This window comes from Amblyomma mixtum, chromosome 8, assembly GCF_055824585.1.
Source record: "Amblyomma mixtum isolate Tamu chromosome 8, ASM5582458v1, whole genome shotgun sequence".
NCBI lineage: Eukaryota > Metazoa > Arthropoda > Arachnida > Ixodida > Ixodidae > Amblyomma > Amblyomma mixtum.
The window spans coordinates 135,050,384-135,121,893 of record NC_143019.1 but is presented as its reverse complement, the minus strand read 5'-3'; the positions used below and the strand labels follow the sequence as shown (position 1 = coordinate 135,121,893).

The window sequence follows — 71,510 nt, the reverse complement described above, 5'->3', positions numbered from 1 at the left end:
GAAAGTGTAATCGTAGAGACATTTTCTTTTCGGCACGGAGCAAGTTTGTGAATGGACTTCTTTCAACTGGGATTTGAAGCGCCTCGGAGTGGCCGGAGGCGACATTTCAAGCGGGCAGACGAAAGATGGACGGATCAATACCCTGTGAGCATTCTTTTACAGTTTTTTTCTGTCGTTGCAAGTGAAAGGCGGAAAAGCCATTTTACGACGCGTGGAAAATGGGCAAGAACGTGAATTAACAAGGTAAAAAGTGTTGCTGGTTAATGCCAGATCTTGTGGCGAAAAACAGCGCTTAAAGGGCAACTGCAGCACTTTTTTGAGAATTTCGTGATATTCAAGGATTCGAATCTAAATAGGCTTTACGTGAAGCATGCCAATTGTTTTTGCACTAGCATTTGAAGTAGTTACGTAATGGACGATTGAATTTTGCGCTGCTGCTCAATGCACTGGAGGTGTGCACGTAAGTTCAGCGTGACGTCACGGAAGGTCTGCCTTACATTACCACTGTCGTCAGCCACACCCTGCCCTGACTCGTTAGACGCTGCCAATCAACTCTCGGCAGGGTTTGCCTTTGATGGCGTTCCTTTTTTTCCTTCAAAGCAGGCGTTTGCGCGTTGGAAATGTATACCGATACCTTCGATGACGTCATCATGCGCCCCCCCCCCCCCCCCCCTCCCAACTTGGCGTTGTGCGCTGCGGAGAACCTTAAAGGTCGTCCGGATTTGAATCAGGGACTACTTCACTATTTCAAGCGCTAAACCAAAAAGACTTCGCATGCTTTACCTGCAAGTTTCACACATTCTATCATCTCAAGCTCGTGTATTTCTAAAACCTATGCAGTTTCCCTTTTAAATCAGAGGCGGCGGCAAACGCGTCGCATCCCCACACTTCTTTGTCTCGTGTAAGCGCTGCTTTTTTGCTGCGAAAATGCGGTATTTATTTTTCAAACATTTTGTATATGCCATCGCTCGAATGGCACCCTTAACACGATGTCACCCTTCGAACATTTCCAGCGTTTCTTTTTTCCTCCACTTGCGAACTTCGGCTGTATATTCACTTGTGGAATTAAAAAAAAAGGTGTTATCATCTATTGTACTTTTTTTTCTACAAGACAGGCGCTCCAATGACTAGCGCTCTTCCCGCTGCCACACTACTTCTCTGAGCGGCGCATTAGGTAGGCCACGGCTCGCAGTCAATGCCAGGTTAGAGGAAATAGCTGACACATTGCTTCCTAACGTCAGCAGCTGTATAGGTAAAAATAAAATGAACTTAATTTTCAGAAGCACAGAGTGAAACAAATGTGTACTGAGCGAGCACGAAATGCTGCCGCAGGACTGAACTGGTGCCTTTAAACACTGCGGCTTTACCGCATAGACCCTTGGAAAGAGGGGCGGTGAAGGGACAAGACTCCCTGCTTCCTCTGCCTGCAATTGCTTCAAGAAATGTCAACTTCATGCTTCGCAATCCTTTCTTCATAATGGCAGACATTTCGCTTAATTGCCTATTTGCCATAGCAATGCAGGAAAAACAACATGTAGTGTTCGCCTGCCCTGAGCCTCACTACATGTATTGCCGAGAAAACGGCCCGGCTAAGACGGAGACCTCCGCGATAACATGCATAATAACTGTTCAGTTATTACAAAACTTTCGAAAAAGTCATAAGCCAAGCTTTAATTTCGACATCTGATGTCACGGTTACGTTATACTGACATGACACACTCGGCGAAGTCCTCCAGTGCTCACTGAGTAATTTTTGACTATCGCTACCAACATATATGCTTTGCCAAAATCAGACCTGTGAAATTACATGCGACACACTCAGCATGTTCCGCAAATGGGAAACAAGCACCCTGGTCATGCCGTGAAGCTCTTTTTTTTCGCCGTCATCCATTCGGCAATGAATGGGGAAGGAAAAAAAGAAAAATAATAAATAACGCTTAGGACATTTACAAATAAAGGGGACAAAAGGGAGAGGCGGCAAAAAGACATGGGGCAGAAATGTCCGCCATGTATCAATTCTGCTGACCGACAGTACCAGGAAGATACATGTCAGGCAAAAGGCGCGAAAAAAAATGTGTTGCGCCTGTCAGTCACACTGATAGCAAAATTGAATGTTGTTACAGGACCTTCAGCTGCGGTGTACTAAAACGTCTCTTGGCGCTGGCGGTATATTATACCCCTGTCACACGGCCAGTTTCAATGGCCATCGAGTCGAGAGCCATCGAGATTTTCGATCGCCATTGAACTCGAGGGAGTTGTGGAGCTGCTACACGGCAAATCTCAATGGCCATTGAAATCGTTCTCGTGTCTTACGCCAAGCTCGTGTGGCGCCACAATCGCTGCTTTCGGTTTCGCGCAAATAACAAAAATATATTGACGAAACTTAACTAAATGTTGAAATACACTTTCTTGCAGTCATAAGGCGCGTTCACACTTGTTCAAAAATCCGGCAAGCGAAGCGGATTCGCTCGCCGCAAAAACAAGGACCTGTTCTCATCTGTTGACGCCCGGGCGAGTTGGAACGGCCGCGCCGCTGCTGCTTCTCGCTTTGCGCACCACGTCGCCGCTCGCGACGTACACAGATACAGTGAGAAAAGAGCATAAATTTATGCTGTCTACGTACCACGAGCGTATGCACGCTTACGTACGCTAAACGCAGGCGCATTCTCACATTGAGTTCATCGTATGCTAGCAGAGAGGCAAAAATAAACTTAGTCTCTAGTGGCGCCATCTGGTAGTCAAAACGGGAACCATTACTGTCAACAAACCGCCTCTCTTAGGCCTAACAGCGGCAGAATCGTCACTCTAAATAAAAAATAAAGCAAATTTATCACTTATACGTTTTCTTCTAGGCAAGATGAGACGAAGCGAAAGACCGGTGCCCCATTTATGACCAGTGAACGGACAGAAAAAGGCAGCAACAACGAGAATTCAGTCCGAAGCGAGGGGTCCGGCTTTGAAGGGCGCCGCCATGTTTGTTGTCGTTCGAAGCAATGCTAGAAACCTTGGGCAACGCTCGAAGGCCCTCGAAATCTCGATAGAGTTCCGGGCTGCTCCGTCGACTCGATAGACTATTGACTCGATGGCCATTCAAACTGGCCGTGTAGCAGCGCTCGATCGCCTTCGAGTCGATAGGCTATCGATTCGAGGGCCTTCGAAATGCCCGTGTGACAGGGGTATTAGTTTCAGAAATGGGGGCTACACCTTCCCACGCCATGGGCAAAATCATATGGAACTGAAACCATAAAAATCATGGGCGGTAATCTTTGGGGTAAGCTGCAAAAAAAAAAAAATCACTTGTTTCTCTAACCACAGAGCGCGTTGAAAAAAAAAAGAGAAAAAGAAAGCTCCACGATTTTTTGTTTAATTAAGGCTTGTGACACTTACAAACAGGCTCAGGTTTGCAACCGAGCCCGCTGTGTGCACCGCCATGCAGCGGAGCTTCCCAAGTGCACAGTCCACAGGCACTTGTACTCAGTTTTTAACCAGCGAGTGACCGGCGGTGGGAGTCGAACACCCCACCTCCCGCAGCCGAGACGGGCGTCTTAGCCACTACGCCACGACTGCGGTGATTAATCCTTGACATATAAAAGCATTTTCCTCGGCGATAAGACATTTCCTCCTTTCCAGGCGTGACGTCAGACAAGCTAGCGCAGCGCCACCCGTGACCGCTTAAACCGGCTTACTGACGCTTCGTCCATGCGCGACGCTTTTCATGTTGTAGGCGGCCGTCACGTGGTGATAACTGGTGATGTGGTGCTCGTTCCGCCATTACTTCTGACCGTGGTCGTCATTTCGACTTCGCATTATTCGCCAACCTACCCGTCCATAACATCAAGACGATCTTTTACCACCAGATTTTCTAAGGTCGACGGCTTTCCTCGGCAACTGAAGGCTTCGCTTATAGCGCTGGTTCTCCCTTCACACTGGATTGAGCGCCTACCCTTGGGTCCTGCTTGGCCTACGCACTACACTTCGCAATGACTGTTCCACATGTGCAGCAGAGCTCACGTCTGTTGCCACTGCTCGTGTTCCTGGCAAATATTTCGAGCACTCGCCAAGCACACCTGTCGACGTTTCCAACAACGCCGGCCGTCTACGCAGCTCTGTGCGCATCACAGTCGGTCAGCCTGCAGGAAAAGGAGGTTCCTTTTCTGCGCAGTTTATTGAGTACGAGCAGACAGTACGGGGGGTTGGCTTGATGTGATTGCATTTGTTATCCTGTTGTTGTGTTCGTATTTCAAGCAGGAATGATATGTCATAGGTTTCCTTTGCACGCGTGGTAGTGATTGTTGTGTTTCGATTTTGTATTTTCTAACGCTTTTAAAAGCTTCCCTTTCGTGAATAAAAATTCAGTTGATAGTCTGCGCTTGTGCTGTGTCTTCTTGTTCGCTTTGGTCCTCGTTTCTTTTTGCGCAGCTAAGTGTGAATGGTAAGCCGAAACCCTTTACAAGTTTAACAGCGGAACTGTATGTGGCTAGCTCCTGGTGTGAGCGTCTACGTATAGGGCTGGGGAAACTCGCGGTTAACGTGACCTGGCCGTCACCCACAACGAGGAAACGTCCGAGCATGCCCCACACCCGTGTTAGTAGAGGCTTCTAAGTTTTGTAACGTTCAAAAGCACTAATGAGAAAGTGTAATCGTAGAGACATTTTCTTTTCGGCACGGAGCAAGTTTGTGAATGGACTTCTTTCAACTGGGATTTGAAGCGCCTCGGAGTGGCCGGAGGCGACATTTCAAGCGGGCAGACGAAAGATGGACGGATCAATACCCTGTGAGCATTCTTTTACAGTTTTTTTCTGTCGTTGCAAGTGAAAGGCGGAAAAGCCATTTTACGACGCGTGGAAAATGGGCAAGAACGTGAATTAACAAGGTAAAAAGTGTTGCTTGTTAATGCCAGATCTTGTGGCGAAAAACAGCGCTTAAAGGGCAACTGCAGCACTTTTTTGAGAATTTCGTGATATTCAAGGATTCGAATCTAAATAGGCTTTACGTGAAGCATGCCAATTGTTTTTGCACTAGCATTTGAAGTAGTTACGTAATGGACGATTGAATTTTGCGCTGCTGCTCAATGCACTGGAGGTGTGCACGTAAGTTCAGCGTGACGTCACGGAAGGTCTGCCTTACATTACCACTGTCGTCAGCCACACCCTGCCCTGACTCGTTAGACGCTGCCAATCAACTCTCGGCAGGGTTTGCCTTTGATGGCGTTCCTTTTTTCCTTCAAAGCAGGCGTTTGCGCGTTGGAAATGTATACCGATACCTTCGATGACGTCATCATGCCCCCCCCCCCCCTCCCAACTTGGCGTTGTGCGCTGCGGAGAACCTTAAAGGTCGTCCGGATTTGAATCAGGGACTACTTCACTATTTCAAGCGCTAAACCAAAAAGACTTCGCATGCTTTACCTGCAAGTTTCACACATTCTATCATCTCAAGCTCGTGTATTTCTAAAACCTATGCAGTTTCCCTTTTAAATCAGAGGCGGCGGCAAACGCGTCGCATCCCCACACTTCTTTGTCTCGTGTAAGCGCTGCTTTTTTGCTGCGAAAATGCGGTATTTATTTTTCAAACATTTTGTATATGCCATCGCTCGAATGGCACCCTTAACACGATGTCACCCTTCGAACATTTCCAGCGTTTCTTTTTTCCTCCACTTGCGAACTTCGGCTGTATATTCACTTGTGGAATTAAAAAAAAAGGTGTTATCATCTATTGTACTTTTTTTTCTACAAGACAGGCGCTCCAATGACTAGCGCTCTTCCCGCTGCCACACTACTTCTCTGAGCGGCGCATTAGGTAGGCCACGGCTCGCAGTCAATGCCAGGTTAGAGGAAATAGCTGACACATTGCTTCCTAACGTCAGCAGCTGTATAGGTAAAAATAAAATGAACTTAAGTTTCAGAAGCACAGAGTGAAACAAATGTGTACTGAGCGAGCACGAAATGCTGCCGCAGGACTGAACTGGTGCCTTTAAACACTGCGGCTTTACCGCATAGACCCTTGGAAAGAGGGGCGGTGAAGGGACAAGACTCCCTGCTTCCTCTGCCTGCAATTGCTTCAAGAAATGTCAACTTCATGCTTCGCAATCCTTTCTTCATAATGGCAGACATTTCGCTTAATTGCCTATTTGCCATAGCAATGCAGGAAAAACAACATGTAGTGTTCGCCTGCCCTGAGCCTCACTACATGTATTGCCGAGAAAACGGCCCGGCTAAGACGGAGACCTCCGCGATAACATGCATAATAACTGTTCAGTTATTACAAAACTTTCGAAAAAGTCATAAGCCAAGCTTTAATTTCGACATCTGATGTCACGGTTACGTTATACTGACATGACACACTCGGCGAAGTCCTCCAGTGCTCACTGAGTAATTTTTGACTATCGCTACCAACATATATGTTTTGCCAAAATCAGACCTGTGAAATTACATGCGACACACTCAGCATGTTCCGCAAATGGGAAACAAGCACCCTGGTCATGCCGTGAAGCTCTTTTTTTTCGCCGTCATCCATTCGGCAATGAATGGGGAAGGAAAAAAAGAAAAATAATAAATAACGCTTAGGACATTTACAAATAAAGGGGACAAAAGGGAGAGGCGGCAAAAAGACATGGGGCAGAAATGTCCGCCATGTATCAATTCTGCTGACCGACAGTACCAGGAAGATACATGTCAGGCAAAAGGCGCGAAAAAAAATGTGTTGCGCCTGTCAGTCACACTGATAGCAAAATTGAATGTTGTTACAGGACCTTCAGCTGCGGTGTACTAAAACGTCTCTTGGCGCTGGCGGTATATTATACCCCTGTCACACGGCCAGTTTCAATGGCCATCGAGTCGAGAGCCATCGAGATTTTCGATCGCCATTGAACTCGAGGGAGTTGTGGAGCTGCTACACGGCAAATCTCAATGGCCATTGAAATCGTTCTCGTGTCTTACGCCAAGCTCGTGTGGCGCCACAATCGCTGCTTTCGGTTTCGCGCAAATAACAAAAATATATTGACGAAACTTAACTAAATGTTGAAATACACTTTCTTGCAGTCATAAGGCGCGTTCACACTTGTTCAAAAATCCGGCAAGCGAAGCGGATTCGCTCGCCGCAAAAACTAGGACCTGTTCTCATCTGTTGACGCCCGGGCGAGTTGGAACGGCCGCGCCGCTGCTGCTTCTCGCTTTGCGCACCACGTCGCCGCTAGCGACGTACACAGATACAGTGAGAAAAGAGCATAAATTTATGCTGTCTACGTACCACGAGCGTATGCACGCTTACGTACGCTAAACGCAGGCGCATTCTCACATTGAGTTCAGCGTATGCTAGCAGAGAGGCAAAAATAAACTTAGTCTCTAGTGGCGCCATCTGGTAGTCAAAACGGGAACCATTACTGTCAACAAACCGCCTCTCTTAGGCCTAACAGCGGCAGAATCGTCACTCTAAATAAAAAATAAAGCAAATTTATCACTTATACGTTTTCTTCTAGGCAAGATGAGACGAAGCGAAAGACCGGTGCCCCATTTATGACCAGTGAACGGACAGAAAAAGGCAGCAACAACGAGAATTCAGTCCGAAGCGAGGGGTCCGGCTTTGAAGGGCGCCGCCATGTTTGTTGTCGTTCGAAGCAATGCTAGCAACCTTGGGCAACGCTCGAAGGCCCTCGAAATCTCGATAGAGTTCCGGGCTGCTCCGTCGACTCGATAGACTATTGACTCGATGGCCATTCAAGCTGGCCGTGTAGCAGCGCTCGATCGCCTTCGAGTCGATAGGCTATCGATTCGAGGGCCTTCGAAATGCCCGTGTGACAGGGGTATTAGTTTCAGAAATGGGGGCTACACCTTCCCACGCCATGGGCAAAATCATATGGAACTGAAACCATAAAAATCATGGGCGGTAATCTTTGGGGTAAGCTGCAAAAAAAAAAAAATCACTTGTTTCTCTAACCACAGAGCGCGTTGAAAAAAAAAAGAGAAAAAGAAAGCTCCACGATTTTTTGTTTAATTAAGGCTTGTGACACTTACAAACAGGCTCAGGTTTGCAACCGAGCCCGCTGTGTGCACCGCCATGCAGCGGAGCTTCCCAAGTGCACAGTCCACAGGCACTTGTACTCAGTTTTTAACCAGCGAGTGACCGGCGGTGGGAGTCGAACACCCCACCTCCCGCAGCCGAGACGGGCGTCTTAGCCACTACGCCACGACTGCGGTGATTAATCCTTGACATATAAAAGCATTTTCCTCGGCGATAAGACATTTCCTCCTTTCCAGGCGTGACGTCAGACAAGCTAGCGCAGCGCCACCCGTGACCGCTTAAACCGGCTTACTGACGCTTCGTCCATGCGCGACGCTTTTCATGTTGTAGGCGGCCGTCACGTGGTGATAACTGGTGATGTGGTGCTCGTTCCGCCATTACTTCTGACCGTGGTCGTCATTTCGACTTCGCATTATTCGCCAACCTACCCGTCCATAACATCAAGACGATCTTTTACCACCAGATTTTCTAAGGTCGACGGCTTTCCTCGGCAACTGAAGGCTTCGCTTATAGCGCTGGTTCTCCCTTCACACTGGATTGAGCGCCTACCCTTGGGTCCTGCTTGGCCTACGCACTACACTTCGCAATGACTGTTCCACATGTGCAGCAGAGCTCACGTCTGTTGCCACTGCTCGTGTTCCTGGCAAATATTTCGAGCACTCGCCAAGCACACCTGTCGACGTTTCCAACAACGCCGGCCGTCTACGCAGCTCTGTGCGCATCACAGTCGGTCAGCCTGCAGGAAAAGGAGGTTCCTTTTCTGCGCAGTTTATTGAGTACGAGCAGACAGTACGGGGGGTTGGCTTGATGTGATTGCATTTGTTATCCTGTTGTTGTGTTCGTATTTCAAGCAGGAATGATATGTCATAGGTTTCCTTTGCACGCGTGGTAGTGATTGTTGTGTTTCGATTTTGTATTTTCTAACGCTTTTAAAAGCTTCCCTTTCGTGAATAAAAATTCAGTTGATAGTCTGCGCTTGTGTTGTGTCTTCTTGTTCGCTTTGGTCCTCGTTTCTTTTTGCGCAGCTAAGTGTGAATGGTAAGCCGAAACCCTTTACAAGTTTAACAGCGGAACTGTATGTGGCTAGCTCCTGGTGTGAGCGTCTACGTATAGGGCTGGGGAAACTCGCGGTTAACGTGACCTGGCCGTCACCCACAACGAGGAAACGTCCGAGCATGCCCCACACCCGTGTTAGTAGAGGCTTCTAAGTTTTGTAACGTTCAAAAGCACTAATGAGAAAGTGTAATCGTAGAGACATTTTCTTTTCGGCACGGAGCAAGTTTGTGAATGGACTTCTTTCAACTGGGATTTGAAGCGCCTCGGAGTGGCCGGAGGCGACATTTCAAGCGGGCAGACGAAAGATGGACGGATCAATACCCTGTGAGCATTCTTTTACAGTTTTTTTCTGTCGTTGCAAGTGAAAGGCGGAAAAGCCATTTTACGACGCGTGGAAAATGGGCAAGAACGTGAATTAACAAGGTAAAAAGTGTTGCTGGTTAATGCCAGATCTTGTGGCGAAAAACAGCGCTTAAAGGGCAACTGCAGCACTTTTTTGAGAATTTCGTGATATTCAAGGATTCGAATCTAAATAGGCTTTACGTGAAGCATGCCAATTGTTTTTGCACTAGCATTTGAAGTAGTTGCGTAATGGACGATTGAATTTTGCGCTGCTGCTCAATGCACTGGAGGTGTGCACGTAAGTTCAGCGTGACGTCACGGAAGGTCTGCCTTACATTACCACTGTCGTCAGCCACACCCTGCCCTGACTCGTTAGACGCTGCCAATCAACTCTCGGCAGGGTTTGCCTTTGATGGCGTTCCTTTTTTTCCTTCAAAGCAGGCGTTTGCGCGTTGGAAATGTATACCGATACCTTCGATGACGTCATCATGCGCCCCCCCCCCCCTCCCAACTTGGCGTTGTGCGCTGCGGAGAACCTTAAAGGTCGTCCGGATTTGAATCAGGGACTACTTCACTATTTCAAGCGCTAAACCAAAAAGACTTCGCATGCTTTACCTGCAAGTTTCACACATTCTATCATCTCAAGCTCGTGTATTTCTAAAACCTATGCAGTTTCCCTTTTAAATCAGAGGCGGCGGCAAACGCGTCGCATCCCCACACTTCTTTGTCTCGTGTAAGCGCTGCTTTTTTGCTGCGAAAATGCGGTATTTATTTTTCAAACATTTTGTATATGCCATCGCTCGAATGGCACCCTTAACACGATGTCACCCTTCGAACATTTCCAGCGTTTCTTTTTTCCTCCACTTGCGAACTTCGGCTGTATATTCACTTGTGGAATTAAAAAAAAAGGTGTTATCATCTATTGTACTTTTTTTTCTACAAGACAGGCGCTCCAATGACTAGCGCTCTTCCCGCTGCCACACTACTTCTCTGAGCGGCGCATTAGGTAGGCCACGGCTCGCAGTCAATGCCAGGTTAGAGGAAATAGCTGACACATTGCTTCCTAACGTCAGCAGCTGTATAGGTAAAAATAAAATGAACTTAAGTTTCAGAAGCACAGAGTGAAACAAATGTGTACTGAGCGAGCACGAAATGCTGCCGCAGGACTGAACTGGTGCCTTTAAACACTGCGGCTTTACCGCATAGACCCTTGGAAAGAGGGGCGGTGAAGGGACAAGACTCCCTGCTTCCTCTGCCTGCAATTGCTTCAAGAAATGTCAACTTCATGCTTCGCAATCCTTTCTTCATAATGGCAGACATTTCGCTTAATTGCCTATTTGCCATAGCAATGCAGGAAAAACAACATGTAGTGTTCGCCTGCCCTGAGCCTCACTACATGTATTGCCGAGAAAACGGCCCGGCTAAGACGGAGACCTCCGCGATAACATGCATAATAACTGTTCAGTTATTACAAAACTTTCGAAAAAGTCATAAGCCAAGCTTTAATTTCGACATCTGATGTCACGGTTACGTTATACTGACATGACACACTCGGCGAAGTCCTCCAGTGCTCACTGAGTAATTTTTGACTATCGCTACCAACATATATGCTTTGCCAAAATCAGACCTGTGAAATTACATGCGACACACTCAGCATGTTCCGCAAATGGGAAACAAGCACCCTGGTCATGCCGTGAAGCTCTTTTTTTTCGCCGTCATCCATTCGGCAATGAATGGGGAAGGAAAAAAAGAAAAATAATAAATAACGCTTAGGACATTTACAAATAAAGGGGACAAAAGGGAGAGGCGGCAAAAAGACATGGGGCAGAAATGTCCGCCATGTATCAATTCTGCTGACCGACAGTACCAGGAAGATACATGTCAGGCAAAAGGCGCGAAAAAAAATGTGTTGCGCCTGTCAGTCACACTGATAGCAAAATTGAATGTTGTTACAGGACCTTCAGCTGCGGTGTACTAAAACGTCTCTTGGCGCTGGCGGTATATTATACCCCTGTCACACGGCCAGTTTCAATGGCCATCGAGTCGAGAGCCATCGAGATTTTCGATCGCCATTGAACTCGAGGGAGTTGTGGAGCTGCTACACGGCAAATCTCAATGGCCATTGAAATCGTTCTCGTGTCTTACGCCAAGCTCGTGTGGCGCCACAATCGCTGCTTTCGGTTTCGCGCAAATAACAAAAATATAATGACGAAACTTAACTAAATGTTGAAATACACTTTCTTGCAGTCATAAGGCGCGTTCACACTTGTTCAAAAATCCGGCAAGCGAAGCGGATTCGCTCGCCGCAAAAACTAGGACCTGTTCTCATCTGTTGACGCCCGGGCGAGTTGGAACGGCCGCGCCGCTGCTGCTTCTCGCTTTGCGCACCACGTCGCCGCTCGCGACGTACACAGATACAGTGAGAAAAGAGCATAAATTTATGCTGTCTACGTACCACGAGCGTATGCACGCTTACGTACGCTAAACGCAGGCGCATTCTCACATTGAGTTCAGCGTATGCTAGCAGAGAGGCAAAAATAAACTTAGTCTCTAGTGGCGCCATCTGGTAGTCAAAACGGGAACCATTACTGTCAACAAACCGCCTCTCTTAGGCCTAACAGCGGCAGAATCGTCACTCTAAATAAAAAATAAAGCAAATTTATCACTTATACGTTTTCTTCTAGGCAAGATGAGACGAAGCGAAAGACCGGTGCCCCATTTATGACCAGTGAACGGACAGAAAAAGGCAGCAACAACGAGAATTCAGTCCGAAGCGAGGGGTCCGGCTTTGAAGGGCGCCGCCATGTTTGTTGTCGTTCGAAGCAATGCTAGCAACCTTGGGCAACGCTCGAAGGCCCTCGAAATCTCGATAGAGTTCCGGGCTGCTCCGTCGACTCGATAGACTATTGACTCGATGGCCATTCAAACTGGCCGTGTAGCAGCGCTCGATCGCCTTCGAGTCGATAGGCTATCGATTCGAGGGCCTTCGAAATGCCCGTGTGACAGGGTTATTAGTTTCAGAAATGGGGGCTACACCTTCCCACGCCATGGGCAAAATCATATGGAACTGAAACCATAAAAATCATGGGCGGTAATCTTTGGGGTAAGCTGCAAAAAAAAAAAATCACTTGTTTCTCTAACCACAGAGCGCGTTGAAAAAAAAAAAGAGAAAAAGAAAGCTCCACGATTTTTTGTTTAATTAAGGCTTGTGACACTTACAAACAGGCTCAGGTTTGCAACCGAGCCCGCTGTGTGCACCGCCATGCAGCGGAGCTTCCCAAGTGCACAGTCCACAGGCACTTGTACTCAGTTTTTAACCAGCGAGTGACCGGCGGTGGGAGTCGAACACCCCACCTCCCGCAGCCGAGACGGGCGTCTTAGCCACTACGCCACGACTGCGGTGATTAATCCTTGACATATAAAAGCATTTTCCTCGGCGATAAGACATTTCCTCCTTTCCAGGCGTGACGTCAGACAAGCTAGCGCAGCGCCACCCGTGACCGCTTAAACCGGCTTACTGACGCTTCGTCCATGCGCGACGCTTTTCATGTTGTAGGCGGCCGTCACGTGGTGATAACTGGTGATGTGGTGCTCGTTCCGCCATTACTTCTGACCGTGGTCGTCATTTCGACTTCGCATTATTCGCCAACCTACCCGTCCATAACATCAAGACGATCTTTTACCACCAGATTTTCTAAGGTCGACGGCTTTCCTCGGCAACTGAAGGCTTCGCTTATAGCGCTGGTTCTCCCTTCACACTGGATTGAGCGCCTACCCTTGGGTCCTGCTTGGCCTACGCACTACACTTCGCAATGACTGTTCCACATGTGCAGCAGAGCTCACGTCTGTTGCCACTGCTCGTGTTCCTGGCAAATATTTCGAGCACTCGCCAAGCACACCTGTCGACGTTTCCAACAACGCCGGCCGTCTACGCAGCTCTGTGCGCATCACAGTCGGTCAGCCTGCAGGAAAAGGAGGTTCCTTTTCTGCGCAGTTTATTGAGTACGAGCAGACAGTACGGGGGGTTGGCTTGATGTGATTGCATTTGTTATCCTGTTGTTGTGTTCGTATTTCAAGCAGGAATGATATGTCATAGGTTTCCTTTGCACGCGTGGTAGTGATTGTTGTGTTTCGATTTTGTATTTTCTAACGCTTTTAAAAGCTTCCCTTTCGTGAATAAAAATTCAGTTGATAGTCTGCGCTTGTGTTGTGTCTTCTTGTTCGCTTTGGTCCTCGTTTCTTTTTGCGCAGCTAAGTGTGAATGGTAAGCCGAAACCCTTTACAAGTTTAACAGCGGAACTGTATGTGGCTAGCTCCTGGTGTGAGCGTCTACGTATAGGGCTGGGGAAACTCGCGGTTAACGTGACCTGGCCGTCACCCACAACGAGGAAACGTCCGAGCATGCCCCACACCCGTGTTAGTAGAGGCTTCTAAGTTTTGTAACGTTCAAAAGCACTAATGAGAAAGTGTAATCGTAGAGACATTTTCTTTTCGGCACGGAGCAAGTTTGTGAATGGACTTCTTTCAACTGGGATTTGAAGCGCCTCGGAGTGGCCGGAGGCGACATTTCAAGCGGGCAGACGAAAGATGGACGGATCAATACCCTGTGAGCATTCTTTTACAGTTTTTTTCTGTCGTTGCAAGTGAAAGGCGGAAAAGCCATTTTACGACGCGTGGAAAATGGGCAAGAACGTGAATTAACAAGGTAAAAAGTGTTGCTGGTTAATGCCAGATCTTGTGGCGAAAAACAGCGCTTAAAGGGCAACTGCAGCACTTATTTGAGAATTTCGTCATATTCAAGGATTCGAATCTAAATAGGCTTTACGTGAAGCATGCCAATTGTTTTTGCACTAGCATTTGAAGTAGTTACGTAATGGACGATTGAATTTTGCGCTGCTGCTCAATGCACTGGAGGTGTGCACGTAAGTTCAGCGTGACGTCACGGAAGGTCTGCCTTACATTACCACTGTCGTCAGCCACACCCTGCCCTGACTCGTTAGACGCTGCCAATCAACTCTCGGCAGGGTTTGCCTTTGATGGCGTTCCTTTTTTTCCTTCAAAGCAGGCGTTTGCGCGTTGGAAATGTATACCGATACCTTCGATGACGTCATCATGCGCCCCCCCCCCCCTCCCAACTTGGCGTTGTGCGCTGCGGAGAACCTTAAAGGTCGTCCGGATTTGAATCAGGGACTACTTCACTATTTCAAGCGCTAAACCAAAAAGACTTCGCATGCTTTACCTGCAAGTTTCACACATTCTATCATCTCAAGCTCGTGTATTTCTGAAACCTATGCAGTTTCCCTTTTAAATCAGAGGCGGCGGCAAACGCGTCGCATCCCCACACTTCTTTGTCTCGTGTAAGCGCTGCTTTTTTGCTGCGAAAATGCGGTATTTATTTTTCAAACATTTTGTATATGCCATCGCTCGAATGGCACCCTTAACACGATGTCACTCTTCGAACATTTCCAGCGTTTCTTTTTTCCTCCACTTGCGAACTTCGGCTGTATATTCACTTGTGGAATTAAAAAAAAAGGTGTTATCATCTATTGTACTTTTTTTTCTACAAGACAGGCGCTCCAATGACTAGCGCTCTTCCCGCTGCCACACTACTTCTCTGAGCGGCGCATTAGGTAGGCCACGGCTCGCAGTCAATGCCAGGTTAGAGGAAATAGCTGACACATTGCTTCCTAACGTCAGCAGCTGTATAGGTAAAAATAAAATGAACTTAATTTTCAGAAGCACAGAGTGAAACAAATGTGTACTGAGCGAGCACGAAATGCTGCCGCAGGACTGAACTGGTGCCTTTAAACACTGCGGCTTTACCGCATAGACCCTTGGAAAGAGGGGCGGTGAAGGGACAAGACTCCCTGCTTCCTCTGCCTGCAATTGCTTCAAGAAATGTCAACTTCATGCTTCGCAATCCTTTCTTCATAATGGCAGACATTTCGCTTAATTGCCTATTTGCCATAGCAATGCAGGAAAAACAACATGTAGTGTTCGCCTGCCCTGAGCCTCACTACATGTATTGCCGAGAAAACGGCCCGGCTAAGACGGAGACCTCCGCGATAACATGCATAATAACTGTTCAGTTATTACAAAACTTTCGAAAAAGTCATAAGCCAAGCTTTAATTTCGACATCTGATGTCACGGTTACGTTATACTGACATGACACACTCGGCGAAGTCCTCCAGTGCTCACTGAGTAATTTTTGACTATCGCTACCAACATATATGCTTTGCCAAAATCAGACCTGTGAAATTACATGCGACACACTCAGCATGTTCCGCAAATGGGAAACAAGCACCCTGGTCATGCCGTGAAGCTCTTTTTTTTCGCCGTCATCCATTCGGCAATGAATGGGGAAGGAAAAAAAGAAAAATAATAAATAACGCTTAGGACATTTACAAATAAAGGGGACAAAAGGGAGAGGCGGCAAAAAGACATGGGGCAGAAATGTCCGCCATGTATCAATTCTGCTGACCGACAGTACCAGGAAGATACATGTCAGGCAAAAGGCGCGAAAAAAAATGTGTTGCGCCTGTCAGTCACACTGATAGCAAAATTGAATGTTGTTACAGGACCTTCAGCTGCGGTGTACTAAAACGTCTCTTGGCGCTGGCGGTATATTATACCCCTGTCACACGGCCAGTTTCAATGGCCATCGAGTCGAGAGCCATCGAGATTTTCGATCGCCATTGAACTCGAGGGAGTTGTGGAGCTGCTACACGGCAAATCTCAATGGCCATTGAAATCGTTCTCGTGTCTTACGCCAAGCTCGTGTGGCGCCACAATCGCTGCTTTCGGTTTCGCGCAAATAACAAAAATATATTGACGAAACTTAACTAAATGTTGAAATACACTTTCTTGCAGTCATAAGGCGCGTTCACACTTGTTCAAAAATCCGGCAAGCGAAGCGGATTCGCTCGCCGCAAAAACTAGGACCTGTTCTCATCTGTTGACGCCCGGGCGAGTTGGAACGGCCGCGCCGCTGCTGCTTCTCGCTTTGCGCACCAAGTCGCCGCTCGCGACGTACACAGATACAGTGAGAAAAGAGCATAAATTTATGCTGTCTACGTACCACGAGCGTATGCACGCTTACGTACGCTAAACGCAGGCGCATTCTCACATTGAGTTCAGCGTATGCTAGCAGAGAGGCAAAAATAAACTTAGTCTCTAGTGGCGCCATCTGGTAGTCAAAACGGGAACCATTACTGTCAACAAACCGCCTCTCTTAGGCCTAACAGCGGCAGAATCGTCACTCTAAATAAAAAATAAAGCAAATTTATCACTTATACGTTTTCTTCTAGGCAAGATGAGACGAAGCGAAAGACCGGTGCCCCATTTATGACCAGTGAACGGACAGAAAAAGGCAGCAACAACGAGAATTCAGTCCGAAGCGAGGGGTCCGGCTTTGAAGGGCGCCGCCATGTTTGTTGTCGTTCGAAGCAATGCTAGCAACCTTGGGCAACGCTCGAAGGCCCTCGAAATCTCGATAGAGTTCCGGGCTGCTCCGTCGACTCGATAGACTATTGACTCGATGGCCATTCAAACTGGCCGTGTAGCAGCGCTCGATCGCCTTCGAGTCGATAGGCTATCGATTCGAGGGCCTTCGAAATGCCCGTGTGACAGGGGTATTAGTTTCAGAAATGGGGGCTACACCTTCCCACGCCATGGGCAAAATCATATGGAACTGAAACCATAAAAATCATGGGCGGTAATCTTTGGGGTAAGCTGCAAAAAAAAAAAAATCACTTGTTTCTCTAACCACAGAGCGCGTTGAAAAAAAAAAGAGAAAAAGAAAGCTCCACGATTTTTTGTTTAATTAAGGCTTGTGACACTTACAAACAGGCTCAGGTTTGCAACCGAGCCCGCTGTGTGCACCGCCATGCAGCGGAGCTTCCCAAGTGCACAGTCCACAGGCACTTGTACTCAGTTTTTAACCAGCGAGTGACCGGCGGTGGGAGTCGAACACCCCACCTCCCGCAGCCGAGACGGGCGTCTTAGCCACTACGCCACGACTGCTTTTTTTTTTTTGTTTTTTTTTTTTTTTTTTATGGCCGACCCCTTTTTATTGAAACAAGCACGATACATTGCTAAAACAACCAGGCCTGCTTAGGCCGGTCGCAAGTTAAAATTTCTTGAATTGCACCAGTTCATGAAGCACACTCAACCATGTAGGTGGGTCCGCCTGCGCTTGGTACACATCTCGTAAGTAACACACACTCTCCACAAAGTTCTCCCTGACAGATCGGATAACAACATCTCCATTCCGGACAGCCATTCGAGTTTTCCATAAACTATGCAGGCCCAGGAGCATAATCATGTCATAGGGGACACCTGTGTCATCTTTGTCTACCGGTAAGTAGCGAATGCCAATTGGTGATATGGGTAATTCTTTCTTTAGCGTACGTTGTAAGACATCCCAATAAAAAATTGGGTCCCAGCATTCAATGAACACATGTTCTATGGTTTCAGGCTTCTTGCAAAGCAAGCAGTTCGTTGTCCATGGCACAAATATACCTTTGTCCGCAAGCCACGTCTTAACCGGCAAAGTACCCGTATGCAGTTTGAAAAAGAATGTTTTTGTGCTTGCCTTAACTGGCATCTTTTTAATTCTTTTGAGAACATCTTGCCCTGGGCCTGCAGAGTTTATTGTACGATACAGAGGCACAGGCATTATGATGTCTATCAGATCTCTGTACAGTTTTTTCCTCTTTACAGTGCTGAGGTACTCCAGTGAAAACCGCACCTTCAGGAATCGCACAGAGTCCACAACTTCTTTCAGGTAACCTCTAGCACCATAAGCTGACAATCTTACAGTAGACACTACAAAATCGGGCAGAGCGCTGCTCAGTCGCACTTGCATCATTGAACGCAAAAAGGGGTCGTTCTGATCCCTCACAAACATAAATCGGGACACAAGCTGGCGGACAAACAAATGCGCGAGACCAAGACCGCCATCTTGAACAGTTCGAAACAAATTAGTTCTTTTTACCCTCTCCCAACTTGAACTCCAGATAAACACAGCAAACACCCTGTGCATTTTTTGCACATTTACTCGCGACATAGCCAAAAACTGCAAAACATACCACACCTTGGCGATTAAGAAAATGTTGCAAACTGTTGCCCTCGCAAACATCGACAATTCTCGTCCTTGCCATGACCTTGCTTTTTCTTTTACTCTTGGTGTCACCTCATTCCAGAAATCAGCGCTCTTGTCATAGTGCTCTAGAGGCACACCCAAGTAGTTCGATGGCACTGTTGTCCACTGCAGACTCGCGAACGCCGGCGGTGTAATATCCCAATTTCCATGCCAAAAGCCGACACTCTTCTCCCAATTAATCTCAGCACCTGTGAGCTGACAAAACCGTTTGGCGACACCAACAGTTTCCTGGACACTTTCGCGGTCACTGCAGAATACAGCTATGTCATCTGCGTACGCAAGAATTTTAACATTAGATGACTGAAACCTGAAGCCATTAATTCGATCGTTGTTAATAAGATTTAAACAGAAAGGCTCGAGATAAAGCGCGAACAGCAAGGGCGAGAGTGGGCATCCTTGCCTAACGGAGGAACGCAGAGGGACGGCCTCACTCAGGTTCTTATTGACAATTATCTGCACCGTACAGTTGGTGTAGACCATTTTAAGCCCATCCTGTATTACACTGCCTAAATTCACTTGTTCCAGAACCGAGTACAGGACATCGTGCGCCACACGATCAAACGCCTTCGACAGGTCTAGTTGCATCATTGCGACTTGGCCCCCGAATACATCACAGCATTCAAGGACACTGCGAACAACGTGCACATTCGTGCAAATTGTACGACCTTTCACTCCGCACGTTTGGTGCGGTCCAACGAGTTTCGTGATCACACTCTGCAAACGTCGGCCTAGGATCTTCATATAAATCTTATAGTCAACATTGGTGAGGGTTATCGGACGATAAGCCCCCACTGACTGCAATTTCTCTCGGTCATCTGTTTTAGGGATCAGTACTATGTGAGCAGTACGAAAGGAAGGTGGCATTTGATTTACTCTATATGCTTCTGTGATCATTTCATATAAAATCGGGCTGACTTCTTTTCTGAATGTTTTATAGAAAGCAGCCCCTAGACCATCCGGCCCTGGTGTTTTCCCCAGCGGTAGTTCATCTATAGCCTTCTGAACCTCCTCCAAACTTATACGCTGTTCTAGGCGAGCTCGTGTATCTTCATCTAATCGAGGCATGAGCTGCAAAAAATCATCGCACAGCCCACTCTTCACGCTTCTTTCATTCCCTATCAGCTCTTTGTAATGCTCGACAAACGCCTGCTCAATTTCTTCTCTATCGGTCGTTATTCTGTTGCGGTAACGAATCTGTCGGATTTCATTTTTTGCTGCATATCTTCTTTCGTCGCACAACGCACGCTTGTTGGGCGTTTCACCCGCCCACAGTTTTTCAGCGCGCGCCCTTATCACAGCCGCTCGGTACTTATCTGTTTCTAGGGCTTCTAGCTGGCTTTTAACTTCTCGGATTTCTTTTATGTACAACCCAGGTGCTGCTGTTTCCATACATGTCAAAAAGTTTAATTGGCACTGCAATTCTTCGGCTGTTTTCCTTTGGTTTTGGTGAAGGATAGTTCCTCTTTCTATCGCTAGCATCTTGACGGCGTTCTTAAAGTTTTCCCAGTTACGTGCGCAGCTTCCTGACTGGGCGGAAGACATTTTAGTCACTTCTTTTTTAACTTGTTCAACGAAGGTTTCGTCTTCTAACAGTTTCACATTAAATTTCCAAAGTTTCCAGTTGAACCGAGTCTTAACGGCTTTACTACCAAAAGTTACCATCACAAGGCTGTGATCGCTAAATGAAACGTGTTTAACTTGATATTTACTGCACACGGTCACAAATCCTATGCTTGCATACACTCTATCTAGCCTCGCATTGCTGCCGCGTTGGAAGTGCGTAAAGCATGGGTGCGAGCCTTGGGACAACATCCAACCAATATCTTCCATTTCATGTTCTTGAATTATTGCATCAAGGTACTGTGCACTCTGATCACGCACCGAAACGTTCGGAACTCGATCCTCTGGCAAGCACACGCAATTGAAGTCGCCCATCAAAACAACACTTTTCTCGCAGCTCAAATACAGCTCGACTTTTTCAAAAAAACTCACACGCTCCTTTTGACTATTAGGAGCATAGACACAAATCACTCGCCAAGCACATCCAGAAAAACTAAAATCAACAACCAGCAACCGTCCTCCTTCGGACGCAACAACAGTTTCATTTGCAATGCCCAGATTATTCTTCAGAAATAACGCACAACCTCCGGATCTGCCAACCGCGTGACATATACAGACACTGTATCGGGACCGAAATTTTTCAACCATGCGCTCTGTGTGTTCTTGGCTCTCAATCTTTGTTTCTTGCAATGCGACTATATCCAATTCATTTTCTAGGAAGAGGCGACTGACCTGGCATTGCCGTTTCCTCGCCGCCAGTCCCCGCACGTTCAGCGTGGCTACGCGCAGTGGCACGTGAAACATTGTTCCTTCATCATTTTTTAAGGCACCCGCAGTTCGAGGAGTGCTCACCTCAGGACACCACGACGCTGCAGAGGGTTCCGTACGCTGGGGCATCGCAGCTAAGCTGTCCCTCGCACTTTCACAGTCCATGGCGAAAGTTTGACGGTCGCGCACAAAGTTCCCTTCCATGGTTTATGGTGGGCACCGTTGCATGTTGATCCGGACTCGGCAGTAGCGCGTTACCGCAGTTGCAGCGCTATTTAGGCGCCGCGTCCGCTGGTCTTCTGTCTGGTGGAATAATTGGCTTCGGCTTGAAGGACGCCCGTCGCGTCGGCGCCGCTTTGGGGGGCGGCTCCTCCGAAGGGGCGCCGTCTGTTGATTGGTCACCTTGCACTGTTTCGAGATGAGCGCGCTTCGTGGATAAAACCGCAGCGTTTCCCATTGTGATGTCGTTATTGTCTTGCCCTATGTGCGCCTCCTCTACTGGGCTCGTAGAAGTTCTGACGGCAGGCTGCATCTCTTGGCTCGCCGTTTCCTCAGGGGCGTGTTGTAACTCCTGAGGTGGCTTGACCAGGCTTGTCTCGCTGTGCTCAACGCTTGAATGTTGAGCGCTCTTCTCATCGGCTGCTGCTTTGCCACCAGCTGATCCTGACGCTTCCTCGGCCTCCACCTCATCCATGACATGTTCAGCCACGTCAATATTCCTTGCAGGCCCTGTCATGGTCGCGTACGTGGGTACACATTGGCTTTCGTCATGACCAAACCGGCGACATCGCGAGCACCGAGGCACTCGACAGTCGCGACGAATGTGGCCCTTCCCTTGGCATCGGAGGCAGAGTGGAGGCCTCCCAGCGACCACCAAAAGTGCAGGTTCACCGGCAATACGAAGCTGGTGAGGTATGTCCTCAACTGTGACGCTTGACTTCAACTTCAGGCTTAGTACTCGGGTTGTTGAACCTTTTTCTGTTACGCCGAACACACGCCAGCGCTCCTTCGAGAGCTCGGTCACTTCGCCATACGGCAGGAAGGCCACACGTACTTCTTCGTCAGTCACGTTGTGGAGAACCCAGTGCACTTTAACACGCACCTCTTGCTTGTTGGGGTCGATCACGAGACACCGGTGCTCCTTGACGCGAATGCTCCCGGCAGCGAGCATTTTCTTTACAGCTTCAGGGTTCTTAAACGTAACCGCCCACACATGATTCATTTGAAATGCTCCCAAGGCCACAACCTCGGGAAGCAGTTCCAAACGGGCAAGGGCGTCCCTGTAGTCCTCGACCCTATACGGCCGCGCTCGAACGTCGCCGTGCAAAAATACGGTATTCAAAACTATACGACCTGTAGGGAGGTGGGGCAGCATAACTTCGTAACCTGCTTCGCTATCTTCAGCAGCAATCCTGTTTCCGCGGCTCGGCTGAGCCGCTAACACCGCTCCGCCGGAGCTCATGATAACACGTCCGTTCACTGCCGTGGCCGGAAATGGAATCCTACGCCACGACTGCGGTGATTAATCCTTGACATATAAAAGCATTTTCCTCGGCGATAAGACATTTCCTCCTTTCCAGGCGTGACGTCAGACAAGCTAGCGCAGCGCCACCCGTGACCGCTTAAACCGGCTTACTGACGCTTCGTCCATGCGCGACGCTTTTCATGTTGTAGGCGGCCGTCACGTGGTGATAACTGGTGATGTGGTGCTCGTTCCGCCATTACTTCTGACCGTGGTCGTCATTTCGACTTCGCATTATTCGCCAACCTACCCGTCCATAACATCAAGACGATCTTTTACCACCAGATTTTCTAAGGTCGACGGCTTTCCTCGGCAACTGAAGGCTTCGCTTATAGCGCTGGTTCTCCCTTCACACTGGATTGAGCGCCTACCCTTGGGTCCTGCTTGGCCTACGCACTACACTTCGCAATGACTGTTCCACATGTGCAGCAGAGCTCACGTCTGTTGCCACTGCTCGTGTTCCTGGCAAATATTTCGAGCACTCGCCAAGCACACCTGTCGACGTTTCCAACAACGCCGGCCGTCTACGCAGCTCTGTGCGCATCACAGTCGGTCAGCCTGCAGGAAAAGGAGGTTCCTTTTCTGCGCAGTTTATTGAGTACGAGCAGACAGTACGGGGGGTTGGCTTGATGTGATTGCATTTGTTATCCTGTTGTTGTGTTCGTATTTCAAGCAGGAATGATATGTCATAGGTTTCCTTTGCACGCGTGGTAGTGATTGTTGTGTTTCGATTTTGTATTTTCTAACGCTTTTAAAAGCTTCCCTTTCGTGAATAAAAATTCAGTTGATAGTCTGCGCTTGTGCTGTGTCTTCTTGTTCGCTTTGGTCCTCGTTTCTTTTTGCGCAGCTAAGTGTGAATGGTAAGCCGAAACCCTTTACAAGTTTAACAGCGGAACTGTATGTGGCTAGCTCCTGGTGTGAGCGTCTACGTATAGGGCTGGGGAAACTCGCGGTTAACGTGACCTGGCCGTCACCCACAACGAGGAAACGTCCGAGCATGCCCCACACCCGTGTTAGTAGAGGCTTCTAAGTTTTGTAACGTTCAAAAGCACTAATGAGAAAGTGTAATCGTAGAGACATTTTCTTTTCGGCACGGAGCAAGTTTGTGAATGGACTTCTTTCAACTGGGATTTGAAGCGCCTCGGAGTGGCCGGAGGCGACATTTCAAGCGGGCAGACGAAAGATGGACGGATCAATACCCTGTGAGCATTCTTTTACAGTTTTTTTCTGTCGTTGCAAGTGAAAGGCGGAAAAGCCATTTTACGACGCGTGGAAAATGGGCAAGAACGTGAATTAACAAGGTAAAAAGTGTTGCTTGTTAATGCCAGATCTTGTGGCGAAAAACAGCGCTTAAAGGGCAACTGCAGCACTTTTTTGAGAATTTCGTGATATTCAAGGATTCGAATCTAAATAGGCTTTACGTGAAGCATGCCAATTGTTTTTGCACTAGCATTTGAAGTAGTTACGTAATGGACGATTGAATTTTGCGCTGCTGCTCAATGCACTGGAGGTGTGCACGTAAGTTCAGCGTGACGTCACGGAAGGTCTGCCTTACATTACCACTGTCGTCAGCCACACCCTGCCCTGACTCGTTAGACGCTGCCAATCAACTCTCGGCAGGGTTTGCCTTTGATGGCGTTCCTTTTTTCCTTCAAAGCAGGCGTTTGCGCGTTGGAAATGTATACCGATACCTTCGATGACGTCATCATGCCCCCCCCCCCTCCCAACTTGGCGTTGTGCGCTGCGGAGAACCTTAAAGGTCGTCCGGATTTGAATCAGGGACTACTTCACTATTTCAAGCGCTAAACCAAAAAGACTTCGCATGCTTTACCTGCAAGTTTCACACATTCTATCATCTCAAGCTCGTGTATTTCTAAAACCTATGCAGTTTCCCTTTTAAATCAGAGGCGGCGGCAAACGCGTCGCATCCCCACACTTCTTTGTCTCGTGTAAGCGCTGCTTTTTTGCTGCGAAAATGCGGTATTTATTTTTCAAACATTTTGTATATGCCATCGCTCGAATGGCACCCTTAACACGATGTCACCCTTCGAACATTTCCAGCGTTTCTTTTTTCCTCCACTTGCGAACTTCGGCTGTATATTCACTTGTGGAATTAAAAAAAAAGGTGTTATCATCTATTGTACTTTTTTTTCTACAAGACAGGCGCTCCAATGACTAGCGCTCTTCCCGCTGCCACACTACTTCTCTGAGCGGCGCATTAGGTAGGCCACGGCTCGCAGTCAATGCCAGGTTAGAGGAAATAGCTGACACATTGCTTCCTAACGTCAGCAGCTGTATAGGTAAAAATAAAATGAACTTAAGTTTCAGAAGCACAGAGTGAAACAAATGTGTACTGAGCGAGCACGAAATGCTGCCGCAGGACTGAACTGGTGCCTTTAAACACTGCGGCTTTACCGCATAGACCCTTGGAAAGAGGGGCGGTGAAGGGACAAGACTCCCTGCTTCCTCTGCCTGCAATTGCTTCAAGAAATGTCAACTTCATGCTTCGCAATCCTTTCTTCATAATGGCAGACATTTCGCTTAATTGCCTATTTGCCATAGCAATGCAGGAAAAACAACATGTAGTGTTCGCCTGCCCTGAGCCTCACTACATGTATTGCCGAGAAAACGGCCCGGCTAAGACGGAGACCTCCGCGATAACATGCATAATAACTGTTCAGTTATTACAAAACTTTCGAAAAAGTCATAAGCCAAGCTTTAATTTCGACATCTGATGTCACGGTTACGTTATACTGACATGACACACTCGGCGAAGTCCTCCAGTGCTCACTGAGTAATTTTTGACTATCGCTACCAACATATATGCTTTGCCAAAATCAGACCTGTGAAATTACATGCGACACACTCAGCATGTTCCGCAAATGGGAAACAAGCACCCTGGTCATGCCGTGAAGCTCTTTTTTTTCGCCGTCATCCATTCGGCAATGAATGGGGAAGGAAAAAAAGAAAAATAATAAATAACGCTTAGGACATTTACAAATAAAGGGGACAAAAGGGAGAGGCGGCAAAAAGACATGGGGCAGAAATGTCCGCCATGTATCAATTCTGCTGACCGACAGTACCAGGAAGATACATGTCAGGCAAAAGGCGCGAAAAAAAATGTGTTGCGCCTGTCAGTCACACTGATAGCAAAATTGAATGTTGTTACAGGACCTTCAGCTGCGGTGTACTAAAACGTCTCTTGGCGCTGGCGGTATATTATACCCCTGTCACACGGCCAGTTTCAATGGCCATCGAGTCGAGAGCCATCGAGATTTTCGATCGCCATTGAACTCGAGGGAGTTGTGGAGCTGCTACACGGCAAATCTCAATGGCCATTGAAATCGTTCTCGTGTCTTACGCCAAGCTCGTGTGGCGCCACAATCGCTGCTTTCGGTTTCGCGCAAATAACAAAAATATATTGACGAAACTTAACTAAATGTTGAAATACACTTTCTTGCAGTCATAAGGCGCGTTCACACTTGTTCAAAAATCCGGCAAGCGAAGCGGATTCGCTCGCCGCAAAAACTAGGACCTGTTCTCATCTGTTGACGCCCGGGCGAGTTGGAACGGCCGCGCCGCTGCTGCTTCTCGCTTTGCGCACCACGTCGCCGCTCGCGACGTACACAGATACAGTGAGAAAAGAGCATAAATTTATGCTGTCTACGTACCACGAGCGTATGCACGCTTACGTACGCTAAACGCAGGCGCATTCTCACATTGAGTTCAGCGTATGCTAGCAGAGAGGCAAAAATAAACTTAGTCTCTAGTGGCGCCATCTGGTAGTCAAAACGGGAACCATTACTGTCAACAAACCGCCTCTCTTAGGCCTAACAGCGGCAGAATCGTCACTCTAAATAAAAAATAAAGCAAATTTATCACTTATACGTTTTCTTCTAGGCAAGATGAGACGAAGCGAAAGACCGGTGCCCCATTTATGACCAGTGAACGGACAGAAAAAGGCAGCAACAACGAGAATTCAGTCCGAAGCGAGGGGTCCGGCTTTGAAGGGCGCCGCCATGTTTGTTGTCGTTCGAAGCAATGCTAGCAACCTTGGGCAACGCTCGAAGGCCCTCGAAATCTCGATAGAGTTCCGGGCTGCTCCGTCGACTCGATAGACTATTGACTCGATGGCCATTCAAGCTGGCCGTGTAGCAGCGCTCGATCGCCTTCGAGTCGATAGGCTATCGATTCGAGGGCCTTCGAAATGCCCGTGTGACAGGGGTATTAGTTTCAGAAATGGGGGCTACACCTTCCCACGCCATGGGCAAAATCATATGGAACTGAAACCATAAAAATCATGGGCGGTAATCTTTGGGGTAAGCTGCAAAAAAAAAAAATCACTTGTTTCTCTAACCACAGAGCGCGTTGAAAAAAAAAAGAGAAAAAGAAAGCTCCACGATTTTTTGTTTAATTAAGGCTTGTGACACTTACAAACAGGCTCAGGTTTGCAACCGAGCCCGCTGTGTGCACCGCCATGCAGCGGAGCTTCCCAAGTGCACAGTCCACAGGCACTTGTACTCAGTTTTTAACCAGCGAGTGACCGGCGGTGGGAGTCGAACACCCCACCTCCCGCAGCCCAGACGGGCGTCTTAGCCACTACGCCACGACTGCGGTGATTAATCCTTGACATATAAAAGCATTTTCCTCGGCGATAAGACATTTCCTCCTTTCCAGGCGTGACGTCAGACAAGCTAGCGCAGCGCCACCCGTGACCGCTTAAACCGGCTTACTGACGCTTCGTCCATGCGCGACGCTTTTCATGTTGTAGGCGGCCGTCACGTGGTGATAACTGGTGATGTGGTGCTCGTTCCGCCATTACTTCTGACCGTGGTCGTCATTTCGACTTCGCATTATTCGCCAACCTACCCGTCCATAACATCAAGACGATCTTTTACCACCAGATTTTCTAAGGTCGACGGCTTTCCTCGGCAACTGAAGGCTTCGCTTATAGCGCTGGTTCTCCCTTCACACTGGATTGAGCGCCTACCCTTGGGTCCTGCTTGGCCTACGCACTACACTTCGCAATGACTGTTCCACATGTGCAGCAGAGCTCACGTCTGTTGCCACTGCTCGTGTTCCTGGCAAATATTTCGAGCACTCGCCAAGCACACCTGTCGACGTTTCCAACAACGCCGGCCGTCTACGCAGCTCTGTGCGCATCACAGTCGGTCAGCCTGCAGGAAAAGGAGGTTCCTTTTCTGCGCAGTTTATTGAGTACGAGCAGACAGTACGGGGGGTTGGCTTGATGTGATTGCATTTGTTATCCTGTTGTTGTGTTCGTATTTCAAGCAGGAATGATATGTCATAGGTTTCCTTTGCACGCGTGGTAGTGATTGTTGTGTTTCGATTTTGTATTTTCTAACGCTTTTAAAAGCTTCCCTTTCGTGAATAAAAATTCAGTTGATAGTCTGCGCTTGTGTTGTGTCTTCTTGTTCGCTTTGGTCCTCGTTTCTTTTTGCGCAGCTAAGTGTGAATGGTAAGCCGAAACCCTTTACAAGTTTAACAGCGGAACTGTATGTGGCTAGCTCCTGGTGTGAGCGTCTACGTATAGGGCTGGGGAAACTCGCGGTTAACGTGACCTGGCCGTCACCCACAACGAGGAAACGTCCGAGCATGCCCCACACCCGTGTTAGTAGAGGCTTCTAAGTTTTGTAACGTTCAAAAGCACTAATGAGAAAGTGTAATCGTAGAGACATTTTCTTTTCGGCACGGAGCAAGTTTGTGAATGGACTTCTTTCAACTGGGATTTGAAGCGCCTCGGAGTGGCCGGAGGCGACATTTCAAGCGGGCAGACGAAAGATGGACGGATCAATACCCTGTGAGCATTCTTTTACAGTTTTTTTCTGTCGTTGCAAGTGAAAGGCGGAAAAGCCATTTTACGACGCGTGGAAAATGGGCAAGAACGTGAATTAACAAGGTAAAAAGTGTTGCTGGTTAATGCCAGATCTTGTGGCGAAAAACAGCGCTTAAAGGGCAACTGCAGCACTTTTTTGAGAATTTCGTGATATTCAAGGATTCGAATCTAAATAGGCTTTACGTGAAGCATGCCAATTGTTTTTGCACTAGCATTTGAAGTAGTTACGTAATGGACGATTGAATTTTGCGCTGCTGCTCAATGCACTGGAGGTGTGCACGTAAGTTCAGCGTGACGTCACGGAAGGTCTGCCTTACATTACCACTGTCGTCAGCCACACCCTGCCCTGACTCGTTAGACGCTGCCAATCAACTCTCGGCAGGGTTTGCCTTTGATGGCGTTCCTTTTTTTCCTTCAAAGCAGGCGTTTGCGCGTTGGAAATGTATACCGATACCTTCGATGACGTCATCATGCGCCCCCCCCCCCCTCCCAACTTGGCGTTGTGCGCTGCGGAGAACCTTAAAGGTCGTCCGGATTTGAATCAGGGACTACTTCACTATTTCAAGCGCTAAACCAAAAAGACTTCGCATGCTTTACCTGCAAGTTTCACACATTCTATCATCTCAAGCTCGTGTATTTCTAAAACCTATGCAGTTTCCCTTTTAAATCAGAGGCGGCGGCAAACGCGTCGCATCCCCACACTTCTTTGTCTCGTGTAAGCGCTGCTTTTTTGCTGCGAAAATGCGGTATTTATTTTTCAAACATTTTGTATATGCCATCGCTCGAATGGCACCCTTAACACGATGTCACCCTTCGAACATTTCCAGCGTTTCTTTTTTCCTCCACTTGCGAACTTCGGCTGTATATTCACTTGTGGAATTAAAAAAAAAGGTGTTATCATCTATTGTACTTTTTTTTCTACAAGACAGGCGCTCCAATGACTAGCGCTCTTCCCGCTGCCACACTACTTCTCTGAGCGGCGCATTAGGTAGGCCACGGCTCGCAGTCAATGCCAGGTTAGAGGAAATAGCTGACACATTGCTTCCTAACGTCAGCAGCTGTATAGGTAAAAATAAAATGAACTTAAGTTTCAGAAGCACAGAGTGAAACAAATGTGTACTGAGCGAGCACGAAATGCTGCCGCAGGACTGAACTGGTGCCTTTAAACACTGCGGCTTTACCGCATAGACCCTTGGAAAGAGGGGCGGTGAAGGGACAAGACTCCCTGCTTCCTCTGCCTGCAATTGCTTCAAGAAATGTCAACTTCATGCTTCGCAATCCTTTCTTCATAATGGCAGACATTTCGCTTAATTGCCTATTTGCCATAGCAATGCAGGAAAAACAACATGTAGTGTTCGCCTGCCCTGAGCCTCACTACATGTATTGCCGAGAAAACGGCCCGGCTAAGACGGAGACCTCCGCGATAACATGCATAATAACTGTTCAGTTATTACAAAACTTTCGAAAAAGTCATAAGCCAAGCTTTAATTTCGACATCTGATGTCACGGTTACGTTATACTGACATGACACACTCGGCGAAGTCCTCCAGTGCTCACTGAGTAATTTTTGACTATCGCTACCAACATATATGCTTTGCCAAAATCAGACCTGTGAAATTACATGCGACACACTCAGCATGTTCCGCAAATGGGAAACAAGCACCCTGGTCATGCCGTGAAGCTCTTTTTTTTCGCCGTCATCCATTCGGCAATGAATGGGGAAGGAAAAAAAGAAAAATAATAAATAACGCTTAGGACATTTACAAATAAAGGGGACAAAAGGGAGAGGCGGCAAAAAGACATGGGGCAGAAATGTCCGCCATGTATCAATTCTGCTGACCGACAGTACCAGGAAGATACATGTCAGGCAAAAGGCGCGAAAAAAAATGTGTTGCGCCTGTCAGTCACACTGATAGCAAAATTGAATGTTGTTACAGGACCTTCAGCTGCGGTGTACTAAAACGTCTCTTGGCGCTGGCGGTATATTATACCCCTGTCACACGGCCAGTTTCAATGGCCATCGAGTCGAGAGCCATCGAGATTTTCGATCGCCATTGAACTCGAGGGAGTTGTGGAGCTGCTACACGGCAAATCTCAATGGCCATTGAAATCGTTCTCGTGTCTTACGCCAAGCTCGTGTGGCGCCACAATCGCTGCTTTCGGTTTCGCGCAAATAACAAAAATATATTGACGAAACTTAACTAAATGTTGAAATACACTTTCTTGCAGTCATAAGGCGCGTTCACACTTGTTCAAAAATCCGGCAAGCGAAGCGGATTCGCTCGCCGCAAAAACTAGGACCTGTTCTCATCTGTTGACGCCCGGGCGAGTTGGAACGGCCGCGCCGCTGCTGCTTCTCGCTTTGCGCACCACGTCGCCGCTCGCGACGTACACAGATACAGTGAGAAAAGAGCATAAATTTATGCTGTCTACGTACCACGAGCGTATGCACGCTTACGTACGCTAAACGCAGGCGCATTCTCACATTGAGTTCAGCGTATGCTAGCAGAGAGGCAAAAATAAACTTAGTCTCTAGTGGCGCCATCTGGTAGTCAAAACGGGAACCATTACTGTCAACAAACCGCCTCTCTTAGGCCTAACAGCGGCAGAATCGTCACTCTAAATAAAAAATAAAGCAAATTTATCACTTATACGTTTTCTTCTAGGCAAGATGAGACGAAGCGAAAGACCGGTGCCCCATTTATGACCAGTGAACGGACAGAAAAAGGCAGCAACAACGAGAATTCAGTCCGAAGCGAGGGGTCCGGCTTTGAAGGGCGCCGCCATGTTTGTTGTCGTTCGAAGCAATGCTAGCAACCTTGGGCAACGCTCGAAGGCCCTCGAAATCTCGATAGAGTTCCGGGCTGCTCCGTCGACTCGATAGACTATTGACTCGATGGCCATTCAAGCTGGCCGTGTAGCAGCGCTCGATCGCCTTCGAGTCGATAGGCTATCGATTCGAGGGCCTTCGAAATGCCCGTGTGACAGGGGTATTAGTTTCAGAAATGGGGGCTACACCTTCCCACGCCATGGGCAAAATCATATGGAACTGAAACCATAAAAATCATGGGCGGTAATCTTTGGGGTAAGCTGCAAAAAAAAAAAAAATCACTTGTTTCTCTAACCACAGAGCGCGTTGAAAAAAAAAAGAGAAAAAGAAAGCTCCACGATTTTTTGTTTAATTAAGGCTTGTGACACTTACAAACAGGCTCAGGTTTGCAACCGAGCCCGCTGTGTGCACCGCCATGCAGCGGAGCTTCCCAAGTGCACAGTCCACAGGCACTTGTACTCAGTTTTTAACCAGCGAGTGACCGGCGGTGGGAGTCGAACACCCCACCTCCCGCAGCCGAGACGGGCGTCTTAGCCACTACGCCACGACTGCGGTGATTAATCCTTGACATATAAAAGCATTTTCCTCGGCGATAAGACATTTCCTCCTTTCCAGGCGTGACGTCAGACAAGCTAGCGCAGCGCCACCCGTGACCGCTTAAACCGGCTTACTGACGCTTCGTCCATGCGCGACGCTTTTCATGTTGTAGGCGGCCGTCACGTGGTGATAACTGGTGATGTGGTGCTCGTTCCGCCATTACTTCTGACCGTGGTCGTCATTTCGACTTCGCATTATTCGCCAACCTACCCGTCCATAACATCAAGACGATCTTTTACCACCAGATTTTCTAAGGTCGACGGCTTTCCTCGGCAACTGAAGGCTTCGCTTATAGCGCTGGTTCTCCCTTCACACTGGATTGAGCGCCTACCCTTGGGTCCTGCTTGGCCTACGCACTACACTTCGCAATGACTGTTCCACATGTGCAGCAGAGCTCACGTCTGTTGCCACTGCTCGTGTTCCTGGCAAATATTTCGAGCACTCGCCAAGCACACCTGTCGACGTTTCCAACAACGCCGGCCGTCTACGCAGCTCTGTGCGCATCACAGTCGGTCAGCCTGCAGGAAAAGGAGGTTCCTTTTCTGCGCAGTTTATTGAGTACGAGCAGACAGTACGGGGGGTTGGCTTGATGTGATTGCATTTGTTATCCTGTTGTTGTGTTCGTATTTCAAGCAGGAATGATATGTCATAGGTTTCCTTTGCACGCGTGGTAGTGATTGTTGTGTTTCGATTTTGTATTTTCTAACGCTTTTAAAAGCTTCCCTTTCGTGAATAAAAATTCAGTTGATAGTCTGCGCTTGTGTTGTGTCTTCTTGTTCGCTTTGGTCCTCGTTTCTTTTTGCGCAGCTAAGTGTGAATGGTAAGCCGAAACCCTTTACAAGTTTAACAGCGGAACTGTATGTGGCTAGCTCCTGGTGTGAGCGTCTACGTATAGGGCTGGGGAAACTCGCGGTTAACGTGACCTGGCCGTCACCCACAACGAGGAAACGTCCGAGCATGCCCCACACCCGTGTTAGTAGAGGCTTCTAAGTTTTGTAACGTTCAAAAGCACTAATGAGAAAGTGTAATCGTAGAGACATTTTCTTTTCGGCACGGAGCAAGTTTGTGAATGGACTTCTTTCAACTGGGATTTGAAGCGCCTCGGAGTGGCCGGAGGCGACATTTCAAGCGGGCAGACGAAAGATGGACGGATCAATACCCTGTGAGCATTCTTTTACAGTTTTTTTCTGTCGTTGCAAGTGAAAGGCGGAAAAGCCATTTTACGACGCGTGGAAAATGGGCAAGAACGTGAATTAACAAGGTAAAAAGTGTTGCTGGTTAATGCCAGATCTTGTGGCGAAAAACAGCGCTTAAAGGGCAACTGCAGCACTTTTTTGAGAATTTCGTGATATTCAAGGATTCGAATCTAAATAGGCTTTACGTGAAGCATGCCAATTGTTTTTGCACTAGCATTTGAAGTAGTTACGTAATGGACGATTGAATTTTGCGCTGCTGCTCAATGCACTGGAGGTGTGCACGTAAGTTCAGCGTGACGTCACGGAAGGTCTGCCTTACATTACCACTGTCGTCAGCCACACCCTGCCCTGACTCGTTAGACGCTGCCAATCAACTCTCGGCAGGGTTTGCCTTTGATGGCGTTCCTTTTTTTCCTTCAAAGCAGGCGTTTGCGCGTTGGAAATGTATACCGATACCTTCGATGACGTCATCATGCGCCCCCCCCCCCCCTCCCAACTTGGCGTTGTGCGCTGCGGAGAACCTTAAAGGTCGTCCGGATTTGAATCAGGGACTACTTCACTATTTCAAGCGCTAAACCAAAAAGACTTCGCATGCTTTACCTGCAAGTTTCACACATTCTATCATCTCAAGCTCGTGTATTTCTAAAACCTATGCAGTTTCCCTTTTAAATCAGAGGCGGCGGCAAACGCGTCGCATCCCCACACTTCTTTGTCTCGTGTAAGCGCTGCTTTTTTGCTGCGAAAATGCGGTATTTATTTTTCAAACATTTTGTATATGCCATCGCTCGAATGGCACCCTTAACACGATGTCACCCTTCGAACATTTCCAGCGTTTCTTTTTTCCTCCACTTGCGAACTTCGGCTGTATATTCACTTGTGGAATTAAAAAAAAAGGTGTTATCATCTATTGTACTTTTTTTTCTACAAGACAGGCGCTCCAATGACTAGCGCTCTTCCCGCTGCCACACTACTTCTCTGAGCGGCGCATTAGGTAGGCCACGGCTCGCAGTCAATGCCAGGTTAGAGGAAATAGCTGACACATTGCTTCCTAACGTCAGCAGCTGTATAGGTAAAAATAAAATGAACTTAAGTTTCAGAAGCACAGAGTGAAACAAATGTGTACTGAGCGAGCACGAAATGCTGCCGCAGGACTGAACTGGTGCCTTTAAACACTGCGGCTTTACCGCATAGACCCTTGGAAAGAGGGGCGGTGAAGGGACAAGACTCCCTGCTTCCTCTGCCTGCAATTGCTTCAAGAAATGTCAACTTCATGCTTCGCAATCCTTTCTTCATAATGGCAGACATTTCGCTTAATTGCCTATTTGCCATAGCAATGCAGGAAAAACAACATGTAGTGTTCGCCTGCCCTGAGCCTCACTACATGTATTGCCGAGAAAACGGCCCGGCTAAGACGGAGACCTCCGCGATAACATGCATAATAACTGTTCAGTTATTACAAAACTTTCGAAAAAGTCATAAGCCAAGCTTTAATTTCGACATCTGATGTCACGGTTACGTTATACTGACATGACACACTCGGCGAAGTCCTCCAGTGCTCACTGAGTAATTTTTGACTATCGCTACCAACATATATGCTTTGCCAAAATCAGACCTGTGAAATTACATGCGACACACTCAGCATGTTCCGCAAATGGGAAACAAGCACCCTGGTCATGCCGTGAAGCTCTTTTTTTTCGCCGTCATCCATTCGGCAATGAATGGGGAAGGAAAAAAAGAAAAATAATAAATAACGCTTAGGACATTTACAAATAAAGGGGACAAAAGGGAGAGGCGGCAAAAAGACATGGGGCAGAAATGTCCGCAATGTATCAATTCTGCTGACCGACAGTACCAGGAAGATACATGTCAGGCAAAAGGCGCGAAAAAAAATGTGTTGCGCCTGTCAGTCACACTGATAGCAAAATTGAATGTTGTTACAGGACCTTCAGCTGCGGTGTACTAAAACGTCTCTTGGCGCTGGCGGTATATTATACCCCTGTCACACGGCCAGTTTCAATGGCCATCGAGTCGAGAGCCATCGAGATTTTCGATCGCCATTGAACTCGAGGGAGTTGTGGAGCTGCTACACGGCAAATCTCAATGGCCATTGAAATCGTTCTCGTGTCTTACGCCAAGCTCGTGTGGCGCCACAATCGCTGCTTTCGGTTTCGCGCAAATAACAAAAATATATTGACGAAACTTAACTAAATGTTGAAATACACTTTCTTGCAGTCATAAGGCGCGTTCACACTTGTTCAAAAATCCGGCAAGCGAAGCGGATTCGCTCGCCGCAAAAACTAGGACCTGTTCTCATCTGTTGACGCCCGGGCGAGTTGGAACGGCCGCGCCGCTGCTGCTTCTCGCTTTGCGCACCACGTCGCCGCTCGCGACGTACACAGATACAGTGAGAAAAGAGCATAAATTTATGCTGTCTACGTACCACGAGCGTATGCACGCTTACGTACGCTAAACGCAGGCGCATTCTCACATTGAGTTCAGCGTATGCTAGCAGAGAGGCAAAAATAAACTTAGTCTCTAGTGGCGCCATCTGGTAGTCAAAACGGGAACCATTACTGTCAACAAACCGCCTCTCTTAGGCCTAACAGCGGCAGAATCGTCACTCTAAATAAAAAATAAAGCAAATTTATCACTTATACGTTTTCTTCTAGGCAAGATGAGACGAAGCGAAAGACCGGTGCCCCATTTATGACCAGTGAACGGACAGAAAAAGGCAGCAACAACGAGAATTCAGTCCGAAGCGAGGGGTCCGGCTTTGAAGGGCGCCGCCATGTTTGTTGTCGTTCGAAGCAATGCTAGCAACCTTGGGCAACGCTCGAAGGCCCTCGAAATCTCGATAGAGTTCCGGGCTGCTCCGTCGACTCGATAGACTATTGACTCGATGGCCATTCAAACTGGCCGTGTAGCAGCGCTCGATCGCCTTCGAGTCGATAGGCTATCGATTCGAGGGCCTTCGAAATGCCCGTGTGACAGGGGTATTAGTTTCAGAAATGGGGGCTACACCTTCCCACGCCATGGGCAAAATCATATGGAACTGAAACCATAAAAATCATGGGCGGTAATCTTTGGGGTAAGCTGCAAAAAAAAAAAAATCACTTGTTTCTCTAACCACAGAGCGCGTTGAAAAAAAAAAAGAGAAAAAGAAAGCTCCACGATTTTTTGTTTAATTAAGGCTTGTGACACTTACAAACAGGCTCAGGTTTGCAACCGAGCCCGCTGTGTGCACCGCCATGCAGCGGAGCTTCCCAAGTGCACAGTCCACAGGCAATTGTACTCAGTTTTTAACCAGCGAGTGACCGGCGGTGGGAGTCGAACACCCCACCTCCCGCAGCCGAGACGGGCGTCTTAGCCACTACGCCACGACTGCTTTTTTTTTTTTTCTTTATTGCCTGGCTTTGACACAGAAAATTTCACAACACAAACAATCAACAAAAGACAATAAACGCTATATACATATGACTCGTGGTCAGCCAGCATGCATCTGGCTTCGTCAAATTAAAACTCACGCAATGTACAGAGCGGCTCTAGTCTTGAGAGCCACTCCGGAGGCTCCGCAGCGGCTTTCTGAATGGCGAGAAACATGTCCATGCTTTCGCGGAAATAAATTCTAGCAGGTCTTGCGTCTCTGTCACAATGGTAGCCCGCCATTCTGGAGCGCCATATACAGTGGAGGCCTGTAAGCATTATTAAGTCAAAAGGCACCCCATCCTCATTTTCAACACATAAGTACCGGATGCCATACGGGTCTAGTGGAAATTCTTTCTTTAAGGTTCGCTGCAAAACATCCCAAAAATAAACCCCTTCCCAACAGTGCAAAAATACATGGTCTATTGTTTCCGGCTTTCTGCAAATTAAACAGTTGGATCCCCAAGGTAAAAATAATTCCTTTCCTTCTAAAAATTTTTTAACCGGTAAGGTTCCGGTGTGGAGCTTAAAAAAGAAGGTTTTTGTTCCTGATGGCACCTGCATGTTTTTAACTCTCTTTAAAACATCTTTGCCTTGGCCTCCACTGTACAAGGCCCTGTACAAGGGCACCGGGAAAACTACATCGCACAAAGCACGGTACAGTTTCTTTCGATTCACAGTCGACAGAAAGTCATTTGAAAACCGCGCGGAAAGAAACCTTACACTGGCTACGATTTCCCGGTAAAAACCGGTGACTCTACTGTAAACATCAGCAGTTCCGACGATGTACTCTGGAAGCAGATGCCGCAGCCTAACTTGGCATACGGTACGCAAAAACGGGTCTCTTGTGTCCCGAAGAAACAAAAAACGATTGACCAGCTGTCTCAAAAACAAATGGCCCAGTCCCAGCCCGCCGTCTTGAACCCGTCGGAACAGGTTGGTCCGGCTGCAGCGCTCCCATTCAGACGACCAGATAAAGATGGCGAAAATTCGGTGTAGCTTTTGAATACTTAACCGTGAACAGTGCAGCACCTGCATGACGTACCAGAGCCTGCTGATAAAGAACAAGTTGCAAACAGTGGCTCTGGCGAAAATGGACAAGGTCGTTGCTTTCCACTTATCCGCTCTCTCCCGTATCTCTTTAATCTGTGCTGTCCAATGCTGTTCACTGTCACGGTAAGCAGCGAGTGGAACGCCCAAGTATTTATCTGGCGTCGTCGTCCAAGGCACGCTGGCAAACCGCTCAGGCGTAGATGCCCACCTTCCGTGCCAAAGCCCGAGGCACTTCGACCAGTTAACGCCGCTTCCAGTAGCTTGGCTGAAATCTCGTACACATTGAACGGCCTCGCTTATGCCACCCTCGTCAACGGAAAACACAGCAATGTCATCAGCATACGCCAAGAGCTTTACTTCAGCTGCTTGTAAAGTGAATCCGTTAATACTCCTGCTGTTCAGTATCTTTAAACAAAGGGTCTCCACATAAATACAAAATAAAAGGGGGCTGAGGGGACAGCCCTGGCGCACCGAACGCTGCACGCTAATGGGGGCCCCCAGACTCTTGTTAACGATCAATCTCGTCGTGCAGTTCCGGTATGCCAGGGCCACACCCTCGCGGATAACAGAACCAACATTAACATGGCCTAATACTGAAAACAAAAGTTCATGGGCAACGCAGTCAAAAGCCTTTTCTAAGTCGATCTGGAGAATAGCCACCTGACCATTAGTGTCATCACAGGTTTCTAGGACACTGCGCGCAACGTGAATATTAGTAAAAATAGACCGCCCTTTAATCCCGCAGGTCTGATGCGGACCAACTAATAAATGAATCACGGTCTGCAACCTTCGTGCCAAAACTTTCATGTAAATTTTGTACTCCACGTTAGTGAGTGCTATGGGTCGGTATGCTGTTACCATTCGTAATCTGTCTATGTCGTCCGTCTTGGGAATCAGCACTGTATGGGACGACCCATAGGACGGAGGCAGTGCTTTTACTTTATAGGCTGCATTAAAGATTACCTGCAAGACCGGGGAAATTACATTTTTAAATTCTTTGTAGAATGCCGCGCTGAACCCGTCCGGTCCAGGCGACTTACCAGGGTTTAAACTGTCTATTGCTTGCTCAACTTCCCCTTGACTTATCTTCTGCTCTAATCTGTCTTTTGTTTCGTCATCCAGACGCGGCATCTCGGCTAGAAACGCCTCCTTAAATGTGATAACATCTACCGGATGCGCTGCGAAGAGCGCCTGGTAATGCTGGAAAAAGGCTGCTTTGATGTGATCAATGTCCGTTTTTGAAACACCTCCCCATTCTATTTCGTTAATGTGATTTCTTTCGGCGCGGGCTTTTTCTAAACCGAGCGCTCGTTTCGTTGGCGTTTCCCCTGCAGCCATATCTTCTGCCCTTGCCCTCACCAGCGCTCCCCGATAACGTTCTTCTTCAATAAGCTGTAACTTTTGTTTGGTTTTTCTTATGTCTTCTATCCATTTACCAGGCGCTCGGCATTCTTGTTTTATCATCTTCTGAAGCAGTGCCTTTAGCTCCATTTCCTCTTTTTTTTCTTCATGACGTATACAGGTGGCTCTTTCTATTGCTTTTAATTTTAAAGTTTCTTTAGTGAGCTCCCACTGCTGCCAAATCCTCATGTTACTACTTGGTTCTATTTTTGCTATTTCTTCCCTTACAGCTCGGTTATAAAATTCGTCCTGGAGTAGCTTGTCATTTAACTTCCACATTTCCCATGAAAAACCATTCCCCTTCTTAATGAATCCTATGCAGCATTGAACCAAACAGTGGTCAGAAAATGAAACCGGCAGAACTACATAACTATTGCATTTAGGGACAGTTTCCGCGGATGCATAAATTCGGTCTAGCCGTGCGTGACTTGTGCCCTCGAATCGTGTGTACCTTACAGCACGCGTTCCTTCAAGGCACTCTGCTACATCCTCGAGGTTGCAGTTCACAATCATTCGTAACAACACTTCGGTGCTTTTATCCCTGAAACCTCGGACGCTTGTCTTGTCGCGCGCACTTAGAACACAGTTGTAATCGCCCATAACAATGAGCTGCCTGTCCGTGCGAAGCCGTTCTTCGACGCTTTCAAAAAACGCGGCTCGGCCATCAACCACATTAGGTGCATACAGACAAACAATGCGCCAGTCGATGTTACAGAGCGAAAAATCGATGGACACGTATCGACCCGACAAACACGAATGATGCCCGTGTACCTCTAGCCCCGGCAACTTCTTGACAAACAGAACACAACCAGCCGATGTGCCCACCGCATGGCTGACAACGGCAAAATATCTAGACGTGAAACGCCGCACCATGCTCCCGGTCTCTTCCTCACCATCGACTTTAGTTTCCTGCACTGCTAAGATATCAATATCTTGCTCCGTTATAAGTCGGTACAGCTGGCTTTGTTTTCTTTTGCCTGCCAGGCCTCTGACATTTAAGGTGGCGACTTTGAACGGAGTTGCGGAAGCCATTTCAACTTAAGAAGAAGGGACCGAAAGCATGGTGCTTACCTCCCGCGCCCAGCATATCGCTAGACGATGCTGTCGCCGCCGGTGTCATCCGGCGCGAGCACATGGACCTGGTCAGGCGGCGCCTTGCCGCCGCCACGCCTGTCATCCGGAACCTTCGGGCGCGGTCGCAGACTGGGTCGTCGTGCTTGCGGCGTCTTTGTCGGCGGTTCCTCCACGCTGGACTCTGCTGCCTTCTCCCCGTCGGCCTTGGTCTCGGTGTGCGGACGCTTCGCAGGGGTGGTCACGCCGGTGTTCACGCGGGCGTCTGCCTTCTCGTCGCGGTTCTCGCTGGCCGCCGTTGTTTCCGCTTCCACGTGCTCTGGGGGGCTCGGGTTATCTTTGGGCGTCTCCAGAGGCGTCAAAGGTTGGTCACAGATGGGCGACCCGCTCTCCTTTGCGCCAGCCGCGTCGGTGTTGCTGGTCGAAACCGCAGGCTCAACCCCCGCCGTTTTGCTCGTGTCGTCGATGCCGCTGGCTGCTTCCTCCGCCTCGACAACGTCCATGAGCTCTGCGGAGTCGCTCGCCGCTACACGCCCGGTAGCCGACGCGTAGGTGCGCACGCAGTCGGCCTCGGAGTGACCGTAGCGTCGGCACTTCGAGCACCTGGGCACCTTGCAATCACGGCGCACGTGCCCCGCGCCGCCACACCGCAGACACTGCATCGGCCGCCCGGGCACCACCACGAGAGCCAACTCGCCAGCAACTCGAACCTGGTGGGGCAGGTCGTCTACCTTAATGCCTGGCTTCATCTTTAGGAGCACGGTCCTCGTGGTGGACCCCTTCTCCTTCATGCCAGCGACGCGCCAACGCTCCCGGGTGACCTCGGTCACGTTGCCGAACGCCGCGAATGCCGTACGGATGTCCTCGTCGGCGACGCCGTGAAGCATCCAGTGCAGTCGCAGCTTGACCTGGTGGTCCTCTGGGTCAAAAACGATACAGCGGCGTCCCTTGACTTCCAGCTCCTTCATGGCGGCCAGTTTCTTTGCGGCGTCGGCGCTGCTGAAGGTCACAGCCCACACGTGGTTTATCTGGTACGCTCCCAACGCCACGACGTCGGGGAGCGCACCAACGTTGGCTAGGGCGTCCCTAAAGTCTTCGACCCTGTAGGGTCTCACACGCACGTCCCCGTGCAGAAAAACCGTGTTTAACACAACACGTCCGGTGGGCAGGGTAGGCAGAACGATCTCGTAATCCTTATCTGCGTCGCTGGCGAACCTGTTTCCGCGGCCGGCAACGCCCGCTATCGCCGCTCCGTGGGAGCCCATGATTCTGCGTCCGTCACGCTCGGTGGCTGGAAGTAGAATGACTACGCCACGACTGCGGTGATTAATCCTTGACATATAAAAGCATTTTCCTCGGCGATAAGACATTTCCTCCTTTCCAGGCGTGACGTCAGACAAGCTAGCGCAGCGCCACCCGTGACCGCTTAAACCGGCTTACTGACGCTTCGTCCATGCGCGACGCTTTTCATGTTGTAGGCGGCCGTCACGTTGTGATAACTGGTGATGTGGTGCTCGTTCCGCCATTATTTCTGACCGTGGTCGTCATTTCGACTTCGCATTATTCGCCAACCTACCCGTCCATAACATCAAGACGATCTTTTACCACCAGATTTTCTAAGGTCGACGGCTTTCCTCGGCAACTGAAGGCTTCGCTTATAGCGCTGGTTCTCCCTTCACACTGGATTGAGCGCCTACCCTTGGGTCCTGCTTGGCCTACGCACTACACTTCGCAATGACTGTTCCACATGTGCAGCAGAGCTCACGTCTGTTGCCACTGCTCGTGTTCCTGGCAAATATTTCGAGCACTCGCCAAGCACACCTGTCGACGTTTCCAACAACGCCGGCCGTCTACGCAGCTCTGTGCGCATCACAGTCGGTCAGCCTGCAGGAAAAGGAGGTTCCTTTTCTGCGCAGTTTATTGAGTACGAGCAGACAGTACGGGGGGTTGGCTTGATGTGATTGCATTTGTTATCCTGTTGTTGTGTTCGTATTTCAAGCAGGAATGATATGTCATAGGTTTCCTTTGCACGCGTGGTAGTGATTGTTGTGTTTCGATTTTGTATTTTCTAACACTTTTAAAAGCTTCCCTTTCGTGAATAAAAATTCAGTTGATAGTCTGCGCTTGTGTTGTGTCTTCTTGTTCGCTTTGGTCCTCGTTTCTTTTTGCGCAGCTAAGTGTGAATGGTAAGCCGAAACCCTTTACAAGTTTAACAGCGGAACTGTATGTGGCTAGCTCCTGGTGTGAGCGTCTACGTATAGGGCTGGGGAAACTCGCGGTTAACGTGACCTGGCCGTCACCCACAACGAGGAAACGTCCGAGCATGCCCCACACCCGTGTTAGTAGAGGCTTCTAAGTTTTGTAACGTTCAAAAGCACTAATGAGAAAGTGTAATCGTAGAGACATTTTCTTTTCGGCACGGAGCAAGTTTGTGAATGGACTTCTTTCAACTGGGATTTGAAGCGCCTCGGAGTGGCCGGAGGCGACATTTCAAGCGGGCAGACGAAAGATGGACGGATCAATACCCTGTGAGCATTCTTTTACAGTTTTTTTCTGTCGTTGCAAGTGAAAGGCGGAAAAGCCATTTTACGACGCGTGGAAAATGGGCAAGAACGTGAATTAACAAGGTAAAAAGTGTTGCTGGTTAATGCCAGATCTTGTGGCGAAAAACAGCGCTTAAAGGGCAACTGCAGCACTTTTTTGAGAATTTCGTGATATTCAAGGATTCGAATCTAAATAGGCTTTACGTGAAGCATGCCAATTGTTTTTGCACTAGCATTTGAAGTAGTTACGTAATGGACGATTGAATTTTGCGCTGCTGCTCAATGCACTGGAGGTGTGCACGTAAGTTCAGCGTGACGTCACGGAAGGTCTGCCTTACATTACCACTGTCGTCAGCCACACCCTGCCCTGACTCGTTAGACGCTGCCAATCAACTCTCGGCAGGGTTTGCCTTTGATGGCGTTCCTTTTTTTCCTTCAAAGCAGGCGTTTGCGCGTTGGAAATGTATACCGATACCTTCGATGACGTCATCATGCGCCCCCCCCCCCCTCCCAACTTGGCGTTGTGCGCTGCGGAGAACCTTAAAGGTCGTCCGGATTTGAATCAGGGACTACTTCACTATTTCAAGCGCTAAACCAAAAAGACTTCGCATGCTTTACCTGCAAGTTTCACACATTCTATCATCTCAAGCTCGTGTATTTCTAAAACCTATGCAGTTTCCCTTTTAAATCAGAGGCGGCGGCAAACGCGTCGCATCCCCACACTTCTTTGTCTCGTGTAAGCGCTGCTTTTTTGCTGCGAAAATGCGGTATTTATTTTTCAAACATTTTGTATATGCCATCGCTCGAATGGCACCCTTAACACGATGTCACCCTTCGAACATTTCCAGCGTTTCTTTTTTCCTCCACTTGCGAACTTCGGCTGTATATTCACTTGTGGAATTAAAAAAAAAGGTGTTATCATCTATTGTACTTTTTTTTCTACAAGACAGGCGCTCCAATGACTAGCGCTCTTCCCGCTGCCACACTACTTCTCTGAGCGGCGCATTAGGTAGGCCACGGCTCGCAGTCAATGCCAGGTTAGAGGAAATAGCTGACACATTGCTTCCTAACGTCAGCAGCTGTATAGGTAAAAATAAAATGAACTTAAGTTTCAGAAGCACAGAGTGAAACAAATGTGTACTGAGCGAGCACGAAATGCTGCCGCAGGACTGAACTGGTGCCTTTAAACACTGCGGCTTTACCGCATAGACCCTTGGAAAGAGGGGCGGTGAAGGGACAAGACTCCCTGCTTCCTCTGCCTGCAATTGCTTCAAGAAATGTCAACTTCATGCTTCGCAATCCTTTCTTCATAATGGCAGACATTTCGCTTAATTGCCTATTTGCCATAGCAATGCAGGAAAAACAACATGTAGTGTTCGCCTGCCCTGAGCCTCACTACATGTATTGCCGAGAAAACGGCCCGGCTAAGACGGAGACCTCCGCGATAACATGCATAATAACTGTTCAGTTATTACAAAACTTTCGAAAAAGTCATAAGCCAAGCTTTAATTTCGACATCTGATGTCACGGTTACGTTATACTGACATGACACACTCGGCGAAGTCCTCCAGTGCTCACTGAGTAATTTTTGACTATCGCTACCAACATATATGCTTTGCCAAAATCAGACCTGTGAAATTACATGCGACACACTCAGCATGTTCCGCAAATGGGAAACAAGCACCCTGGTCATGCCGTGAAGCTCTTTTTTTTTCGCCGTCATCCATTCGGCAATGAATGGGGAAGGAAAAAAAGAAAAATAATAAATAACGCTTAGGACATTTACAAATAAAGGGGACAAAAGGGAGAGGCGGCAAAAAGACATGGGGCAGAAATGTCCGCCATGTATCAATTCTGCTGACCGACAGTACCAGGAAGATACATGTCAGGCAAAAGGCGCGAAAAAAAATGTGTTGCGCCTGTCAGTCACACTGATAGCAAAATTGAATGTTGTTACAGGACCTTCAGCTGCGGTGTACTAAAACGTCTCTTGGCGCTGGCGGTATATTATACCCCTGTCACACGGCCAGTTTCAATGGCCATCGAGTCGAGAGCCATCGAGATTTTCGATCGCCATTGAACTCGAGGGAGTTGTGGAGCTGCTACACGGCAAATCTCAATGGCCATTGAAATCGTTCTCGTGTCTTACGCCAAGCTCGTGTGGCGCCACAATCGCTGCTTTCGGTTTCGCGCAAATAACAAAAATATATTGACGAAACTTAACTAAATGTTGAAATACACTTTCTTGCAGTCATAAGGCGCGTTCACACTTGTTCAAAAATCCGGCAAGCGAAGCGGATTCGCTCGCCGCAAAAACTAGGACCTGTTCTCATCTGTTGACGCCCGGGCGAGTTGGAACGGCCGCGCCGCTGCTGCTTCTCGCTTTGCGCACCACGTCGCCGCTCGCGACGTACACAGATACAGTGAGAAAAGAGCATAAATTTATGCTGTCTACGTACCACGAGCGTATGCACGCTTACGTACGCTAAACGCAGGCGCATTCTCACATTGAGTTCAGCGTATGCTAGCAGAGAGGCAAAAATAAACTTAGTCTCTAGTGGCGCCATCTGGTAGTCAAAACGGGAACCATTACTGTCAACAAACCGCCTCTCTTAGGCCTAACAGCGGCAGAATCGTCACTCTAAATAAAAAATAAAGCAAATTTATCACTTATACGTTTTCTTCTAGGCAAGATGAGACGAAGCGAAAGACCGGTGCCCCATTTATGACCAGTGAACGGACAGAAAAAGGCAGCAACAACGAGAATTCAGTCCGAAGCGAGGGGTCCGGCTTTGAAGGGCGCCGCCATGTTTGTTGTCGTTCGAAGCAATGCTAGCAACCTTGGGAACGCTCGAAGGCCCTCGAAATCTCGATAGAGTTCCGGGCTGCTCCGTCGACTCGATAGACTATTGACTCGATGGCCATTCAAACTGGCCGTGTAGCAGCGCTCGATCGCCTTCGAGTCGATAGGCTATCGATTCGAGGGCCTTCGAAATGCCCGTGTGACAGGGGTATTAGTTTCAGAAATGGGGGCTACACCTTCCCACGCCATGGGCAAAATCATATGGAACTGAAACCATAAAAATCATGGGCGGTAATCTTTGGGGTAAGCTGCAAAAAAAAAAAATCACTTGTTTCTCTAACCACAGAGCGCGTTGAAAAAAAAAAGAGAAAAAGAAAGCTCCACGATTTTTTGTTTAATTAAGGCTTGTGACACTTACAAACAGGCTCAGGTTTGCAACCGAGCCCGCTGTGTGCACCGCCATGCAGCGGAGCTTCCCAAGTGCACAGTCCACAGGCACTTGTACTCAGTTTTTAACCAGCGAGTGACCGGCGGTGGGAGTCGAACACCCCACCTCCCGCAGCCGAGACGGGCGTCTTAGCCACTACGCCACGACTGCTTTTTTTTTTTTTTTTTTTCTTTATTGCCTGGCTTTGACACAAAAAACTGGACAACACAAACAATCAACAAAAGACAATAACTATGTACACACGACTTGTGGTCAGCCAGCATAAATCTGGCTTCGTCCAATTAAAATTCACGCAACGTACAGAGCGGCTCTAGTCTTGACAGCCACTCCGGAGGCTCCGCAGCGGCTTTCTGAATGGCCAGAAACATCTCCATACTTTCGCGAAAGTAAATTCTGGCAGGTCTTGCGTCACTGTCACAATGCCAGCCTGCCATTCTGGAGCGCCATATACAGTGGAGGCCTGTCAGCATTATTAAATCGAAAGGCACCCCATCCTCATTTTCTACACATAAGAACCGGATGCCATACGGGTCTAGTGGAAATTCTTTCTTTAAGGTTCGCTGCAATACATCCCAAAAATAAACCCCTTCCCAACAGTGTAAAAATACATGGTCTATTGTTTCCGGCTTTCTGCAAATTAAACAGTGAGATCCCCAGGGTAAAAACAATTCCTTTCCCTCTAAAAATTTTTTAACCGGTAAGGTCCCGGTGTGCAACTTAAAAAAGAAGGTTTTTGTTCCAGGCGGCACCTGCATTTTTTTTACTCTCTTTAAAACATCTTTGCCTGGGCCTCCACTGTACAAGGCCCTGTACAAGGGCTCGGGGAAAACTACATCGCACAAGGCACGGTACAGTTTCTTTCGTTTCACACTAGCCAGAAAGTCATTTGAAAACCGCGCGGAAAGAAACCTTACACTGGCTACGACTTCCCGGTAAAAACCGGTGACCCTACTATACACCTCAGCAGTTCCGACTATGTACTCTGGAAGTAGATGCCGCAGCCTAACTTGGCATACGGTACGCAAAAAAGGGTCTCTTGTGTCCCTAAAAAACAAAAAACGATTGACCAGCTGTCGCAAAAACAAATGGCCCAAACCCAACCCGCCGTCTTGTACCCGTCGGAACAGGTTGGTCCGGCTGCAGCGCTCCCATTCAGACGACCAGATAAAGACGGCGAAAATTCGGTGTAGCTTTTGAATACTTAACCGTGAACAGTGCAACACCTGCATTACATACCAGAGCCTGCTGATAAAGAACAGGTTGCAAACAGTGGCTCTGGCGAAAATCGACAAGGTCGTTCCTTTCCACTTATCAGCTCTCTCCCGTGTCTCTTTGACCTGTCCTGTCCAATAATGTTCACTGTCACGGTAAGCATCGAGCGGAACGCCCAAGTACTTATCTGGCGTTGTCGTCCAAGGCACGCTGGCAAACCGCTCAGGCGTAGATGCCCACCCGCCATGCCACAGCCCAAGGCACTTCGACCAGTTAACCCCGCTGCCTGTAGCTTGGCTGAAATCGCGTACACATTGAACAGCCTCGCTTATGCCTCTCTTGTCAACGGCAAACACAGCAATATCATCAGCGTACGCCAAGAGCTTTACTTCGGCTGCTTGTAAAGTAAATCCGTTAATACTCCTGTTTTTCAGAATCTTTAAACAAAGGGTCTCCACATAAATACAAAATAAAAGAGGGCTGAGGGGACAGCCCTGGCGCACCGAACGCTTCACGCTAATGGGGGCCCCCAGACTCTTGTTAACGATCAATCTCGTCGTGCAGTTCCGGTATGCCAGGGCCACACCCTCGCGGATAACAGAACCAACATTAGCATGGTCTAATACTGAAAACAAAAGTTCATGGGCAACACAGTCAAAAGCCTTTTCCAAATCGATCTGTAGAATAGCCACCTGACCATTAGTGTCATCACATGTTTCTAATACACTGCGCGCAACGTGAATATTTGTGAAAATAGACCGCCCTTTAATGCCGCAGGTTTGATGCGGACCAACTAATAAATGAATCACGGTCTGCAGCCTTCGTGCCAAAACCTTCATGTAAATTTTGTACTCGACGTTAGTGAGTGCTATGGGTCGGTATGCTGTTACCAATCGTAATCTGTCTATGTCGTCCGTCTTGGGAATAAGCACAGTATGGGACGACCCATAGGACGGAGGCAGTGCTTTTACTTTATAGGCTTCATTAAAGATTACCTGCAAGACCGGGGAAATTACATTTTTAAATTCTTTGTAGAATGCCGCGCTGAACCCGTCCGGTCCAGGCGACTTACCTGGGTTTAAACTGTCTATTGCTTGCTCAACTTCCCCTTGACTTATCTTCTGCTCTAATCTGTCTTTAGTTTCGTCGTCCAGACGCGGCATCTCGGCTAGAAACGAATCCTTAAATGCGATAACATCTACCGGATGCAATGCGAAGAGCGCCTGGTAATGCTCGAAAAAAGCTGCTTTGATATGATCGATGTCTGTTTTTGAAACACCTCCCCATTCTATTTCATGAATGTGATTTCTTTCGGCACGGGCTTTTTCCAAACCAAGCGCTCGTTTCGTTGGCGCTTCCCCTGCAGCCATGTCTTCTGCCCTTGCCCTCACCAGCGCTCCCCGATAACGGTCTTCCTCGATTAGCTCTAGCTTTTGTTTGGTTTTTCTTATGTCGTCCATCCATTTACCAGGCGCTAAGCATTCCTGTTTTAGCATCTTCTGAAGCAGTGCCTTTAGCTCCATTTCCTGTTGTTTTGCTTCATGACGTATACAGGTGGCTCTTTCTATGGCTTTTAATTTTAAACTTTCTTTAGTGAGCTCCCACTGCTGCCAAATCCTCATATTGCTACTTGGTTCTATTTTTGCTATTTCTTCCCTTACAGCCCGGTTATAAAATTCGTCTTGAAGTAGCTTGTCATTTAACTTCCACATTTCCCACGTAAAACCATTCCCCTTCTTAATGATTCCTATACAGCATTGAACCAAACAGTGGTCAGAAAAAGAAACCGGCATTACTTCATAACTATTGCATTTAGGTATAGTATCCGCAGATGCATAAATGCGGTCTAGCCGTGCGTGACTTGTGCCCTCGAATCGTGTGTATCTTACAGCACGCGCACCTTCAAGACACTCTGCCACATCCTCGAGGTTGCAGTTCACAATCATTCGTAACAACACTTCAGTGCTTTTGTCTCGGAAACCTCGGACGCTTGTCTTGTCGCGCGCACTAAGGACACAGTTGTAATCGCCCATGACAATCAGCTGTCTGTGTGTGCAAAGCCGTTCTCCGACACTTTCAAAAAACGATGCTCGGCCATCAACCGCATTCGGGGCGTACAGGCAAACAATGCGCCAGTCAGTGTTACAGAGCGAGAAATCAATGGACACGTATCTGCCCGTCATGCACGAATGGTGACCGTGCACCTCTAGCCCAGGTAACTTCCTAACGAAAAGAACACAACCCGCCGATGTGCCCACAGCGTGGCTAACGACGGCAAAATATCTAGACGTGAAACGTCGCACCATGCTCCCGGTCTCTTCCTCACCGTCGACTTTCGTCTCCTGCACTGCCAGTATATCGATATCTTGCTCCGTTATGAGTCGGTACAGCTGGCTTTGTTTTCTTTTACCTGCCAGGCCTCTGACGTTGAGGGTGGCGACTTTAAACGGAGTTGCAGAAGCCATTTTAACTTAGGAAGAAGAGACCGAAAGCACGGTGCTTACCTCCCGCGCCTAGCCTGTCGCTAGACGCTGCCGTCGCCGCCGGTGTCATCCGGCGCGAGCACGTGCTCCTGGTCAGGAGGCGCCTTGTCGCCGCCACGCTTCTCAACCGGGACCTTTGGGCGCGGCCGCAGATTGGGCCGTCGTGCTTGCGGCGTCTTTGTCGGTGGTTCCTCGACGCTGGGCTCTGTTGCCTTGTCCCCGTCGGGCTTCGTCTCGGCGTGCGGACGCTTCGCAGGGGTAGTGATACCAGTAGCCATCCGCGCGTCGGCCTTCTCGTCGTGGTCTCCGCTCGCCGCCTTCGATACCACATCCACTGGCACTGGCGGGTTCGCTCTGTCCTTGGGTGTCTCCAGAGGCGTTAATGACGGGTCACTAACTGACGGCCCGCTCTCCTGTGAGACCACGGTGTCGGTGCCGCTACTCGCAACAGCTGGCTGAACCGCCGCCCCCTCCGTTTTGCCCGTGTCGTCGGCACCGCTCGCTGCTTCCTCTGCTTCGACGACGTCCATCAGTTCTGCGGAGTCGCTCGCTGCTACATGCCCGGTAGCTGACGCGTAGGTACGAACGCAGTCAGCCTCCGAGTGTCCATAGCGTCGGCATTTCGAACACCTGGGCACCTTGCAATCGCGGCGAACGTGCCCCGTGCCGCCGCAACGAAGGCACTGCATCGGCCGCCCCGGAACTACCACGAGAGCCAACTCGCCAGCGACTCGTACCTGGTGAGGCAGGTCGTCCACCTTCACGCCTGGCTTCAGTTTCAGGAGCACGGTCCTCGTGGTGGAGCCCTTCTCCTTCATGCCCGCGACGCGCCAACGCTCCCGGGTTACCTCGGTCACATTGCCGAACACCGCGAATGCAGTCCGGATGTCCTCGTCGGCGACGCCGTGTAGCATCCAGTGGAGGCGCAGCTTGACCTGGTGGTCTTCTGGGTCAAAAACGATGCAGCGGCGTCCCTTCACTTCCAGCTCCTTCATGGCGGCCAGTTTCTTTGCGGCGACAGCGCTGCTGAAGGTCACCGCCCACACATGGTTTATCTGGTACGCCCCCAACGCCACGACGTCGGGGAGCGCACCAACGTTATCGAGGGCGTCTCTGAAGTCTTCGACCCTGTAGGGCCTCACACGCACGTCCCCGTGCAAAAAAACTGTGTTTAAAACAACACGTCCGGTGGGCAGGGTAGGCAGAACGATCTCGTAATCCTTATCTGCGTCGCTGGAAAACCTGTTTCCGCGGCCGGCACCGGCCGCTGATTAATCCTTGACATATAAAAGCATTTTCCTCGGCGATAAGACATTTCCTCCTTTCCAGGCGTGACGTCAGACAAGCTAGCGCAGCGCCACCCGTGACCGCTTAAACCGGCTTACTGACGCTTCGTCCATGCGCGACGCTTTTCATGTTGTAGGCGGCCGTCACGTGGTGATAACTGGTGATGTGGTGCTCGTTCCGCCATTACTTCTGACCGTGGTCGTCATTTCGACTTCGCATTATTCGCCAACCTACCCGTCCATAACATCAAGACGATCTTTTACCACCAGATTTTCTAAGGTCGACGGCTTTCCTCGGCAACTGAAGGCTTCGCTTATAGCGCTGGTTCTCCCTTCACACTGGATTGAGCGCCTACCCTTGGGTCCTGCTTGGCCTACGCACTACACTTCGCAATGACTGTTCCACATGTGCAGCAGAGCTCACGTCTGTTGCCACTGCTCGTGTTCCTGGCAAATATTTCGAGCACTCGCCAACCACACCTGTCGACGTTTCCAACAACGCCGGCCGTCTACGCAGCTCTGTGCGCATCACAGTCGGTCAGCCTGCAGGAAAAGGAGGTTCCTTTTCTGCGCAGTTTATTGAGTACGAGCAGACAGTACGGGGGGTTGGCTTGATGTGATTGCATTTGTTATCCTGTTGTTGTGTTCGCATTTCAAGCAGGAATGATATGTCATAGGTTTCCTTTGCACGCGTGGTAGTGATTGTTGTGTTTCGATTTTGTATTTTCTAACGCTTTTAAAAGCTTCCCTTTCGTGAATAAAAATTCAGTTGATAGTCTGCGCTTGTGTTGTGTCTTCTTGTTCGCTTTGGTCCTCGTTTCTTTTTGCGCAGCTAAGTGTGAATGGTAAGCCGAAACCCTTTACAAGTTTAACAGCGGAACTGTATGTGGCTAGCTCCTGGTGTGAGCGTCTACGTATAGGGCTGGGGAAACTCGCGGTTAACGTGACCTGGCCGTCACCCACAACGAGGAAACGTCCGAGCATGCCCCACACCCGTGTTAGTAGAGGCTTCTAAGTTTTGTAACGTTCAAAAGCACTAATGAGAAAGTGTAATCGTAGAGACATTTTCTTTTCGGCACGGAGCAAGTTTGTGAATGGACTTCTTTCAACTGGGATTTGAAGCGCCTCGGAGTGGCCGGAGGCGACATTTCAAGCGGGCAGACGAAAGATGGACGGATCAATACCCTGTGAGCATTCTTTTACAGTTTTTTTCTGTCGTTGCAAGTGAAAGGCGGAAAAGCCATTTTACGACGCGTGGAAAATGGGCAAGAACGTGAATTAACAAGGTAAAAAGTGTTGCTGGTTAATGCCAGATCTTGTGGCGAAAAACAGCGCTTAAAGGGCAACTGCAGCACTTTTTTGAGAATTTCGTGATATTCAAGGATTCGAATCTAAATAGGCTTTACGTGAAGCATGCCAATTGTTTTTGCACTAGCATTTGAAGTAGTTACGTAATGGACGATTGAATTTTGCGCTGCTGCTCAATGCACTGGAGGTGTGCACGTAAGTTCAGCGTGACGTCACGGAAGGTCTGCCTTACATTACCACTGTCGTCAGCCACACCCTGCCCTGACTCGTTAGACGCTGCCAATCAACTCTCGGCAGGGTTTGCCTTTGATGGCGTTCCTTTTTTTCCTTCAAAGCAGGCGTTTGCGCGTTGGAAATGTATACCGATACCTTCGATGACGTCATCATGCGCCCCCCCCCCCCCCCTCCCAACTTGGCGTTGTGCGCTGCGGAGAACCTTAAAGGTCGTCCGGATTTGAATCAGGGACTACTTCACTATTTCAAGCGCTAAACCAAAAAGACTTCGCATGCTTTACCTGCAAGTTTCACACATTCTATCATCTCAAGCTCGTGTATTTCTAAAACCTATGCAGTTTCCCTTTTAAATCAGAGGCGGCGGCAAACGCGTCGCATCCCCACACTTCTTTGTCTCGTGTAAGCGCTGCTTTTTTGCTGCGAAAATGCGGTATTTATTTTTCAAACATTTTGTATATGCCATCGCTCGAATGGCACCCTTAACACGATGTCACCCTTCGAACATTTCCAGCGTTTCTTTTTTCCTCCACTTGCGAACTTCGGCTGTATATTCACTTGTGGAATTAAAAAAAAAGGTGTTATCATCTATAGTACTTTTTTTTCTACAAGACAGGCGCTCCAATGACTAGCGCTCTTCCCGCTGCCACACTACTTCTCTGAGCGGCGCATTAGGTAGGCCACGGCTCGCAGTCAATGCCAGGTTAGAGGAAATAGCTGACACATTGCTTCCTAACGTCAGCAGCTGTATAGGTAAAAATAAAATGAACTTAAGTTTCAGAAGCACAGAGTGAAACAAATGTGTACTGAGCGAGCACGAAATGCTGCCGCAGGACTGAACTGGTGCCTTTAAACACTGCGGCTTTACCGCATAGACCCTTGGAAAGAGGGGCGGTGAAGGGACAAGACTCCCTGCTTCCTCTGCCTGCAATTGCTTCAAGAAATGTCAACTTCATGCTTCGCAATCCTTTCTTCATAATGGCAGACATTTCGCTTAATTGCCTATTTGCCATAGCAATGCAGGAAAAACAACATGTAGTGTTCGCCTGCCCTGAGCCTCACTACATGTATTGCCGAGAAAACGGCCCGGCTAAGACGGAGACCTCCGCGATAACATGCATAATAACTGTTCAGTTATTACAAAACTTTCGAAAAAGTCATAAGCCAAGCTTTAATTTCGACATCTGATGTCACGGTTACGTTATACTGACGTGACACACTCGGCGAAGTCCTCCAGTGCTCACTGAGTAATTTTTGACTATCGCTACCAACATATATGCTTTGCCAAAATCAGACCTGTGAAATTACATGCGACACACTCAGCATGTTCCGCAAATGGGAAACAAGCACCCTGGTCATGCCGTGAAGCTCTTTTTTTTCGCCGTCATCCATTCGGCAATGAATGGGGAAGGAAAAAAAGAAAAATAATAAATAACGCTTAGGACATTTACAAATAAAGGGGACAAAAGGGAGAGGCGGCAAAAAGACATGGGGCAGAAATGTCCGCCATGTATCAATTCTGCTGACCGACAGTACCAGGAAGATACATGTCAGGCAAAAGGCGCGAAAAAAAATGTGTTGCGCCTGTCAGTCACACTGATAGCAAAATTGAATGTTGTTACAGGACCTTCAGCTGCGGTGTACTAAAACGTCTCTTGGCGCTGGCGGTATATTATACCCCTGTCACACGGCCAGTTTCAATGGCCATCGAGTCGAGAGCCATCGAGATTTTCGATCGCCATTGAACTCGAGGGAGTTGTGGAGCTGCTACACGGCAAATCTCAATGGCCATTGAAATCGTTCTCGTGTCTTACGCCAAGCTCGTGTGGCGCCACAATCGCTGCTTTCGGTTTCGCGCAAATAACAAAAATATATTGACGAAACTTAACTAAATGTTGAAATACACTTTCTTGCAGTCATAAGGCGCGTTCACACTTGTTCAAAAATCCGGCAAGCGAAGCGGATTCGCTCGCCGCAAAAACTAGGACCTGTTCTCATCTGTTGACGCCCGGGCGAGTTGGAACGGCCGCGCCGCTGCTGCTTCTCGCTTTGCGCACCACGTCGCCGCTCGCGACGTACACAGATACAGTGAGAAAAGAGCATAAATTTATGCTGTCTACGTACCACGAGCGTATGCACGCTTACGTACGCTAAACGCAGGCGCATTCTCACATTGAGTTCAGCGTATGCTAGCAGAGAGGCAAAAATAAACTTAGTCTCTAGTGGCGCCATCTGGTAGTCAAAACGGGAACCATTACTGTCAACAAACCGCCTCTCTTAGGCCTAACAGCGGCAGAATCGTCACTCTAAATAAAAAATAAAGCAAATTTATCACTTATACGTTTTCTTCTAGGCAAGATGAGACGAAGCGAAAGACCGGTGCCCCATTTATGACCAGTGAACGGACAGAAAAAGGCAGCAACAACGAGAATTCAGTCCGAAGCGAGGGGTCCGGCTTTGAAGGGCGCCGCCATGTTTGTTGTCGTTCGAAGCAATGCTAGCAACCTTGGGCAACGCTCGAAGGCCCTCGAAATCTCGATAGAGTTCCGGGCTGCTCCGTCGACTCGATAGACTATTGACTCGATGGCCATTCAAACTGGCCGTGTAGCAGCGCTCGATCGCCTTCGAGTCGATAGGCTATCGATTCGAGGGCCTTCGAAATGCCCGTGTGACAGGGGTATTAGTTTCAGAAATGGGGGCTACACCTTCCCACGCCATGGGCAAAATCATATGGAACTGAAACCATAAAAATCATGGGCGGTAATCTTTGGGGTAAGCTGCAAAAAAAAAAAATCACTTGTTTCTCTAACCACAGAGCGCGTTGAAAAAAAAAAGAGAAAAAGAAAGCTCCACGATTTTTTGTTTAATTAAGGCTTGTGACACTTACAAACAGGCTCAGGTTTGCAACCGAGCCCGCTGTGTGCACCGCCATGCAGCGGAGCTTCCCAAGTGCACAGTCCACAGGCACTTGTACTCAGTTTTTAACCAGCGAGTGACCGGCGGTGGGAGTCGAACACCCCACCTCCCGCAGCCGAGACGGGCGTCTTAGCCACTACGCCACGACTGCGGTGATTAATCCTTGACATATAAAAGCATTTTCCTCGGCGATAAGACATTTCCTCCTTTCCAGGCGTGACGTCAGACAAGCTAGCGCAGCGCCACCCGTGACCGCTTAAACCGGCTTACTGACGCTTCGTCCATGCGCGACGCTTTTCATGTTGTAGGCGGCCGTCACGTGGTGATAACTGGTGATGTGGTGCTCGTTCCGCCATTACTTCTGACCGTGGTCGTCATTTCGACTTCGCATTATTCGCCAACCTACCCGTCCATAACATCAAGACGATCTTTTACCACCAGATTTTCTAAGGTCGACGGCTTTCCTCGGCAACTGAAGGCTTCGCTTATAGCGCTGGTTCTCCCTTCACACTGGATTGAGCGCCTACCCTTGGGTCCTGCTTGGCCTACGCACTACACTTCGCAATGACTGTTCCACATGTGCAGCAGAGCTCACGTCTGTTGCCACTGCTCGTGTTCCTGGCAAATATTTCGAGCACTCGCCAAGCACACCTGTCGACGTTTCCAACAACGCCGGCCGTCTACGCAGCTCTGTGCGCATCACAGTCGGTCAGCCTGCAGGAAAAGGAGGTTCCTTTTCTGCGCAGTTTATTGAGTACGAGCAGACAGTACGGGGGGTTGGCTTGATGTGATTGCATTTGTTATCCTGTTGTTGTGTTCGTATTTCAAGCAGGAATGATATGTCATAGGTTTCCTTTGCACGCGTGGTAGTGATTGTTGTGTTTCGATTTTGTATTTTCTAACGCTTTTAAAAGCTTCCCTTTCGTGAATAAAAATTCAGTTGATAGTCTGCGCTTGTGTTGTGTCTTCTTGTTCGCTTTGGTCCTCGTTTCTTTTTGCGCAGCTAAGTGTGAATGGTAAGCCGAAACCCTTTACAAGTTTAACAGCGGAACTGTATGTGGCTAGCTCCTGGTGTGAGCGTCTACGTATAGGGCTGGGAAAACTCGCGGTTAACGTGACCTGGCCGTCACCCACAACGAGGAAACGTCCGAGCATGCCCCACACCCGTGTTAGTAGAGGCTTCTAAGTTTTGTAACGTTCAAAAGCACTAATGAGAAAGTGTAATCGTAGAGACATTTTCTTTTCGGCACGGAGCAAGTTTGTGAATGGACTTCTTTCAACTGGGATTTGAAGCGCCTCGGAGTGGCCGGAGGCGACATTTCAAGCGGGCAGACGAAAGATGGACGGATCAATACCCTGTGAGCATTCTTTTACAGTTTTTTTCTGTCGTTGCAAGTGAAAGGCGGAAAAGCCATTTTACGACGCGTGGAAAATGGGCAAGAACGTGAATTAACAAGGTAAAAAGTGTTGCTGGTTAATGCCAGATCTTGTGGCGAAAAACAGCGCTTAAAGGGCAACTGCAGCACTTTTTTGAGAATTTCGTGATATTCAAGGATTCGAATCTAAATAGGCTTTACGTGAAGCATGCCAATTGTTTTTGCACTAGCATTTGAAGTAGTTACGTAATGGACGATTGAATTTTGCGCTGCTGCTCAATGCACTGGAGGTGTGCACGTAAGTTCAGCGTGACGTCACGGAAGGTCTGCCTTACATTACCACTGTCGTCAGCCACACCCTGCCCTGACTCGTTAGACGCTGCCAATCAACTCTCGGCAGGGTTTGCCTTTGATGGCGTTCCTTTTTTTCCTTCAAAGCAGGCGTTTGCGCGTTGGAAATGTATACCGATACCTTCGATGACGTCATCATGCGCCCCCCCCCCCCTCCCAACTTGGCGTTGTGCGCTGCGGAGAACCTTAAAGGTCGTCCGGATTTGAATCAGGGACTACTTCACTATTTCAAGCGCTAAACCAAAAAGACTTCGCATGCTTTACCTGCAAGTTTCACACATTCTATCATCTCAAGCTCGTGTATTTCTAAAACCTATGCAGTTTCCCTTTTAAATCAGAGGCGGCGGCAAACGCGTCGCATCCCCACACTTCTTTGTCTCGTGTAAGCGCTGCTTTTTTGCTGCGAAAATGCGGTATTTATTTTTCAAACATTTTGTATATGCCATCGCTCGAATGGCACCCTTAACACGATGTCACCCTTCGAACATTTCCAGCGTTTCTTTTTTCCTCCACTTGCGAACTTCGGCTGTATATTCACTTGTGGAATTAAAAAAAAAGGTGTTATCATCTATTGTACTTTTTTTTCTACAAGACAGGCGCTCCAATGACTAGCGCTCTTCCCGCTGCCACACTACTTCTCTGAGCGGCGCATTAGGTAGGCCACGGCTCGCAGTCAATGCCAGGTTAGAGGAAATAGCTGACACATTGCTTCCTAACGTCAGCAGCTGTATAGGTAAAAATAAAATGAACTTAAGTTTCAGAAGCACAGAGTGAAACAAATGTGTACTGAGCGAGCACGAAATGCTGCCGCAGGACTGAACTGGTGCCTTTAAACACTGCGGCTTTACCGCATAGACCCTTGGAAAGAGGGGCGGTGAAGGGACAAGACTCCCTGCTTCCTCTGCCTGCAATTGCTTCAAGAAATGTCAACTTCATGCTTCGCAATCCTTTCTTCATAATGGCAGACATTTCGCTTAATTGCCTATTTGCCATAGCAATGCAGGAAAAACAACATGTAGTGTTCGCCTGCCCTGAGCCTCACTACATGTATTGCCGAGAAAACGGCCCGGCTAAGACGGAGACCTCCGCGATAACATGCATAATAACTGTTCAGTTATTACAAAACTTTCGAAAAAGTCATAAGCCAAGCTTTAATTTCGACATCTGATGTCACGGTTACGTTATACTGACATGACACACTCGGCGAAGTCCTCCAGTGCTCACTGAGTAATTTTTGACTATCGCTACCAACATATATGCTTTGCCAAAATTAGACCTGTGAAATTACATGCGACACACTCAGCATGTTCCGCAAATGGGAAACAAGCACCCTGGTCATGCCGTGAAGCTCTTTTTTTTCGCCGTCATCCATTCGGCAATGAATGGGGAAGGAAAAAAAGAAAAATAATAAATAACGCTTAGGACATTTACAAATAAAGGGGACAAAAGGGAGAGGCGGCAAAAAGACATGGGGCAGAAATGTCCGCCATGTATCAATTCTGCTGACCGACAGTACCAGGAAGATACATGTCAGGCAAAAGGCGCGAAAAAAAATGTGTTGCGCCTGTCAGTCACACTGATAGCAAAATTGAATGTTGTTACAGGACCTTCAGCTGCGGTGTACTAAAACGTCTCTTGGTGCTGGCGGTATATTATACCCCTGTCACACGGCCAGTTTCAATGGCCATCGAGTCGAGAGCCATCGAGATTTTCGATCGCCATTGAACTCGAGGGAGTTGTGGAGCTGCTACACGGCAAATCTCAATGGCCATTGAAATCGTTCTCGTGTCTTACGCCAAGCTCGTGTGGCGCCACAATCGCTGCTTTCGGTTTCGCGCAAATAACAAAAATATATTGACGAAACTTAACTAAATGTTGAAATACACTTTCTTGCAGTCATAAGGCGCGTTCACACTTGTTCAAAAATCCGGCAAGCGAAGCGGATTCGCTCGCCGCAAAAACTAGGACCTGTTCTCATCTGTTGACGCCCGGGCGAGTTGGAACGGCCGCGCCGCTGCTGCTTCTCGCTTTGCGCACCACGTCGCCGCTCGCGACGTACACAGAGACAGTGAGAAAAGAGCATAAATTTATGCTGTCTACGTACCACGAGCGTATGCACGCTTACGTACGCTAAACTCAGGCGCATTCTCACATTGAGTTCAGCGTATGCTAGCAGAGAGGCAAAAATAAACTTAGTCTCTAGTGGCGCCATCTGGTAGTCAAAACGGGAACCATTACTGTCAACAAACCGCCTCTCTTAGGCCTAACAGCGGCAGAATCGTCACTCTAAATAAAAAATAAAGCAAATTTATCACTTATACGTTTTCTTCTAGGCAAGATGAGACGAAGCGAAAGACCGGTGCCCCATTTATGACCAGTGAACGGACAGAAAAAGGCAGCAACAACGAGAATTCAGTCCGAAGCGAGGGGTCCGGCTTTGAAGGGCGCCGCCATGTTTGTTGTCGTTCGAAGCAATGCTAGCAACCTTGGGCAACGCTCGAAGGCCCTCGAAATCTCGATAGAGTTCCGGGCTGCTCCGTCGACTCGATAGACTATTGACTCGATGGCCATTCAAACTGGCCGTGTAGCAGCGCTCGATCGCCTTCGAGTCGATAGGCTATCGATTCGAGGGCCTTCGAAATGCCCGTGTGACAGGGGTATTAGTTTCAGAAATGGGGGCTACACCTTCCCACGCCATGGGCAAAATCATATGGAACTGAAACCATAAAAATCATGGGCGGTAATCTTTGGGGTAAGCTGCAAAAAAAAAAAAATCACTTGTTTCTCTAACCACAGAGCGCGTTGAAAAAAAAAAGAGAAAAAGAAAGCTCCACGATTTTTTGTTTAATTAAGGCTTGTGACACTTACAAACAGGCTCAGGTTTGCAACCGAGCCCGCTGTGTGCACCGCCATGCAGCGGAGCTTCCCAAGTGCACAGTCCACAGGCACTTGTACTCAGTTTTTAACCAGCGAGTGACCGGCGGTGGGAGTCGAACACCCCACCTCCCGCAGCCGAGACGGGCGTCTTAGCCACTACGCCACGACTGCTTTTTTTTTTTTTTTCTTTATTGTTTTCAAGAAAACAACACAAAATCTACATACACCAAACTGAAAACTAGCAACCTGCCAGATCTTCCTGGCAGGCCTTGTCAAGTTTAAAATTCTCTCAACAGAGCCAAATTTTCCATCCTGGGTAGCCAATCGGGTACACATGCTTGTAGTTTCATTACTTCCACAAATCTACGTACATTTTCCCGAAAATACATGCGGGCTGGTCTCGCGTCAGAATCGCAGTAATACCCCGCCATTCTGGAGCGCCATATACTATGGAGGCCCCAGAGCATTACCTGATCAAACGGAAACCCGTCCTGGTTTTCAATTGCCAAATATCTGATACCGTAGGGATGAAGCGGCAGCTCTTTTTTAATTGTTCGTTGCAAAACATCCCAAAAAAACACCCCCTCCCAACAGTGAAGAAACACATGGTCTATTGTTTCGGGACACTTGCAGATTAGGCAATGCGAACCCCACGGTAGGAATAAACCCCTTCCCTCTAAAAACCTTTTAACTGAGAGTGTTTCCGTATGTAACTTGAAGAAGAAAGTTTTGGTTCCTGGCTGTACTTGCATTCTTTTTACTCTTTTCAGAACATCCCCTCCGTGGCCTCCATAGTACAAAGCTCTGTACATTGGCACTGGAAAAACAACATCACACAGATCTGCGTATAGCTTTCTCCGCTTCACGTCACTTAAATATTCTCTCGAAAAACGCACAACCAGAAATTTAACGCTATCAGCAACTTCTCTGAAGTAACCTAAAGTTCTTCCGGAAAAATAATTTGTTCCCACAACAAAATCAGGCAAAACACGGTTCAACCTTAGTTGACACATAGTTCTCAAAAAAGGGTCACGCACATCTCGGAAAAAGAAAAACCTGTTTACAAGCTGGCGCAGAAACAGATGTCCTAGCCCAAGGCCACCATCTTTCACACGTCTAAACAAATTCGTCCGTCGGCACCGTTCCCAGGTCGAGGACCAAACAAAAACAGCTAAAATGCGATGTATCTTCTGTACATTTGCCCGGGAACAGTGCAACACTTGCATGACGTACCACAGTTTGCTTAAAAAGAACAAGTTACACACCGTCGCTCTCGCAAAGATTGATAAATGTGCCCCCTTCCATCTATCTGATTTTTCCCGTAGTTCGTGCGCTTGTTCTTTCCAATATGCATCACTGTCCCGGTAGCAATTTAGTGGCACTCCTAGGTATTTTGGGGGGATAGTTACCCAAGTCACATTCGCAAAACGATCTGGGGTTGATGGCCAACCCCCATGCCAAAGTCCCTGGCACTTTGCCCAGTTCACTTTACTTCCGGTTGCCTTCCTGAAACTGTCAACAGACACAACAGCCTCCCGTATGCTCTGCTGATTCACAGCAAACACCGCTAGGTCATCCGCGTACGCAAGCAACTTGACTTCAGCTGCCTGCAACCTAAAACCTTGAACAGCCTCGTTCTTAATAATGTTCAAACATAGTGTCTCTATATAAATGGCAAACAAAAGTGGACTGAGGGGGCAGCCCTGGCGTACCGAACGTTGCACCCGAATGGGGGCCCCCAGACTCTTGTTTATAATTAATCTCGTAGTGCAGCCGCGGTACGCCATGGCCACGCCCTCTCGAATTACTGAACCTACATTCGCGTGGTCCAGAATACAGAGCAAAATTTCGTGGGCTACACAGTCAAATGCCTTTTCGAGGTCTAGTTGGAGGATGGCCACACAGTCATTAGTCAGATCACAACACTCCAGAACCGATCTTGCCGTGTGAATGTTAGTCATAATTGATCTCCCCTTTATCCCGCACGTTTGGTGAGGGCCAACAATATCCTGAATTACTGACTGCAGTCTCCTTGCTAGCACTTTCATTAATATTTTATAATCGACATTAGTCAAGGAAATTGGCCTGTAAGCTGTGACCTGCTGGAGCTTTTCCTCGTTATTTGTCTTTGGAATTAGAATAGTGTGAGATAACCCGTATGACAGCGGCAATCTGTTTATTTCGTAGGCTTCTTTGAACAACGCAGTCAATATTGGCGCTATTTCGTTCTTAAACCCCTTATAGAAGGCTGCACTTAGGCCGTCTGGCCCAGGCGACTTTCCCATATTTAAACTATCGATTGCTTTTTCGACCTCGAGTTCTGTGATTGGCATCTCTAATCTTTCCTTCGTGTCCTCGTCAAGTCGTGGCATAGCGATAAGAAACTTTTCTTTGAACGCGTTTATGTCGCCCTTCTGTTTGTTAAAAAGCTGCTGATAATACTGGAAGAAGCCTTGTCTGATATGTTCGTCATCTGACGATAGCATGCCGCCCCATTCAATCTTATCAATATGATTTTTTTCCGCATGCGCCTTTTCCAAAGCCAGTGCTCTTCTCGAGGGCGTCTCGCCCATGTCCCACCTTTCCGCCCTTGCCCGCACTAACGCTCCTTGGTATCTGTCTTCTTCCATCAACGCAAGCTGTTCTTTTATTTTCCTAATATCTTCTATCCATGTGCCGGGTGCGTTACATTCTTGCTCATGTAGTTTTTCCAGCAAAGCCTTTAGCTGGGTTTCTTTAATTTTCTCCTGGTACCGCAGGCAACTGGACCTATCAATGGCTTTTATTTTAATCTGTTCTTTGCACATCTCCCATTGCTTCCAGATTTCGTACAATGTGCCCGGCTTTACTTTAATGAGTTCATTTAGTACAACCCGTCTAAAGGTCTCATCAATGAGCAATTTGTTGTTAAATTTCCATAACTCCCAGCTAAATGCATTCCTTCGTTTTTTGGTGCCGAATACGCATTTCACTAAACAGTGATCCGTGAATGTCATGGGCACAACTTGGTATTCATTGCATACGGGAATCAAATCCAGCGACACGTAAATTCTGTCAAGGCGTGCGTGGCTCGCACCTTGGAAATGCGTGTACTGTACGGCACGCGCTCCCCCCAGGTACTCGGCCACATCTTCCATATTCCACTCGCTTGTTAACTGGCACAACACATCAGTGCTCTTGTCTCTGAAGCCGCGTGTGCTGGTTTTGTCCCGAGCATTCAGTACACAGTTGAAATCGCCCAGCATTACTACCTGCCTCTCCGTACTTAACTGCTGCATAACATTCTCGAAAAACACTGCTCTTTCCTCAACAATGTTCGGGGCATACACACAAATAATGCGCCACTCAGCATTGGAATATGCAAAATCAGCTACAACACACCGTCCTGACAGACATGAGTAGTGAGCCTGTACAATCAGTCCAGGCAGCTTTTTGACAAGCAATACACACCCAGCCGATGTCCCTACCGCGTGGCTCACAATGGCGTAAAATCTAGCCGTGAAACGTTGCACCATGCTCCCGGTCTCTTCCTCCCCATCAACCTTTGTTTCTTGCACGGCAAGCACGTCGATATCATGGTCACTTAGCAGGCGATGTACTTGGCTCTGCTTCTTTTTTGCTGCCAATCCCCTGACATTTAACGTGGCTACTCTCAAAGGGGTTTCAGGCGCCATTTTCATAAAGGGTGAAAAGACCGAGAGCATGGTGCTTACCTTCCTCGTCTAGCGCGCGGCTAGACGCCGTCGTTGGAACCGCCTCCGTCTGGTGCGATCGGCTGAACTGGCAGCGGGGGCGCTTTATCCGCTGCACGCCTCTCCGAAGAAAGGTTTGGCCGCGGACGTAGTGCGGACCTCCGGGATTGGACTGTTTTTGCTGGCGGCTCGTCGACACCGGGGGCTGCTGCCTTGTCACCTTCGAGATCGGTCTGTGTGTGGGGTCGCTTGGCTGGGGCTGTGACGCTTGGCGAACGGGTACCGCTGGTGTCCGGGTGCTCCTCACCGTTATCTTGCTCCATGTCGTCTGCCGGCTGAGGTGACGTCTCGTCCTCTGACCTCGGGAGGTCAGGTGTAGCGTCACTCCTCCCTGCATCGCTGGCACCACTGATATCTCGTGCCGAGTCCCCCGACGAGTCTGTCTCCCGTGCCTGCGTACGCGCTTCTCCGGTTCCCTTTGCCGCCTCCTCTGCCTCGACTACGTCCATAGTGAGCTCCGCCGACCGCTCCCTCGTTCCAGGTCCCGCGGCCGAAGCGTACGTGAGCACACAGTCAGCCTCCTCATGTCCGTAGCGCCTACATTTTGAACATCGGGGCACCTTACATTCGCGGCGGACGTGTCCCGTGCCTCGACAGCGTAAGCACTGCATCGCCCGCCCAGGCACCACGACAAGGGCTAATTCCCCGGCGACTCGCAGCTGGTGCGGTAAATCATCAACCTTAATGCCAGGCTTCAATTTCAGGAGCACCGTCCTCGTGGTGGACCCCTTCTCCTTGACGCCTTGAACTCGCCACCTCTCCCGGGTCACTTCGGTCACGTTTCCAAAAGCAGCAAACGCCGTCCGGATGTCCTCATCTGCCACGCCGTGCAACATCCAGTGGAGACGCAGCTTCACTTGTTGGTCTTCGGGATCGATGATGAGGCAGCGGCGACCTTTCACTTCCAGTTCCTTGAACGCCGCCAGCTTCTTTGTTGCCTCTGTGCTGGTTAACGTGACAGCCCACACATGGTTGATCTGATACGCCCCCAACGCCAAAACGTCGGGGAGCGCACCAACGTTGGCAAGGGCGTCACGGAAATCCTCGACCCTGTATGGCCTAACCCGCACATCGCCGTGCAAAAAAAGCGTGTTAAAAACAACGCGTCCGGTGGGCAAAGTTGGCAGAATAATCTGGTACTCGCTATCTTCGTTGTCCTCGAGCCTGTTTCCGCGGCTGGAAAGGGCCGCTATCGCCGCTCCGCTGGAGCTCATGATCCTGCGTCCGTCACGCTCGGTGGCCGGAAGTAGAATGATACGCCACGACTGCGGTGATTAATCCTTGACATATAAAAGCATTTTCCTCGGCGATAAGACATTTCCTCCTTTCCAGGCGTGACGTCAGACAAGCTAGCGCAGCGCCACCCGTGACCGCTTAAACCGGCTTACTGACGCTTCGTCCATGCGCGACGCTTTTCATGTTGTAGGCGGCCGTCACGTGGTGATAACTGGTGATGTGGTGCTCGTTCCGCCATTACTTCTGACCGTGGTCGTCATTTCGACTTCGCATTATTCGCCAACCTACCCGTCCATAACATCAAGACGATCTTTTACCACCAGATTTTCTAAGGTCGACGGCTTTCCTCGGCAACTGAAGGCTTCGCTTATAGCGCTGGTTCTCCCTTCACACTGGATTGAGCGCCTACCCTTGGGTCCTGCTTGGCCTACGCACTACACTTCGCAATGACTGTTCCACATGTGCAGCAGAGCTCACGTCTGTTGCCACTGCTCGTGTTCCTGGCAAATATTTCGAGCACTCGCCAAGCACACCTGTCGACGTTTCCAACAACGCCGGCCGTCTACGCAGCTCTGTGCGCATCACAGTCGGTCAGCCTGCAGGAAAAGGAGGTTCCTTTTCTGCGCAGTTTATTGAGTACGAGCAGACAGTACGGGGGGTTGGCTTGATGTGATTGCATTTGTTATCCTGTTGTTGTGTTCGTATTTCAAGCAGGAATGATATGTCATAGGTTTCCTTTGCACGCGTGGTAGTGATTGTTGTGTTTCGATTTTGTATTTTCTAACGCTTTTAAAAGCTTCCCTTTCGTGAATAAAAATTCAGTTGATAGTCTGCGCTTGTGTTGTGTCTTCTTGTTCGCTTTGGTCCTCGTTTCTTTTTGCGCAGCTAAGTGTGAATGGTAAGCCGAAACCCTTTACAAGTTTAACAGCGGAACTGTATGTGGCTAGCTCCTGGTGTGAGCGTCTACGTATAGGGCTGGGGAAACTCGCGGTTAACGTGACCTGGCCGTCACCCACAACGAGGAAACGTCCGAGCATGCCCCACACCCGTGTTAGTAGAGGCTTCTAAGTTTTGTAACGTTCAAAAGCACTAATGAGAAAGTGTAATCGTAGAGACATTTTCTTTTCGGCACGGAGCAAGTTTGTGAATGGACTTCTTTCAACTGGGATTTGAAGCGCCTCGGAGTGGCCGGAGGCGACATTTCAAGCGGGCAGACGAAAGATGGACGGATCAATACCCTGTGAGCATTCTTTTACAGTTTTTTTCTGTCGTTGCAAGTGAAAGGCGGAAAAGCCATTTTACGACGCGTGGAAAATGGGCACGAACGTGAATTAACAAGGTAAAAAGTGTTGCTGGTTAATGCCAGATCTTGTGGCGAAAAACAGCGCTTAAAGGGCAACTGCAGCACTTTTTTGAGAATTTCGTGATATTCAAGGATTCGAATCTAAATAGGCTTTACGTGAAGCATGCCAATTGTTTTTGCACTAGCATTTAAAGTAGTTACGTAATGGACGATTGAATTTTGCGCTGCTGCTCAATGCACTGGAGGTGTGCACGTAAGTTCAGCGTGACGTCACGGAAGGTCTGCCTTACATTACCACTGTCGTCAGCCACACCCTGCCCTGACTCGTTAGACGCTGCCAATCAACTCTCGGCAGTGTTTGCCTTTGATGGCGTTCCTTTTTTTCCTTCAAAGCAGGCGTTTGCGCGTTGGAAATGTATACCGATACCTTCGATGACGTCATCATGCGCCCCACCCCCCCCCCCCTCCCAACTTGGCGTTGTGCGCTGCGGAGAACCTTAAAGGTCGTCCGGATTTGAATCAGGGACTACTTCACTATTTCAAGCGCTAAACCAAAAAGACTTCGCATGCTTTACCTGCAAGTTTCACACATTCTATCATCTCAAGCTCGTGTATTTCTAAAACCTATGCAGTTTCCCTTTTAAATCAGAGGCGGCGGCAAACGCGTCGCATCCCCACACTTCTTTGTCTCGTGTAAGCGCTGCTTTTTTGCTGCGAAAATGCGGTATTTATTTTTCAAACATTTTGTATATGCCATCGCTCGAATGGCACCCTTAACACGATGTCACCCTTCGAACATTTCCAGCGTTTCTTTTTTCCTCCACTTGCGAACTTCGGCTGTATATTCACTTGTGGAATTAAAAAAAAAGGTGTTATCATCTATTGTACTTTTTTTTCTACAAGACAGGCGCTCCAATGACTAGCGCTCTTCCCGCTGCCACACTACTTCTCTGAGCGGCGCATTAGGTAGGCCACGGCTCGCAGTCAATGCCAGGTTAGAGGAAATAGCTGACACATTGCTTCCTAACGTCAGCAGCTGTATAGGTAAAAATAAAATGAACTTAAGTTTCAGAAGCACAGAGTGAAACAAATGTGTACTGAGCGAGCACGAAATGCTGCCGCAGGACTGAACTGGTGCCTTTAAACACTGCGGCTTTACCGCATAGACCCTTGGAAAGAGGGGCGGTGAAGGGACAAGACTCCCTGCTTCCTCTGCCTGCAATTGCTTCAAGAAATGTCAACTTCATGCTTCGCAATCCTTTCTTCATAATGGCAGACATTTCGCTTAATTGCCTATTTGCCATAGCAATGCAGGAAAAACAACATGTAGTGTTCGCCTGCCCTGAGCCTCACTACATGTATTGCCGAGAAAACGGCCCGGCTAAGACGGAGACCTCCGCGATAACATGCATAATAACTGTTCAGTTATTACAAAACTTTCGAAAAAGTCATAAGCCAAGCTTTAATTTCGACATCTGATGTCACGGTTACGTTATACTGACATGACACACTCGGCGAAGTCCTCCAGTGCTCACTGAGTAATTTTTGACTATCGCTACCAACATATATGCTTTGCCAAAATCAGACCTGTGAAATTACATGCGACACACTCAGCATGTTCCGCAAATGGGAAACAAGCACCCTGGTCATGCCGTGAAGCTCTTTTTTTTCGCCGTCATCCATTCGGCAATGAATGGGGAAGGAAAAAAAGAAAAATAATAAATAACGCTTAGGACATTTACAAATAAAGGGGACAAAAGGGAGAGGCGGCAAAAAGACATGGGGCAGAAATGTCCGCCATGTATCAATTCTGCTGACCGACAGTACCAGGAAGATACATGTCAGGCAAAAGGCGCGAAAAAAAATGTGTTGCGCCTGTCAGTCACACTGATAGCAAAATTGAATGTTGTTACAGGACCTTCAGCTGCGGTGTACTAAAACGTCTCTTGGCGCTGGCGGTATATTATACCCCTGTCACACGGCCAGTTTCAATGGCCATCGAGTCGAGAGCCATCGAGATTTTCGATCGCCATTGAACTCGAGGGAGTTGTGGAGCTGCTACACGGCAAATCTCAATGGCCATTGAAATCGTTCTCGTGTCTTACGCCAAGCTCGTGTGGCGCCACAATCGCTGCTTTCGGTTTCGCGCAAATAACAAAAATATATTGACGAAACTTAACTAAATGTTGAAATACACTTTCTTGCAGTCATAAGGCGCGTTCACACTTGTTCAAAAATCCGGCAAGCGAAGCGGATTCGCTCGCCGCAAAAACTAGGACCTGTTCTCATCTGTTGACGCCCGGGCGAGTTGGAACGGCCGCGCCGCTGCTGCTTCTCGCTTTGCGCACCACGTCGCCGCTCGCGACGTACACAGATACAGTGAGAAAAGAGCATAAATTTATGCTGTCTACGTACCACGAGCGTATGCACGCTTACGTACGCTAAACGCAGGCGCATTCTCACATTGAGTTCAGCGTATGCTAGCAGAGAGGCAAAAATAAACTTAGTCTCTAGTGGCGCCATCTGGTAGTCAAAACGGGAACCATTACTGTCAACAAACCGCCTCTCTTAGGCCTAACAGCGGCAGAATCGTCACTCTAAATAAAAAATAAAGCAAATTTATCACTTATACGTTTTCTTCTAGGCAAGATGAGACGAAGCGAAAGACCGGTGCCCCATTTATGACCAGTGAACGGACAGAAAAAGGCAGCAACAACGAGAATTCAGTCCGAAGCGAGGGGTCCGGCTTTGAAGGGCGCCGCCATGTTTGTTGTCGTTCGAAGCAATGCTAGCAACCTTGGGCAACGCTCGAAGGCCCTCGAAATCTCGATAGAGTTCCGGGCTGCTCCGTCGACTCGATAGACTATTGACTCGATGGCCATTCAAACTGGCCGTGTAGCAGCGCTCGATCGCCTTCGAGTCGATAGGCTATCGATTCGAGGGCCTTCGAAATGCCCGTGTGACAGGGGTATTAGTTTCAGAAATGGGGGCTACACCTTCCCACGCCATGGGCAAAATCATATGGAACTGAAACCATAAAAATCATGGGCGGTAATCTTTGGGGTAAGCTGCAAAAAAAAAAAAAATCACTTGTTTCTCTAACCACAGAGCGCGTTGAAAAAAAAAAGAGAAAAAGAAAGCTCCACGATTTTTTGTTTAATTAAGGCTTGTGACACTTACAAACAGGCTCAGGTTTGCAACCGAGCCCGCTGTGTGCACCGCCATGCAGCGGAGCTTCCCAAGTGCACAGTCCACAGGCACTTGTACTCAGTTTTTAACCAGCGAGTGACCGGCGGTGGGAGTCGAACACCCCACCTCCCGCAGCCGAGACGGGCGTCTTAGCCACTACGCCACGACTGCGGTGATTAATCCTTGACATATAAAAGCATTTTCCTCGGCGATAAGACATTTCCTCCTTTCCAGGCGTGACGTCAGACAAGCTAGCGCAGCGCCACCCGTGACCGCTTAAACCGGCTTACTGACGCTTCGTCCATGCGCGACGCTTTTCATGTTGTAGGCGGCCGTCACGTGGTGATAACTGGTGATGTGGTGCTCGTTCCGCCATTACTTCTGACCGTGGTCGTCATTTCGACTTCGCATTATTCGCCAACCTACCCGTCCATAACATCAAGACGAAATTTTACCACCAGATTTTCTAAGGTCGACGGCTTTCCTCGGCAACTGAAGGCTTCGCTTATAGCGCTGGTTCTCCCTTCACACTGGATTGAGCGCCTACCCTTGGGTCCTGCTTGGCCTACGCACTACACTTCGCAATGACTGTTCCACATGTGCAGCAGAGCTCACGTCTGTTGCCACTGCTCGTGTTCCTGGCAAATATTTCGAGCACTCGCCAAGCACACCTGTCGACGTTTCCAACAACGCCGGCCGTCTACGCAGCTCTGTGCGCATCACAGTCGGTCAGCCTGCAGGAAAAGGAGGTTCCTTTTCTGCGCAGTTTATTGAGTACGAGCAGACAGTACGGGGGGTTGGCTTGATGTGATTGCATTTGTTATCCTGTTGTTGTGTTCGTATTTCAAGCAGGAATGATATGTCATAGGTTTCCTTTGCACGCGTGGTAGTGATTGTTGTGTTTCGATTTTGTATTTTCTAACGCTTTTAAAAGCTTCCCTTTCGTGAATAAAAATTCAGTTGATAGTCTGCGCTTGTGTTGTGTCTTCTTGTTCGCTTTGGTCCTCGTTTCTTTTTGCGCAGCTAAGTGTGAATGGTAAGCCGAAACCCTTTACAAGTTTAACAGCGGAACTGTATGTGGCTAGCTCCTGGTGTGAGCGTCTACGTATAGGGCTGGGGAAACTCGCGGTTAACGTGACCTGGCCGTCACCCACAACGAGGAAACGTCCGAGCATGCCCCACACCCGTGTTAGTAGAGGCTTCTAAGTTTTGTAACGTTCAAAAGCACTAATGAGAAAGTGTAATCGTAGAGACATTTTCTTTTCGGCACGGAGCAAGTTTGTGAATGGACTTCTTTCAACTGGGATTTGAAGCGCCTCGGAGTGGCCGGAGGCGACATTTCAAGCGGGCAGACGAAAGATGGACGGATCAATACCCTGTGAGCATTCTTTTACAGTTTTTTTCTGTCGTTGCAAGTGAAAGGCGGAAAAGCCATTTTACGACGCGTGGAAAATGGGCAAGAACGTGAATTAACAAGGTAAAAAGTGTTGCTGGTTAATGCCAGATCTTGTGGCGAAAAACAGCGCTTAAAGGGCAACTGCAGCACTTTTTTGAGAATTTCGTGATATTCAAGGATTCGAATCTAAATAGGCTTTACGTGAAGCATGCCAATTGTTTTTGCACTAGCATTTGAAGTAGTTACGTAATGGACGATTGAATTTTGCGCTGCTGCTCAATGCACTGGAGGTGTGCACGTAAGTTCAGCGTGACGTCACGGAAGGTCTGCCTTACATTACCACTGTCGACAGCCACACCCTGCCCTGACTCGTTAGACGCTGCCAATCAACTCTCGGCAGGGTTTGCCTTTGATGGCGTTCCTTTTTTTCCTTCAAAGCAGGTGTTTGCGCGTTGGAAATGTATACCGATACCTTCGATGACGTCATCATGCGCCCCCCCCCCTCCCAACTTGGCGTTGTGCGCTGCGGAGAACCTTAAAGGTCGTCCGGATTTGAATCAGGGACTACTTCACTATTTCAAGCGCTAAACCAAAAAGACTTCGCATGCTTTACCTGCAAGTTTCACACATTCTATCATCTCAAGCTCGTGTATTTCTAAAACCTATGCAGTTTCCCTTTTAAATCAGAGGCGGCGGCAAACGCGTCGCATCCCCACACTTCTTTGTCTCGTGTAAGCGCTGCTTTTTTGCTGCGAAAATGCGGTATTTATTTTTCAAACATTTTGTATATGCCATCGCTCGAATGGCACCCTTAACACGATGTCACCCTTCGAACATTTCCAGCGTTTCTTTTTTCCTCCACTTGCGAACTTCGGCTGTATATTCACTTGTGGAATTAAAAAAAAAGGTGTTATCATCTATTGTACTTTTTTTCTACAAGACAG

At 48.4% G+C, this 71,510-nt stretch overlaps 3 protein-coding genes across 3 annotated transcripts; all 3 read right to left on the bottom strand.

The window, feature by feature from the left end:
• Positions 1-17,543: 17,543 nt before the first annotated feature.
• LOC149334543 (uncharacterized) lies at positions 17,544-19,049 on the bottom strand. The gene has a single exon (XM_089556266.1). It carries the CDS (start codon positions 18,552-18,554, stop codon positions 17,544-17,546), a length of 1,011 nt encoding a protein of 336 aa, XP_089412392.1. The 5' UTR covers positions 18,555-19,049.
• Positions 19,050-20,990: 1,941 nt separating this feature from the next.
• On the bottom strand, positions 20,991-22,375 carry LOC149334542 (uncharacterized). The gene has a single exon (XM_089556265.1). It carries the CDS (start codon positions 22,366-22,368, stop codon positions 21,178-21,180), a length of 1,191 nt encoding a protein of 396 aa, XP_089412391.1. The 5' UTR covers positions 22,369-22,375; the 3' UTR covers positions 20,991-21,177.
• Positions 22,376-47,481: 25,106 nt separating this feature from the next.
• On the bottom strand, positions 47,482-64,656 carry LOC149334541 (uncharacterized). Its single transcript, XM_089557949.1, has 3 exons — positions 63,805-64,656; positions 49,474-49,758; positions 47,482-47,487 (listed from the first exon to the last, which is right to left on the bottom strand). Exons 1-3 carry the CDS (start codon positions 64,654-64,656, stop codon positions 47,482-47,484), a joined length of 1,143 nt encoding a protein of 380 aa, XP_089414075.1.
• Between the last annotated feature and the right edge of the window lie 6,854 nt (positions 64,657-71,510).

Coding starts and splice junctions, on each gene's coding strand:
- LOC149334541 (XM_089557949.1), bottom strand. CDS start 64,656: ATGAGCTCCAGCGGAGCGGCGATAGCGGCCCTTTCCAGCCGCGGAAAC. Junction 49,759..63,804: donor CAGACTCGTCGGGGGACTCG/GCACGAGATATC, acceptor GTGGTCTCACAG/GAGAGCGGGCCGTCAGTTAG.
- LOC149334542 (XM_089556265.1), bottom strand. CDS start 22,368: ATGAGCTCCGGCGGAGCGGTGTTAGCGGCTCAGCCGAGCCGCGGAAAC.
- LOC149334543 (XM_089556266.1), bottom strand. CDS start 18,554: ATGTTTGCGAGGGCAACAGTTTGCAACATTTTCTTAATCGCCAAGGTG.